General features: G+C 34.3%; 4 protein-coding genes and 1 long non-coding RNA gene across 24 annotated transcripts; 3 read left to right on the top strand and 2 right to left on the bottom strand.

Annotated features, from left to right (window-relative positions):
• Positions 1 to 4,715: 4,715 nt before the first annotated feature.
• On the top strand, positions 4,716 to 7,088 carry LOC145109894 (uncharacterized). Of its 12 annotated transcripts, none has more exons than XR_013709304.1 (7): positions 4,716 to 4,966; positions 5,312 to 5,358; positions 5,487 to 5,643; positions 6,001 to 6,102; positions 6,256 to 6,360; positions 6,447 to 6,507; positions 6,789 to 7,088. XR_013709304.1 is itself a non-coding variant. In XM_079047016.1 (7 exons), exons 4-7 carry the CDS (start codon positions 5,875 to 5,877, stop codon positions 6,940 to 6,942), a joined length of 363 nt encoding a protein of 120 aa, XP_078903142.1. In that variant the 5' UTR covers positions 4,716 to 4,966; positions 5,312 to 5,331; positions 5,487 to 5,643; positions 5,862 to 5,874; the 3' UTR covers positions 6,943 to 7,088. The 12 variants fall into 12 exon arrangements, 11 of the variants coding, with proteins under 11 accessions (XP_078903142.1, XP_078903143.1, XP_078903139.1 ...); XM_079047016.1 differs by lacking the exon at positions 6,256 to 6,360 and adding an exon at positions 5,862 to 5,920 and having other exon boundaries at positions 5,312 to 5,331; XM_079047017.1 differs by lacking the exon at positions 6,256 to 6,360 and adding an exon at positions 5,862 to 5,920 and having other exon boundaries at positions 6,007 to 6,102.
• Positions 7,089 to 17,233: 10,145 nt separating this feature from the next.
• LOC145104759 (uncharacterized) lies at positions 17,234 to 18,491 on the bottom strand. Its single transcript, XM_079041946.1, has 3 exons — positions 18,135 to 18,491; positions 17,929 to 17,956; positions 17,234 to 17,850 (listed from the first exon to the last, which is right to left on the bottom strand). Exons 1-3 carry the CDS (start codon positions 18,489 to 18,491, stop codon positions 17,234 to 17,236), a joined length of 1,002 nt encoding a protein of 333 aa, XP_078898072.1.
• Positions 18,492 to 20,979: 2,488 nt separating this feature from the next.
• On the top strand, positions 20,980 to 21,863 carry LOC145106233 (calcium ion-binding protein). The gene is made up of 4 exons (XM_079043249.1): positions 20,980 to 21,080; positions 21,160 to 21,274; positions 21,358 to 21,418; positions 21,512 to 21,863. Exons 1-4 carry the CDS (start codon positions 21,050 to 21,052, stop codon positions 21,800 to 21,802), a joined length of 498 nt encoding a protein of 165 aa, XP_078899375.1. The 5' UTR covers positions 20,980 to 21,049; the 3' UTR covers positions 21,803 to 21,863.
• An 87-nt stretch (positions 21,864 to 21,950) lies between these two features.
• On the bottom strand, positions 21,951 to 24,992 carry LOC145106232 (uncharacterized). Its single transcript, XM_079043248.1, has 6 exons — positions 24,775 to 24,992; positions 23,584 to 24,000; positions 23,186 to 23,490; positions 23,025 to 23,084; positions 22,485 to 22,939; positions 21,951 to 22,385 (listed from the first exon to the last, which is right to left on the bottom strand). Exons 2-6 carry the CDS (start codon positions 23,922 to 23,924, stop codon positions 22,095 to 22,097), a joined length of 1,452 nt encoding a protein of 483 aa, XP_078899374.1. The 5' UTR covers positions 23,925 to 24,000; positions 24,775 to 24,992; the 3' UTR covers positions 21,951 to 22,094.
• A 4,473-nt stretch (positions 24,993 to 29,465) lies between these two features.
• On the top strand, positions 29,466 to 32,395 carry LOC145106231 (uncharacterized). Of its 9 annotated transcripts, XR_013707513.1 has the most exons (8): positions 29,466 to 30,089; positions 30,198 to 30,649; positions 30,836 to 30,917; positions 31,038 to 31,120; positions 31,215 to 31,550; positions 31,632 to 31,939; positions 32,072 to 32,117; positions 32,305 to 32,395. It is a non-coding gene; the product is annotated as an uncharacterized LOC145106231 (long non-coding RNA). The 9 variants fall into 9 exon arrangements; XR_013707508.1 differs by having other exon boundaries at positions 29,466 to 29,797; positions 29,884 to 30,089; positions 31,632 to 32,395; XR_013707509.1 differs by having other exon boundaries at positions 30,198 to 30,329; positions 30,428 to 30,649; positions 31,632 to 32,395.
• The last annotated feature ends 28,553 nt before the right edge of the window (positions 32,396 to 60,948 follow it).

Genomic DNA, 60,948 nt, shown 5'->3' with positions numbered 1-60,948 from the left:
CAAGTAATTTAGATTCTTAAATATAGGTCGAGACCCAACTATTAATTGGATATTATTTGATGGTGTTAGCGCGTGGATTTTCCGGATCAGCAGACTGAGATTTTATTTGAGAGATTCAACAGCTTGAGGTGAGTTTCCTCACTGTGTTTGGCGGGTCAAAGGCACCAATACCGGCATATGGTTTATTATGGTTAGGATGTTAGTTATCTGCGTGACTCTGCATGTATGTTTTCTGATATGTTTACCGGGCGGGGCCCGATGATTGTATTGTATGCTATTTATCTTTGTGATTCTTGCATGTGTTTATGTGTTTGTATGTATACCGGGCGGGGCCTGATGACTGACAGATCTGTTCCGAGTGGGGCTCGATGTCGGGCGGGGCCCATTATATGTTTGATATGTACGGTATGTGGTATTTTGGGGAAGTCACTAAGCTTTGTGCTTACGGTTTTCAGTTCATGTTTCGGGTACTTCTGGTTCGAAGGGGAAGAGCTCGAGATGACTGCACTTCACACACCACATTGTTCCGCATTTTACATGACTCTGATGTTTTTGGATGCTATTTGATATACTCTGATTTCACTATGGTTTTATAATATTGTTATAGATAATAGTTTTATTATAATAAAAATCGAAATGTTTGATCTTAATTTTTAGGACGTTACACATGCCTTTTGACATCTGTACGATAGACGATTCGTGTAATTACTCTTGGGAAATTAACGATTTGGTCACACGACGTCAAAATGGGTAAAGTGAAGAACTTTGCCGGTTTCTTGGATTTTGTATTAAGAAAATGGGACTTAATAGTTAATATCTCCAAAATAATGAGATTTTTCTGCAGATTTTATTTATTTAAAAATGAAATCACTAAACAATAAACATACAATAGGAGAATGGGAGCAAGTTAATGACTTCAAGAATATTTTGGTAGAATTTATGAAATGTTTCTTACATTTGTTTTCAGATTTAAATCAATATTGGTCGGTTGATTTGGTGGGAAGAAAGTTAACCTTTGGTTAATAATGTTGGAAAATGAGCTTCTCTCATTTTGGAACACTAATTACATGTTTTGTCCAAATTTGAAATGAAAAGATGATCGTAGATTTGTGTTCAAGTTCGTTGTACCTTCAATATATTGAACGTAAAAACGAACAATGATTGAATGAAATGCGCCATGTGGACTCAAATACACATATGGTGAACAAGAAAGCTTAGACACATTTTTCTGTTTGTAAAACTTGATTAATTAATTTTTTGTTTTTACTATGGTTTTAGCGGACACAATTTTTCTAACTTCGAACCCATGTCAAGGTAACACCCGAGCATGGTTGACCCATTTTGATTAAACGAATTGTAAAATCTCAGCCTAACCTGTTATTGTGGGGTGGATTCAGTTAAGTTGAAGGGTTTTCAATTTTTTTTTCTAGCTCTACCAATGTGCTATTAGCCCACTTCACTTGTTGCATGTTCATAAGTAAAAAACAGTTTGAATGATTGAATCTAGCATTGTGAATGAAATATACTAAAGATGGTATTTAGATTAAAAAAAAATCACAAGAAGGTTCAAGATAGTATATATTTATAAAAATCATAAAAATAATAAGATCTTATAAGGATCATCTAAGTCTAAAGTATAAACATTTGTGTGGCTTATTTCCAATAATATATTACTATTATATTAAAAAAGGAAAGGGTTTATAAACATTTGTGTGACTTATTTCCAAAGTTGTGAAAATCGTTTGACGGTAGCTCGACGATCGACTGACGTTAAACGATTAATCAGACTAGGCGGTGATTAATCGAAAATTAATCGGGGACCCTAAATTATTAATAAAATTATTTAAAAAATTAATATATCCTAAAAAATATGTATTTGAAAATTTTAAATTTTAAAATTTTGAAATTTTGAAAATTTTAGTATAATACTTTAAAATTTGAAAATTTAAAAGTTTGAAATTTTAAAATTTTGGTGTAAATTTGAAAATTAAAAATTTGGATTTTTTAAATATTTCCCGCCTATAACCGCCAAGCCCGAATTTGACCGATTTTAACCAATTTCCGACAAACTCCCTAATCGTAATTGGTTCAATGCCTCCAAACAATTAATCGACTGCCAAGGTCGATTTCTACAACACTGATTATTTCCAATAATATATTGGATATCTGAAAAGAAAAATTAAATATCCTCCTATATTTCTTTCTACATATCTTTCTATCCATTTTAAATGGTGATATGTCTCACACAAATGTATTAAAATATTATTATTTTCATTAAATATGACAATGTCATCATTTAATATGGATATGAGTGTATATAGGAAGAAAATGTAGGAGAATATTGAAAAGAAAATTCTTCAAACTTATTTATTTATTTATTTATTTTATATATGATTAATATTATAAAATACAATGTATTTTTGGATTTTTTTTTCTGTTTAAACGTTTTTTTTATATTTTCACAAAATAAAACACGCACATCTTTACAATCTGGCCCTTAAGCATTAACACGTTTACTAGTAATTTATTTTGTAAAAAAAAAAACAAAAAAAAAACTCTATATTTAACAAAAAAAATCATTTGAACCAACTTTTTTTCATTTAGCTTTATAATCCCATGTTCTTAGGATGTCTTGGTTGTTTTCAAACATTAAAATTTAAAAGAAAATATTAGATTGTTTTCAAATCAAAGAGAAATGTTGTGTCTATTTGTAGAATTCTCATTGTTACAAGTGGATAACAATGGTCTAATATGACATGACATATTAAATTGTTTTCAAAATTAAAGACAATTTCTCTAAACCTAAATCTATATTTCAAAATATAATTTAATTTCTTATGTGATTTGATCCATAAAAATCTCATTAAAGTATTTTAAAACATAATTTTTTTCCATCAATAATCATAGTCCACAGATTCTTTAGACATTGTATTGTTATTTATTTCCAAATTAATAGACCTAGAATCTCCATATATGAGTATATGAGTTTAAATGAGACCATCTTGTTCTTGTGAGACATGAAGTTACTTTTTGAAGCCACATATTTTAAGAGCCCAAAATGAAAACAAATTATCGGATATTAATTTTCGTCATTTTTAATATCTAAAAAAATGAAAAAAACAAACAAACACTATTTTATTGATATATTCTAACAAAAATATTATTTATTAAAATATAATATTTATAATACTTTTATAAAAATGTTACTATGTGTAATCAAAATTTTAATGGTGTTGTTATAATTAAAAATAGTACTCATTGTAAATAATAGAACGGTGAGTTTTTATTTATTTGTTTATATTGAAAATGATGAAAAATTAAATTTATTTTTCAATTTTGATGACTAACATTCAATACAAATTTTTTCTTATACTTTGATTTGTTAAAGACTATAATTTCAACCAAGGTTGTTAAAAGCAAGATCGTTTTTGGCTTTACAATATCATGATTGTAAAATCAAATCGGAATTTTAAGATCTTAAAAAAAAATTGAATATTTATATGTTTAAAACATAAAACATGAAAAACTAAACTTTGAATTTTTTTTCCAAGTCAAACCATCATGTTATTGAAGAAAGACTTTATTCTTAGCACTAAAAAGTTACAAATGCAAGACATTTTAGTTACAAATGCAAGACAAAGAAGAGTGAGTAGGTGACACAGCACAACCTAACTTTTTTCTATTCCATAACTTCAATCTCGATGCTTGCTTCATGATATTTCGTTCAACTTTTAGTTGATTCTTGTTTTTTTTTTCTTGAGCTTCTTCTTAACTCTTCGTTCAGTTTTTTAGGGTGTCGTGTTTCTTGAGAGGATGAAGGGAGAAAAAAAATCCCACGATCTCAAATACATATTATGCCAAACTTGATCTTAATACGATTTGGCTCATTTTTCTAAGGTGTGGATCCTACAACAAGTTGACTGAGATCTTAACAACCTTAATTTCAATGATTTGTCTATATGACAACTAGCTAACAAAATAAAAACCTAGTATATGAAAAAAGTTGATATGTATTTGGTCTTCGTTTGATCCCTTGGTATAATTCCATTATATCTGTTTGCAATGATGTTCGAAAAGAAAAAATAGAAATCCTGAATTACAACAAATAATCAAATAACGAATTTGGAGGCTTTGATTATTTGGTTAGCCAATATCTTTACTATTATATAAAACATATTCAACATTTCTTGAAATTTAAGAGGTACAACACGTATTACATTATGGACAACCATGTTATCATTGTCGTCTAATAGATAAAACGTATCCGTTTCAACCTTTTCGGAATTAAATCAGATTTCACACTAATTTTGTTTCTCCTTTTTATGCCTAAATTCACCTTTTCTCTCAATCAAATACACAAAAACCCTAATTGGACTGCCTTCATCCGCCTAAGGGGGTGTTTGGGATAGCTTTTAAAACAACTTTTGTCTTTTAACTTTTTCAAAAAGTTAAAAAATGGCTAAAAGATGTTTGGGTAATGCAAAAGATCTTTTAAAATAACTTTTTGTATAAAAGGAAAAGTTAGTGTTTCAAAAGTCACAAAATCCTATCTTTTTGTGACTTTTTAACATGAAAAGATGATTTTTATCCTAAAAGCAAATACAAACACATTTTAAAGACTTTCTTTTGGAAAAAATCACTAGCCAAAAAGTCCTTTTATTTCATCAAAAGTAATCCCAAACACCCCAAAGTAATCGTTATGCTTCTATTGTCCTTATTCCTCTGTTCTAACACGCCAACACCATCCTGTATCCAACCTTGCACCATCCACCGTATCTGAGCGCTGTGATTTTCTTGCAACGAACCCCCACCACGATCCTTATCTCTCTCTCTCTCTCTCCTGACTCACTCTCTAATCCTGCCACTACTCATCGTCATCGACACCGCCATCATTGCTGCTCCCATCTCCGCCAGCAAACCGGTGGCTCAACATTATGCCCTATGCTATGCTCTTCACTAAAAAAAGGTAATACATTTCTTAAACTGATTTTTTCCCTAAAAGTTAATGATGAGTGTAAATCAAGATGATTGTTTCTTTGAAACTATTTTTCAGTTAGATATGCACTATTGTTTTTCTAATTTTTTTTATTTGAAATAGATATCCAAGACAACGCCTTAACCATTAGGTTTTAATATTTTTGGTGATTCCCTTTGTTTCATTCATTAGACTGTTTAAAACATGTGCAGCGGAAGAAAGCCCCTCATGTTTGATTAGATTTATTTTGTTGTGTTATTCTGAAGAAGGAATTCTACTTTTTATACATTTTGTTGTTCAATAGAACCATAACATGATTTCATTACTGAATTGAAGGTCCAGAAGCATGCTGAACAGTACGTCTCTCTGCATATTAAGTACTGGTATGATTATTTTTGTCTCCATGCTTTTTGCTTTTTACCTTAGTAAAAAAATGAAACATTTTTCAATATTGATCCTTATTATATTTATTTTCGTCACTTGCACTTCCTGATTTTGGTCTTTATTTCAGGGGCTGTATAAATTTTTGTCCTAATTTCAAGATTCCAAGAACCAAAATCAATAAGAAACAATTAATTTCAGACAAGAACTGAAACTGGTTTCAATTTTGGACCAAACATGGTCCAAATCAGAAAGCACATGGACTATTTTTGTAATTTACTTTAAAGGTTGAGATATTGTGTTTCATTTGGAGTAATAACTCCATGTTATTAATATTCTGAATAGGTTGGCGCATGAGAAGTTTGTAATTTATGCCAAAAACATTTTAAAAGCAAACAACTAACACTCAATTGATATACAAATATACAATTCTATTTCTTGTATTTCATATTATAAAAGCAACATAACCAATAGCAAAATGATGCTACTATGTTTGTAAATGTAGGGATCAGACCCATATGTTGCAACAAAACTCTCATTTTCAATGTTTTTGTCATTGTTCAGGTAAGTTTTTACAGCATACCATTTTTTTTGCTTACAGAGTATTTATTTCTTTTAGTGCATAATAAATGTTTTCTTTTTAGATGTAGATGCTAGGATGCAGGACACATGGTCAAGAATGTTGGTTAAATTGTTATCTTTTCGTGATGGGAATAAGTGGTTGAAATATATTCCAATGACAAAAAGTACGTTACTATTCTTATAGTCTCATTTTGTCCAAAAAAAATTAATTAGGATCGATAAACATGTGGTGTTGTGTTTTAACAGGTGGCATGAGTTTAAAAATCTTGAAATGATAATCTAAAACTAATCATTCCACTTTTGTTTACCACTTGTAGAGAGCGAAATAGGCGGATTTTTAAGAATATTATTTAGGATCCAGTTTTTATTACAAAAGTAATTTTGGAAGATGTTCGAAGACCTTGGGTTTTGCAAGAGTGATGGTTACTTCTTTTTATTTATTGGATGAGTTTTTTGTTTTTCATAAACATACAGTTTTTGATTTGGTCATTTTAAATTTCATTTGCAGAGATATTTATTTCTAGCTACAATTTGAATTTTTTACGATCAAGCATGTCGTATTTAAACAAGTAAGTGCAACACTCATTTGAAACGATGATATTGAACAAAAAACAACAAATATGTGACCAATGGAGGCTCATGTTGGAGAAGACTCGGATGTAGATTTCTAGATGAAAGAAATTTGTTGTTTGAGATAGGTTCATTTATAATCTCTCTATAGTATTTGAGTTGGCAAGGTAGTTTCCAAAAAACTCCTGTTTTTTGGATTGCAATGTATATGTTAAACTGTAATTTTTGTAAAAAAGTGATTGATTTGAGCATGTAGATAAAAATCTATGTTTTCTTGCAGGTCAAATCATAAACCAAAGAAAAATCTCTTAGTTTGGTCATCAATCCATGACGAAATTATAAGTGAAAATGAAATGGATAAAATACATTGGTGGTGCTGGTGCAAATTTTTAAAGAAATGTGATTTTGAAATGGAGCTGAAGCAGAAAGATTAACACAAAAGTATATTACAGCAAGGTAAAAAGTAGGTTGAATCACATTTGAATATGTTGTTACTGCAAGCACTTTGTTGGTAATTCTTACATCATTTTGCATGTTACATTTAGTAGTGAAGTAAAGGGAAATTATCTTCATTTATCAATGATATTAGTGTAGGCTTCTTAGGTTTGTTTTGGTTCAAATTGTTGTTCAGAAAGTCTTCATCTTCTGTTTTTGAAAGACATCATGAAGGTTCAAGTTTGGTGTTGGTTTTTGGATCTTAGATTTTTGTGTTGTTGTTGTATGTTATGTTTTGTTTTACCCATTTTAAATCCAACTGCAACATGTCTTTATTTGTTGTAGTTTGAGTAGTTGTATGTTTGTAAAATTTCACCCTCTTTATATATAAGTTGTTAAAATAAACAATGGATGAAGGAGGTTGAATTATTCTTTGATTAAATTCTTTATTGTTAACCTCTATGCCAATCTGTTTACCATTTTTTTAAAAGATGTTACCTTGTTGGTAATAATATTTTGATATTTTTCTTTAAACATAGGAAAGCCACACAATAAATGCTTTTATTAGAATTATGTTAATATAAATCGTGTTAATGTCAATAATATAATGAGGGTTGATGTAAATTAAATGCTATGCTCATATTTTAATTATCTTGACCAAAACTGCCTCATTTTTAGTGCCCTTCTATTTTTCTTTGTGGTAATTGAGTAATAAAATTGAGAAATAGAAATGGGCATAAAAAAGTAAATAAACAAAATGCATAATACTGTATTTTTATTTTTAACAAAAAGTAAAGTATATTTTATTTTTAAACTAAAACAATAAGAAATATTTATTTTTAATTGGAATATTTTAACTCAAAATAACAATATTATTTTATTTTTGACAAAAATTAGTTACATAAATTCATTTTAAACAAAAAATAAAGTATTTTTGGTTTTAACACAAAAAAACAACGTACTTACATATTTTTATTTTAAACAAAAATAAAGTATTTTTGGTTTTAACAAAAAAACATTAATAAACTTTTTTATTTTATAAAAAACACCAATATAATTTTTTTTAACTCAAACTAGATGCATACAATTATTTTTAACTCAAAAAAATATAGATTACATTTTAGATAGATTTTACCGATCAATGATATTTATTAACACATTCATATTTTTTTTCTTCCATATAACATGTTTTAAATCATTGCCACAAGGAAACTATTTGTCCAAATATAAGTAATTACCTCCTACTGAAAGCCACTAATTGCCACATAAAAACTATTTCACAAAGGAAACCGTATATACTCAGCTTTGACGATAATTTTCTTATAACCTTTCATCACTATGACATGTATTCTCATTTTTTAAAAGAACGAATGAAATCACATAGACATGGATTACCAAAGCAGATTTCACAGAAACTAACTATATTGGCTCTTGATTGGCCTTACAACTTCAACGACCTTAAGTATGATAAACAATCAAGTTATTTCTACACTTCAAATTACAAATATCTAATGGAAACAAATTGTGGATGTGTTGCATGATTTTTGGAATATGACACATTTACGAAATGAAACTAAACGTTGCAAGGAAGCTATTCGGCGAAACAAATTAATAGTCACCCATAAACTATTCATCGAAAACAACAACGAACACTATATATACTTTAACAGAGCATGATATTTGTGGACGCATAACATGTTTATAGAAAACTAATCACCATCCAAAAACTATTCGTCGCCGCCGCTTTGCGCGGGTACACAACTAGTTAAGAGTAACTTATTTTACGTATTTTTTATAGTTACTGTACTAATATCAACCAAAGCACTTGACTAACATTGTGTCAAAACCAAAGATACATGCAAAGTTGGTTCATTTTTTTAATCATCCTTTCTTCAAGAATGGAACGTTAGTGTGGATTATGTTTAAATTTTAAAATAGAGATAATTACAAAATTAGCCAAATACATTAATTACCTTACAAATTTAGCCAAAAAAATAAAAATTGCAAAAATAACAACGAAAATCGCAGATGGAAATGACCCATCTGCGATTTTGCCCTTCCATGTGCGAATGTACAAGCGTCTAAAGCACAGCTGTGCTTTAGGCACTTGTACATTCGCAGATGGAATAGTCCATCTGCGATTTTCGTTTTTCACGTGCGGTTTTCCGGAAAAAAAAGTATAAAACCGTTTTTTTCCCTTCATTTTTCACTCTTCAATATAGAAAAACTCTCTCTCTCGGCGATTCCCTGTGACGATTTCTAGAAGAAAATTGACGATTTTTTCAACAATCCCGAAAATATGGTTAGATTTTAACTTTTTTTATATTTTAATTAACATTTATTTAGTATATGTTTTTATTATTTTATTATTTATTGTATTAGTTAGTGTAAAAAAATGAAATTATATTGTTTGTGATTGGGTAATTTGTTGTATGTGATAGTTTTAATATTATTTATTAGTAAACTTGAAGTTTTAATGCTATTTTGTTAGTGGTTGTATGAATGTACAAGTATAGACTGCGTAGAATGTGCATTGGCTAGTTGTACATTTAGTAAAATGGTTAGAATATGTTATTTTTTTTAAGTTCAAAGTTAAATAAATTGTTACAATAATGTTTACAATATGTTTGGTTAGTGGTTTAAGTTGATAAATTGATATAGCATGGTTAGAATATGTTATTTGTCGTTTGTATAGTTGTTGTATAACTTGAAAAATTGTATATACTTATCGTATAAGTGGTTGTATAACTTGAAAAATGGTTATAATAATGTTTACAATATGTTTATAATAGTCGTTTGTATATTTTTCGTATAACTTGAAAATTTGTATATATTTGTCGTTTAAGTTGAAAAATTGTTATAGTATGGTTAGAATATGTTATTTTATTTAATTTGAAAGTTAAAAATCATTTGTATACTTGTCGTATAACTTGGAAAATTGTATATAGTTGTTGTTTAAGTTGAAAAATTGTTATAGTATGTTATTGTTTTTCAGCGTAAATATATAAATTATTGATTAAATGTTGGTTTTTGTATTGTTATTATTGTTTATGTTTGTAATTTGAATGTTGGATTATTATTGCATTTAATAATCTGATATTTTAAAATGAAATAGTTGTTTAGTTTTTTAATATGTTATTGTTTTTTGTGCAACATCATTCTAATAATTTAAATGTTAAAGCTATTGTGAACTTAAAATGATCGGAGTGTAACATATGAGAATTATTTGATGTGTTAGATGGTGTCAGACGTGATATTTTTAGAGAAACAATATTTGGTTACTTGTTGGACGTCCCTCGTTTACAAAGGGACGGATTGCTGTTTCACAAGATGTTTCTTCATCAGATACGGCCGGACGTTGTTTTATCTCCAGATGTAACAAAACGGTTATATTTTAGAGTGGATGATACGAAAATGGTATATGGCCCGGAAGAGTTTTGTTTGATAACCGAGTTGAATTTTGGCGAGTATCCTAAAAATATCGGGAAAAAATGTCAGAAAAATAGTTAGTAGTAAAAAAAGATGTTTATTGCGTGACCGTCTATTTCCGAAGCATACAAATAGTTCGGTGAAAATCGGTGACCTGAAAAGTTTTATTTTAAATCATCCATTCTTAGAAGTTGGCGACGCTGATGCAGTTAGAGTATGTTTGATATACATTTTGTGTGAAGGTTTTTTGGGAAAAGAAATAAATGATCGGGTGCCACAAGATTGGTTTTTTTTGGCTGAGAATTTGGATGTCTGGAACATGTATTTTTTGTTTACTTTGAAAGTTTCATATTATTATTGTTAATTTATATTATAACTAATATTTTTTTGTTTTGTTAGTTTTGCTTGGGGTAGCTATTTATGAGATTTTACCTATGGAGACCTTGAGGATACGTGGAATAAGATAAATAAATATTTATTACTGCCTGAGCATCGTCAAACTTTAAAATACTCCGTCTCAGGATTTACGGCTCCATTTAGGGTATAAAAAATTATTTATATTTAAATGGTTTTATTGTTATGTTAGTTATTTTAATTTTAACTTTTATTACTATAATTGTAAAAATTATAGATATGGATATACGAGATGCTTCCGGCTGTTCGTGCCTGTGGATTTGTATTGAGAAAAAATAGAGACATTCCTCGGATGAAACGATGGAATGACACAAAAAAATTGAAATGGGTTGATAAGAACAAGATTTTTTCAAAGACACAGGTTTATAATGTTTTTTATTTTTAATAAAATTCATTATTATACTTTTATATGCATTTTTAATATGTTCAATTTTTTAGGAGGGACAACGACCAAGAAATAAAATGTCACCGAGTGATGATGAGATGACATCTTGTTATTATATGTCATTTCAAGAGTATGTATATGGTGAACGGAAATCAGTTCCATCCCCAGTACGGGACCATTTTAGGAGACAAGACGAATCTTCGTCTAGTATGTCGTCTAGTGGTCGCTCTCACGGTAGAGGTGGGCGTAGTGGGAAACCCAGCTTAGAGGAGGTTTTGAAACGACTACATGCATTGGAGCAACAGGTGATTATGAACCAAGAACCTACTGAGGTGTTTGTTGAAGAAGTGAATAATGAAGATCTATGGAATAACATCAGTTTTGAGGAGCATGCAGTATTCCAAACAAATTTTGATCAACTGGTTAGTTACACGCTACATTTTTTATAATTTATTAACATATTTGAAAATTTTTGTTCATATTTCATAGTTGAAAATGTAGGTTGTAGAAGATGAAGGGATGAATAAAAATAATACAAATGAAAACGTTTTTTGGTGATATTGAAGACGACAAGGTTATTATATATATTACAGTTACGATTTTAATAATTAAATTTTAAGGTGTCTTTCGTTAATAACTATAATTTGTTAATTTTAATGTAGGAGTTGGAGGAGAGGAATGAGAATGCGAGTTGTAGTAGGAACAAATTTGATGATGATGTTTTTGATGTAAATGATTATAATGAAGCTAAAGAGGTTGTTATACTTACATTTATTTTATTTTTTTTAGTAGATTGATACATTTTTTAATTAGAGATTATTGCTTATTAATTTAGGTGTCGGAGGAAGATGAAATAATAATTACGGGAAATGTAAATTATTATGATGCTTATGGTTTTGATGGCAAAGAAGTTACACCCGATAGACCGAGGGCTCGAAATCCATCAAAGTATTTGTGCCCTCCTTACACCGAGGTATTCGTTTAATTTAAAAGCTTATATCCTAATAATAGAATATTATTTTTATGTGACATATTTGAAAGATAGAGATTTAAACATTTGAAAATTGTTTTAGTTGCACACGACACCGAAGCAAAAAAGAAGACCAAAAAAGAAGGTTGATATCAAATCAACAAGCCCCGTACTCCTCCAGCATTTGCTGTTGTTCACGACTTCTCCTTGTTGCGCCTGCAACCTTATGTAGAAGGTGAGGTTGTGATCCAGAATTATTTATTTCATTCATATGAGGTGCAACATCGTTTGTTTAATTTGGTGTTAGATAGAGATTTTTGGAGCGCCTTGTTTGGGCATACACACGACGGATGGTTGGAGGCAGCGGTAAAATAATTTTTAAATTATTAATTTAAAAGTATTTTGTTTTTTAGTTAATAACAAAAGTATCATTATTTTGTGCAGCATATCACCATTTGGTATAGACTACTGATGGAGAGACGTTTTGATAGCGATCGGCATACAATAATGTCTCCAAATTTTTTTGTTTGCCATGTTCTGGAGGAAGGGTACGATTGGAGGGCGTTTATGGTTGGTATTGCTACATACCCCAACTTCATGGTTGCTTGGTGGGATGTTGATACGGTAAACTGAATTTTATTTTTTGAAAATTTTTTCGTTATTGTCGTTATGTTTTTGTATTCTGATATGTAAACATAATTTTTTTTTATCCTTATACATGTCCTATTGCCGATTCATTCATCCCCTAATCACTGGTTATTTGGGGAACTACGATTGGCGTCAATGGAAGTCCATATTTATGACAGTCTCGGTAGAGGGTCTTATAAAAAATTCAACTCTGATGGAACCTTTACCAAATTTGAAGCTCGGGTGGCAGATTATTTAGACAAGATTGACTATTGGGCCCGGAGGAACATCCCAAGGATTCCATTAAATATGCAATTCATTTTCGAAACAAATGTTCCCCAACAAAGTAGTCATTTGGGAGATTGCGGTGTTTTTGTTTGTATGTTTATGGAACAATTAGTTTCAGGCCAACCAATACGTGAACTTATTGACCCAAGGAACGCAGCTTTAGAGTTTCGCCAACGGATGACAAAATTTTATTGGGGGTCGAGTCTTGGTCCTATGTAGTTGGATTATATATTTGTATATGTAATTGAATGTTGGATTTAATGACCTAGTAGTAACTTCAATACTTACAACATAAGAACGACACCACCATTTGTTTTAACGTTACAAGTACACTGCTCTAAATATAACAACAAATACAACAATTTATTGACGTAACAACTTCAAAACTATCAAAACAATATTAAAAAGCTTAGAACTTGTAAACAATAATTGTCAAAAACAACACCCAACTACAAACCAAGGCTATCTTTAACTTCTTATTTTCTGATTGAAAGTGCTTATTACAGTTAGCTACTTTAGCTATTACCATAGATGATTGGTCCTTCTCTTCATCAACCCAACTGATAAACCTGCATTTTGGTCCCTGTAAATTTAAACATTGACAATAAGAATTGTTGCCATATAATGATGAGGGTGTAAATATGAATGAAGTTAAGAACATGATACCATATATGGGCAAGCGTAAAATAATCTTCCTGGGTTTTTAGCTGTACCCGAAATCCTAATGATACGTTCACCTCGGCAATTACAGTATGTCATTCGCCTTATTTATTCTATCAAATATGAATTACTTTCACAGATAAATTTCATGGAGTGACTTTACACCCATTTATAGAAGAAATTTTATTACAGACAAGTATGTTTGACTATGAAATGAACTGGTTTGACTATGAATTCAAAAAGTTGAACTATGAACTGCATACAAGTACATTGTCTTGTCTTGTCGGTCAGTGATGTTTGACTATGAAATGAACTAGTTTGACTATGAATTTAAAAAGTTGAACTATGAAGTATGAACTATGACTTTACACCCATTATTATGTATTAGTTATGTATGTACGGCATTGCATTTTATGTCATGTTATGTACTAGTTATGGGTTAAGGTTTTAATGAATTGATTATGGACCTGTTATCTTAATTCATTTTTAATTGCGATTGAGGAAACAACATACATTAAAAGTAAGGGAGATTTATTAACTACTCACAAAACACACGTACAACAACAAGCAACTTAACTAACGAAAAACAATTAACTTAACCAACATGCATATTAAAAGTGAGGGACATTCTTTAAAAGATTCCATGCATCTCCGTGGGTAAACTCTCTACCATCATATTTGAAACAGTATAGTTCCAAAGCCACCTGTATGAGAATGTCTTCATCCATATTCGCATGTTCATTATCCAGCTCGTTATAAATACGTTGAAAATGTTTGACCTTTATTTTCAAATCCAGAAACTTCGCTTTGACATCTCTTCTTCTTCGATATTGAGTACGCCCCATTTGTTGGTGAAACAAATGAAAGACACGAGACCAAAATGATCCAGCGCGAACTTCTGGCGGACCCGGTGGAAAATCCTCCTCTACAGTTACAATCCAAGCTTGAACCAAAGCGATCTCCTCTTCGTTGCTCCATCTATGTGGTACAGGTGAGTCCATAGTTGCAAGGGGAAAAGTAATGCGATACAATTAAAATGGATATGAACAACTATTTATAGCGACTCCTTATTTTCCCGGTGTAATGGCTTGTCAACTCAAGTAGCAGTGTATTGTGTTGTCATTCGATGCAATGACTTGTCAACTCGAATAGTGATCTATTGTGTTCTCAGTTAGTACACTACGGTCTTCAGTTAAGTTGGACTATGAATTGCAGACAAATTAGAAGATTGGACTGCGATATTGTGTATAAACTACTATAAATTGACATTAAGTTAAAAAAACAGTTTACTAAACGATGTTACAGTTATTCATATATTATTTTTGAAATTTTACTCTCTTTGTTTCACTAAAAATGAGTTCTATACCATGGAGCAATGACGAGTTCTTGGTTCTTACACGTGCATATATTCATGTGTACGAGACCAACAAGTTGAACGATTCTATGTTTTGGACTCGTTTAACCAATATCTTCAACGCTGAAAACCGAATGACTACAACAAACGATCGTGACGAACTAGACATCTTAGCAAGATGGTATGAAATGAAAACTGAAGTTCTATTATTCAACGATCTTTATACCAAAATTGATGACACCCGTTTAAATGCTACTGAGGAGGTCATCTTGGAAGCTGCTAAGGAGGAATACAAGTCATTAAGTGACGGGTTGGAATTCCAGTTTGAAGCCCCTTGGAATATTTTGAAATATATCCCGTTTATTTAATATCTATTTCAATTTATTAGGTGAGTACTAGGTTATTTTCATGTATTACGTATGTATTGGATGCACCTCCTATGTTTAATTTTAATTAATAAATGCTCATTGCATTAGTTTTCACGATACATTACAATACATTACTAACAACAATTCCATGAACCATTACAAACATTACAAACATTACTAAAAACAACGAATTAAACTTAAACTATTAAACTAACAACCATTACATGAAACATTAAACTTATAACATTACTACAAACAAAGCATTAAAATAAAAAAACAAGTCCATGGGTTATTTTTAACGGAAAATAGAGCGGTCTACATGAAATACTGATTATTTTTAACATCCTTCCAAACTTCCTCATATTCGAAGTCTCTGCCTTCACGCTCACAGATGTAAAAATCTGTAACAACTTCCAATAACTCTTCTTCGTCCCGACAACAAAGTTTGGTGTTTTTCGCATAATTACACGCTCGATTGAACCATTTGACTTCTTCCTTTACATCCATCCATTTACTAACAACATCTGATTGTTGTCGTTGTTGTCCTTCTCCCATCTCATGGTTGAACAAAGTTGTTATGCGGGTCCATTCATCACCTACTAGGCAATGCGGGGGAGCAAGTAATGGTACACCCTCCTTAACACTTAGCCAGCATCGTGTTAGAACCAACACCTCGTTTGTCGTCCATGGTCGTTCAGAATTGGAACCAGGTACTTCATTCGAAGAAGTTGCTGCATTCGACGACATTTCTAAATATGGGAGTTGGTTTCGTTTATGTGATATGGGTGTTTGGTTTGTAGATCTTAAACATCTATTTATATTAATAAATACAGGACTATGAATTACAACTTTGACTACAAAATGGTTGCATTTGGACTATGATTTGCAGGTTACTGCAGTGACTTATCATGTCAAACAGTCATTTATGTCTTGTCACTTCAGAGTTTGACTACGATTTGCAGGTTACTACAGTGACTTGTCATTAATGTGTAGTCATTTCAAAGTTGGACTATGAATTACAACTCTGACTACGAAATGGTTGCATTTGGACTAGTATGTATAAATACCACTTATAGCACCAGTTTATTATAATCTCGACTTTATTATGAGTTCCTCACAAAAATTCAAAGTTTGCTCATGCAACGAAGTAGATTGTTACTACTGTGATTCAGTCAACCCTTTTTTTACACCCTCTTCCGCCGGGTCATATATGTCAGATGAAAATTTTGAAGAATTGAAGAAGGCTGAAGAACAACAAGAACAGGACAAAGAGCCATCCCGACTTCTCACTCAACGTGGTAATGATATTGCATCGGAATGCAAACAAGCTCAAGAATGGATAGACCTCAATAAAAACAAAATCAAAGAGCATGAAGAATGGATAAAAAAGACTAAGAAGGCAATCAAAACGACTGAAAAATGGCTTGCTGAGAATGAAGAGCAGTTGATACACATTAGGGTGCAAAAGGATTGTTTGGAAGATAAAATGAGAATTGGGGATGACTATATAACAATCGAGAAAGAGAAGTACCCATTGCAGTTCCCTGAGTTTAAAAATTAGTTACAAAAATGTTGTAATATTATCATGATACACCTTAGGGTGCAAAAGGATCATTTGTTGTTTTTTTTTAAATAACATCTTGTAATTGTTATAATCTGCAAACTAAATATTATAATATAAAAGCTTCATTAATTGTTATAATCTGCAAACTAAACTAAAATATGAAAGCATAGCAATGTCTTATAAGATTTAATACAAAAATTAAAATACATAATAAGTTAACAACTCTTCATTTCAAGGTTGTTTTATATCAAAATCAGCGTCATAGGTTTGTGAGCAACTCGCTGAACCACCAATATTAAATGCCATTTCTGCAGTAGAAATTGTCGTGCGACGTGCTCCACTACCGGACTCCCTTCCAGTACAATTGTTTCTCGTGTGTCCTAGTTGACCACATGTAGAACACTCTTTTCTAATTGGACTCTCGCCTTGGGATGGAATGCGGTCTGTGTTTCTTGGCCTGCCTGGCTGACGTTTATCCATTATAGGTGGCTTAACAATCATCAAATCATCGGGGATATCCCATTCGGATGGCTTTAGCAAAGGGTTTATTGATTCCTCATACGTTTTCCTCAGTGTTTCGGTAAAGTAAGCATTTAATGCATACCTCGAGCAGTCTTGGTAATTGTTCACTGTTAAACATCTTATGACATGACCACAAGGTATCCCATCAAGTTGCCAATGCCTACATGTACATGTCATATGTTGGAAATCAACAATCACGTTTTGTGCCCCCTTTTTGACCTCGCATTTCGTATTTGAGATCATGCGAACATCCCACTTACTAAAAGTTTTTTTGTTTTCTTTTACAATATCATCGATCCAAGGGGTGAGTGTTGTTGTTGCTTCCGCTAAAAAAACAGGCAAAATGAAGAAGTTAAGATCAATAACATTTAATAAAACATTAATATTAAAAATTAACTTAATACCTGCAAAGTTACGTCTTTGAAACCACCACTATTGCATTGTTGCACAAAAAAAAACCGATCAACATAAGTATCGGCACCTTACGTGTGTGTCTATATAATGCATTTATAGACTCCGCACTGTTGGACGACATAAGATTGTATCGGTTCCCTCTAAAATGTGCCCTAGACCAAGTTTCTGGATTTATACTTTTTAAGTACTCCTATACTGGTTCTTTTGTCTTTTTCATAACATCCATGTCAGCGTCAAAAGCATCAACTGTGTACGCCCTACAAGCCTCCCAAAAAATTCCTTTAACTGTGCTACTCTTCCCGAATCTAGATACTATATTGAAATACAAATGGACACCACATATTCCGTGATGAGCGTGAGGAAAAATGTTGGCAACGGATGTTGCTATAGATGGAGACCTATCAGATATAATTGTAAGCTCCTGCATATTGCCTATGCAATCACGTAGTTTTTGAAAAAACCATGTCCAAGAATCTGTACACTCATTTTTGCATATACCATATGCAACCGGTAATATTTGGTTTTGTCCGTCCTTAGTAACTGCAAGTAACATGGTACCTTTGAACTCGCCCTTTAGGTGTGCTCCATCTACTACAAGGGTCGGTTTACAAAAATTGACAAAAACGCGTACCTACAATACATTGTATATCTATTCAAATACACCAAAATAAAAATGAAAAAAATAATAAAATATTAAAATACTAACCGATCAACCAAGTGCGACATACAAAAACTCAAAGCGATCATCACCATCTGTTTTAATATGTGTCACCGTACCCGGATTATGTTTGACCAAATTGTGGAAATAAGCCGGAAGTTTGGTAAAAGAATCCTCTTTCGTACCCCTTAACAACAACAATGCATATTGTTTCGCACACCATGCCTGATGGTATGAGATATTGATATTCAATTGAGCATTCATATCATTAATAATATATTTTCCCCGATAAACTCTACTATAATCTTCAGCCAAAACATCAGCAAGATATTCACCCAAAACATATTTGTTTGCTTGTCGATGATTAGGTTGCAAAATTGTTGAAGAACATGTGTGTACATCAACAAATTTATTCACTTGGAAAAGTCCATCAGAATTTTTAATTGCTTTTGCTCTTAGTAACCAAGAACAATTTTTCGAAACATACACAACCTCATACCTTGATTTGGTGGATCTACTTGTCCTCGTCTGAAAACCTTCTCGAAGGCATTTTTTACCATACACCACTTTAAAAGTTCTTTGTTCTTAAATATACTCTCACATTCAATCTTTTGAAGATTGATGTCTACCATTTGTGTTGGGATATCTTCATTAATATCAACTGGGCATGCTGGTACAGGGGGCATACCGTAAAAAAGGTTATCGGGAAACTTAGCTTTAACTTCATCACCCAACTCATCTCCATCTGAATTGTTTTGTAAGTCGGTTATATCTAAACGTACATCAGCAACATCAACATAATCCCCGTAAACATGTTTTTTTTCATCTTTTTGACGCAAAAAAAATTTCTTTTTACTTTTATCTACTACACGACTATTCATAACTTTAACTTCTTGTTCGGGAACATCAACACAACGACCACCCACGTCATTAAGATATGTACCAACATCATCATCACCAACATACTTGTAATTCTCAGGATCCACATAGTGAATAGGTGAATAACTAACATTAACATTTTCAGCAACACTGTGAAATTGAGGTACACTAGGAGTATTGAAAGTACCTATCGGATTGTTGCTCCCTTTATAGTTGCATAAATTACCAACCGACTGATTTCCACTCTGACCAGCCTCATTAACCTCATCTCCTTCATCAACCACCACAAACACTTTCATAGCCCTTCCTCCGCTACATTTGATTACATTTATCAACATTCTAACATCCATGTCTTCAACTATAACTATATAATAATTCAATTCAGGATGATGGAAACGAAGACTAATTTTATATTTGTCTAACAAACCAATTTTGTTTCTCATCAAAGATACAAAATCACTATAACTAATATACTCAGAAAATATCAAAGCGAATTCAGAAATACCTCCATGTGGACATACGTATTCCAGATTTGTTTCAATAACTTGCCATCTCCCACCGGTTACAAGACAAACCAAATATTCAATCATTTTTTAGAGAGATTTTAAAGAAATTTCCTAAAGAAATAACAACTAAACTGATAATTTTTTACAAAAGTTTATATATAATAAGGTTATTTCGTAGTCAAACCCATTGATTTCATAGTCAAAATTAAAAAAAATTAAAAAAAAAACATAAATTCGCAGATGAAAGAGAGAGGAAATCGCAGATGGACACAATCCATCTGCGATTTTAGCATGGTAAACCCCTATATATATACAAAAAATTTTTTATAAAAAATACCCCACCTGCGAATGTACAAGTGGCTAAAACACAACTGTACTTTAGCCACTTGTACATTCGCAGATGGGATGTGAAAATCGCAGATGGATCATTCCCATCTGCGATTTATGTGGCCAAATTTGCAATTTCAATTTTTTTTTGCTATTTTCTACAAAGTAATTAATATATTTTGCTATTTTTGTCATTTTCTCTTTAAAATATTCTGTGGTGCTAACCTAATTTTATGAAAGCGGGTCTAAAAGATAAATTCCAAAGTAAAACAAAGTTAACATTTTATATAAATTTTTGGTTTGTTTAGACAATTTGAGCTCGAGCTGAGTTTAAGCTCGATTAGTTTTGACTACTAAACGAGTTGAGCCCAAGCCATCTCGAGTTTGATAGATTTTTTATAGGCTAAGCTTATGTGTGGTTGGGCTCAGGCTTGACTGAGTTGACTCGTTTGCAATATAAACAACAAATTAACAATGGAAGGTTGAAATATGTTTTTAACCGTATTTGAGATTTTTATAGATCATATGCATGCATCCATGTGTATGTATGTATGTATGATGCATTATAACATTTAGAATCTAGAAGTAGGGGTTCCTAGGGTAAACCAAAAGCAACCACATGTTGATTTCATACCTTGCTTGCATCCGAGCATCTAAACCTAGCTAACCAAGCTATCCCATACCCTTTTCCCCATCTCATTATCTCTCCCCTCTCATCCAATTCTTCTTCATTTTCACACCATGGGTTTGGTAATGAGCTTCATGGGAAAAGGTAAACATTTTTATCATTACTATTTTTTTATGAAATTTGGTTAAAAAAAAGGGTAATAATATTATGGACGTTTTGGTAGGTTTGCCAACTACCCAAATGTTGAGTCTTGTGATGGGCACACTCTACAGCAAATTCATCGAAAAAGAAATCAAGACCTTTGATGACTTCCATTTTGCCATCCTTGATATGTTCAAGTAATAATAAAAAAAATCCGTGTATTTATTTTGTTTTTATTTATTTATTAACAAAAATTCATTCCAAATTCGTTTAAATGCAGCACAATCAATGCAGCATTGCCGGGTAAACACTACGATGTTCCACCACCCAACCAAGTTCAGGTAACACAATTTCTCTCCATGCCACAAATATAAAATTGGGCTAAACGGAAAAAAAGCAACATATCTATTTTCATTTTTTTTTTAAATGAGCAGGACATTTTCAAAAAATGGGAAGGAGCAAAAGAGGCATCAGAAAAAAAGAAACTGTTCATTGATTTCATGAAGACGAGTGTAAGCCTAAGCAAGTTTGATGACTCAACTCTCATCACCGGACTAGTTACGCCGCCAGCAGCCATGGCGGCAAAACGAGCGGGCGAAAGCTTGCCACAGCTGAGCATGATCAAAGTGGTCCCGGATGTCATATTTGTGCCTGCTGCAACCGTTTTGGCTCTCATCTCAGCTAAGCTCTCCAAAAAGATGTTCTTGGGAAATGTCGCATCATAATTATTAAATTACTGTATTTCCAAACCCAATCCCTCTTATTAAAACATTTTACTTTGAAAAATCTTAACCAACTATGCCATATGCAAAAGTCATTTGATCTGATCTACTAAAAAACATATACATATATAATTATATATATCTTCAAAAATTGTACTAAAAAGACAATAGTATTGAAGTTGGTATTTTCCACCACAAAATATTCAAGTTATGAAGCTTTTTTATTCACAAGAAAAATAAGAAAACAGGTTAGGGGATGTACAAAAGATGATGTCATCAGAGTCATTCTTAGAGCCTAACCTGAGTTTCTTCGGGTCCATAGGCTCGACCCGCTCTTTCGTCTTGCTCTACTCGCTCTCTTTTTCTTGTTTTTTGGCGCGCTTAATTTCGAAACTGACCGGATTTTTAGAGCCGGTTCTTCTTCATTCTGGCTTGAAGAGTTTTCAGAAACCAAGGGCGAATCCGTCTTTTTGCTTATTTCTTCCTTGGCTGCCTCCAGCTTCTCCATTGGATGAATCTTTACTCCCCCAGAATCCGTTTGTGGCTTCTTTGCTCTGCGGTTGTATATCAGAATCCCATCCGTACTCTGCATAAACAAAAAAAAAAAACCATATCCAAATGAATATTATATGTTTACATTAGTTAAAAAAGACATAAACGCCCTCCTCATCCTAAACACACTCACCCGTTTTCTTGCATCAACAAGAGGCTCTTCCATGGGTCTATTTACATCTTGAAGACGACTCCCCTCTCCATCATTCGCACCTTCATTTTCATGTTTCACCATATCATCATCAACATCATCATCATCATCATTATCATTATCACCCGTGTTGAATTTCATCAGCTGAGATGCAAATGAAGCAACTGCAGATTGTCCGCCTTTACTTTTTGGAAACTTTGATTGCAACACATTATTAGCTTCATGCAAGTTGATCTCCTCCATGGATGGAAACCTTCCAGCATTTTCAGTCATAATAGATTCAAGTTTAGTAGCCATGTCACCAACTCGTGTCTCTGCAACTTCAATCTTCCAAAGAATCTGTTCCAATGAATAATCATCTCTGAAATCAAGAGATAATAGTTCATCTGGAACCCTAAACTCGTTAACAACATTATTGTCAGTGGAAGTAGCTGCCACTAAAAAACAATAAAAGAATGAAACTTTTAGTCCAAATGTGTAATGAAATCATAATAAAGATCAACCGAGAGTAATTTCAGTTACCTGAATTAGTTTGATCTTCATCCATTGTCACAACACCCTTATCAGTAGACTTTTTAGTAGCTGCACATAAAACATATCAACCACTATCAGAAAATTGCCTCTTAAAATAAAAACAGCACAAGTAATTAAAAAAAAAGTGAAAAGCTAAAAAAGGTATGTACCAAAATATGAAAATACGGTATGCTGTGACATGTATAATTTGGTGTCCACCTCTTCATGTTTCCTTTTCTTCCTCTTTAATGGTTTCTCTCTATGAGAATCATGAATACATGGCATTGACTTTGCACAATGACCTTCTGATTCAAAGTTTTTGTACTTTAACTGTTTTCTTTGATAATCTTTTTCAAGCTCTTTGTCATACTTCATGGCCTGTGACTGGAATTTCTGGATCTGTAATTCAAGCCATTTACAACGCCACATAATAGGTCGTATAAACTTCCTCCAATCAGATGTCACCCTTTTCTTCCTGAAAATTTATCATCTTTTTACATCAAAATCAAGGATTTGACAATCAATCCAAGTTAACTCAATACCCCCAAACTATCATAGTATCTGTTACCTTGGCATTAGTGCAGCATCCCCATGTAATTCTGACAAAACTTCATTGTCATCTTCATGTTCATGAATCTCAAGATCTGAAAACGTGTCATCAAAAGAACTTGAAGTGGCAGTATCATCATCCTCACATTGAGAATGATCAAAAGCATACTCGTGATCATTTGTACAATCTATTATGTCAACCTCCACATTCTCATTAATACAAGTTCCCATGCCTTCATGCTTATTTTCAGGTATTATGTTTTTATATTTCTGTGTTTGCATAGCAGACATATGGTCTTTACTAGTTGAAGCTTCCATTGTGGTATCTTTTCTTCCTTTAAGGTTCAGAACAGGACCCATGTTATGATATTAAACAGAAGAGATCATTCTTGTTTTAGAAAGGTATAACTAACAGTAAGTAAAGATGATTATCCCCCTGCAGCAAGAAAACACAATGTCATGTGGTGGAAAAACTAAAAGGAAAGTGGATAGAAAGTTGCACACAATACATATCAGTACAATTCTTTATTAGATTCCAAATTAGTACAACATAGTTTAAATTCCATCAGAAAGAAAGAAAGATAATCTTCTGAATTTAAAATCTGCTTGGAGCAACATGAACATGACATTTCATTGTTCTCAATATACCATTGTGTCAGTGATCAAAAAGGGATCTAACAGCAAGCTTTCTGTGGGAATCAAACATGTTAATTGCAACTTCAAAATTGATAAGAGATTAGAATATTTGAACTACAGAAATTCTGATTACGACACTAAACTTAATCACAAGCACTACAAATGCAAAAATGTTTGTGGCAAAAAACCAACAGATCCAGGAAAATTTTGCCACTTAATTACAAGGTTTCCCTTCAAACATCAAAGTGAGGGTTTTTAATGGAACAGGAGAATTACAACACATCATATCATGCCTATGGAAATAGCGAAAAAAACAGCATAAAATTGGTTACAATGCCACATATCACAAAACCCATTTCTAAATTAGGGTTTCGTGTGAATTAAATTAGGGTTTTCAAAGTTTCAGCAATCAAGATTTGGATGGCTTACCCTGAAAATAAACGAAATAATCAAATTGATACGATCAACCAAGCTTACTGACTATTTGAACAGATGGATTCCAAATCTAATCTTTTCTGTTTCTCTTTGAATTATGGTGAAAACAAAAGAAAGAAGTTTTTCCAACTCTACTTACTTGGTCCCTGGCAGCGTGGAGGGCGGCGAACGGTAGTAAATGGTGGCAGTGAACTCGGAGGAGAAGTTTGAAGTTTTCGGATTGATGAAAAGAAATCACAATTTCCGTCAAGAAAATCGTTGACTGGGAAATTGCAGGAGAGAGAGAGAGAGAGAGAGAGATGTGGAAATATTCTAAGCGGCAAATTGAATGCTCTTCTTTTTTTATTTTTCGTGGTAATTGTTACTCCGTCGTTTCAGAATGAAAACTTAAAGGGATTTATTACGTTTCCTTTTTTAAAGGATTTTTCGTTATTTTTATAAAATTTAATCTCTTTTAAATTTTCTTTTGAACGGCCCTCAATATCTTTTAATGATTGCAATAAATAAAAATAGGTTTTAATTACTTTTTGTGAAAAAACTATTTAAATTATTTTCTGAGTTGTCAATAAATTTAAAAAATTATAAGATTGTAATAATTCATATTTTCTAATAATTTATCTATTATTTCAAATTTATATGTTACCGGTTTTTGTTTTTCTATTGATGAGAAATTAGATATCTTTCTATATTTTCTTCATATTTATCTTTCTACCTATGTGAAATATTAACAAGTGTCATATTTTGATAAAATATTCATATTTTTAAAAGAATCATTTATGTCATACATGGCAATTTCTCAACACATTTCACACAAACTGAAATACCAAAAATGCCCCTTTTATCGTTTAAAATCACAGTGTAGTAATTTGAAGGTTTATTCCCCAAAAATCACGTTGCCTACATTTTATAAACTAGATATTAATTTAAATTCTAAAATTCTCAAATCCCTCATCAAATGGAAATCTTTTATTCAACCTCTAATAACTATTAATCAGCAAGATTTCTTCAATCAGTTGATAAGGAGAAATCACAACTTTTATATGATTACAATTTCACCTCTTCGACGAATAACGATTGCAGTTGTTACTAGAAATGATTTAGCCCTAAACTCGCCCCACGACGATTATTGTTGCTGATTAGTTCTTCGATTTTTTTTTTCGATTTTGTTTTGATTTGGTTCTGTAATTTGTAGTTTATAAATGTTCAATTTGTTATCATAGTTAACCAATTTGATTCATTTGTTTATAAAAAATGGTATTCTGTCTTGGGTTTCATTTGTTGGCATTGATGTTATGTTAGGTTGTTAGGCGCATCAAACCCAACACATCATAAGGGTACAAAACGACTCCAAATATACTGCTATTATGCACTAAATAGTAATACAAGGTAAGCAATGTCGATTCTCAAAGACACGGAACAGAAGTCTATACCTATTTGCGTAAGGTACAAAAAATGGTCATAGAAAAAGGGGGAGGGTTATGTGCAATGATTTAAACAAGAGAATAAAGGAATAAGTAAATGATCGATTAAATGAAACAAATTCAAGATTTGTGAGGACTCCAACTCTATGCATGACAATTTAGCAATGTGATTCCAAGGATGATATGATATCTACTCAATTATACCTAAGTTGGTACTTGAAAGTGTTAACAAGCTCTAACACTTCCCATTCACCAAGATGTCAAATTCAAAACAAGCTCTTTGAAAATAACATAACCTTCTAGTTTAAGTCTAAACAAGCTCTTAGATAGAAATCAAAAGGTTGCAATAACGTTTATGTGAATGTTCCCAACAACACCCAATACTCCTCACAAGCTCGGGAGCGTAAGAGTGTGTGAATAAGATTTACACTAAATTCATTCAATGGAACTCAATTTAGTGCTTGTTATTTAGTCCAATTTACAAAATAATTACGGATTTTGCAATTTAGATAACTTGATTGATCTAAACCTAATTTAAATGGCCAAAAATAAATAAAATTAGAATCAAACATTCGATTGAAACAAAATAAATTCACTAGATAGAAATTGAAAGCAAACATCAAGTCATATGATTGAAATCACAACCAAAGAGTCAAAACATAAAGTTGGAGAATCTAGGGTTCTAGCCATACATGACTAGAACAAGATCACAAGTCTAGAAAATGAAATTAAAGTGCTTACAAAATGAAATCAAATGTTCCCAAGTGTTAATCAACTCCAAAAGTCTCCACAAAATCGCCCAAAGTACTCCCAAAATCGACCCCCCCAAAAAATGAAGTCGGCTGCCACTTTTTAGAAAAGATGAGATACTACTACTAAACCCACGTCCACGTTTCCATGGTCCGCGTAAATTTTCACTGTCGTTTACATGGCCTGTGGAAAAACAAAAAGTTGGATGCAGCAGGTATATTTCCATGGCCCGTGGAAATTCAAGGCTAAAATTTCCGCGGCCGTGGAAATCTTTGACTGTGAGATTTCCTTAATTTTCTGCAACTTCTTCCTTTGTGACCCGAAAGCCGTCGAATCTTGTCTGCACCTTCTAGCTAGTTACCTCCCTAAGTGAGATCCCACCTCCAAAAGTCCCTGAAACATCATAGATTGTGCGAGTGAAATAATATAATGAAATATCCCGAAAACATGTAAAATGTATGGATTTAAGTCTAAATGCAATGCAATGGTGTGGAATAAAGGTGAAAAATAGGTGCATAAAATGCACCTAACATAGGTCAACTTGGTTTTAGTTATCAGATTTTCGATAAGGTTTAAACATAGTTGTTTATTTTATTGTTTGTCTGTTTAATCTTATATTCTATCTATTCGTGGCTTTATTCAATATCTTTTGTTTGATCTAGCAATTCGATAATAATATTATTCCCTATTCTGGTTGCTTACATCTGATTATTTTGACCTAAATAATCATAATAATTATTTTAACGAAACACTCTAAATTGGTTATCGTAACTTCAAATCGTAACAATCACATCCATTATATTTGCTCGGTTTGTAAAATTGGATCACATAGGCAACCATATTTAAGTTTTATAATCATATATGCTTTCAGATTTGTGTTACTTAGAGAGTATCAGTTCCAACAATCACTATTTCATTTGTGAATTGTACAATTTTTCATCGATTTCTTATAAGGTTCACATTTTTTGGTGTTTTTTCTATTTACCAGCTCTTGATTCATTAGTGTTTTTAATATATCGATATTCAAGGGTTATGTATAGGCGAACCCATTTCGGAAATGGTATAAATATTAGGAGATTAGGAAATGGTTCGAGGATATTCATTAGTTATAAGTTGATCACCAATTTTATGATGAAACTACTACAAGCGAATTTATAGTAAGGGATACTAGAGATTATGTTATTTGACCAGATGCCTTGCATTGTCGATTTGTTGACCACATACAACATGTCATTGGCTTTATTAGTCCAACACTTGGGCTTACCTTAACCATCTGAGTAGCCTATTCAGGTAATGTGTAAAAGCTAAATATGATTTTTGTATGATTATCTTTCTCATATGCTAAAAGTGATATTTTTATATTAGATAGTGGCATTTGATGAAAGTGGTTATGTTCGATGTTTCCACTACAAAGCTACATCAATCCCTTTAGATGATGATGAAACTGATATGCCTTTTGAGGTTACAAAGTTGCCAAATGAAAACTGCACCTAAATGTGTGTGGGAGGCTTAAGACAAAAACAACCAAGGACAATTTTGTCCAAATGAGAAATCTTCACCAGATTCTGCAAAAAGAGCTTCTAAACAGGACCAATACTAATTTTGTCCAAAGAATCCAAAACTACTTTATCACTTCCATATCGAACATAAGTTTCATTTTAAAATGACTATCTCCCAAAGTTGTCAAAATAATATGTGCTAAATATATGTTTGATTTGCATATGATATATTGATCGTAAAGGTTTGGAAAGTTGATGTGGCAAATCTACACTAATATTTAGTAAGATCGAATTCAAAAATATCATATTAGAAATTTTTATGTTACTCATTTTTTATTTAATTTTTCTTTTTAGTTTTGCAGACCCATGTAGTACACGAGTTATTATAACAACATGTAATAAAATTTTATAATTCTTTTACATGTGGTTCCCACAGGTTGTAACCTAGTTAATAACATTTTAAGACACTTGTCATTATTTCATATGGGTAAGAGAATAAGTAGAAGTAAAAGTATGAGGATATTTAATTTCTCTTTCTATTAACGTCATATCTCAATAAATTACGTAAACCCATTAGACCATCAAACCCCAAAATTAAAAAAAATAATAATAAAACAAATCGAAACTGTCATGAACCCTAAGTCTAAATCAGTGCAACGAAGCTTTGAAATCTTTCATTCAATTAAGGTTTGTAATCATGTTTTTTGTAAAACTCTTGACTTTAAGCTATCTTTTTCCGTATTACTTACATTGTATGTGTATTACATGAAGGATGGATTGATCAATATTGATGTTCACTATAAAAGTTGTTTTACTGTTGGATCCAAAAAGTATAAGTAATGTTTTAAGAATTGGTCCGGACAACAAACATGTTGTCTTACTGGTTCGATGGTTCAATTGTATAACCGGTCGGATCGGTCCATAAAACTCCATGATATATATATATATATATATATATATATCTATTTTACCTTATAAAGCATCTTTGGTCAAACGCTGAATTTTAAGTCGTCCAAACAATTATGCAGCATGTACAAACCTTTTATGCATCATAAGAAATGTTAAACTTATCAGGTCAAATGAAAAAGTCAAAGATAAGAATTAGAGTATTCAGTTATACTTCACCGATTCAAACTTGAACTTGAGGAGTTTTAGTTAGATTCAAACTTGAATCCCAATTATCTCGGCCATGTCTTCTTAAATTCCTTCGATCTGCAGATTGTTCTAACTACCCAATTTTGGCACCTCATCTCTTTAAAATAAGGAACAAACATCACCGTCCCTACTAAACACCTCCGCTTTTCTCTTCTCTCGCATCTCTCCTTTAGAAACCCTAATATTAAACATCACAACCCACCAAGAGTAACCTTTGTCGTCACCTAACCTTCACTATCATCAAACAAGCCACCTTCATCACCATCAAACTTCATCTCACCACCGGTCACCACCGCCATCTTTCCTCAATAGCCAATGACATCTAGCATATGCTCCTGTTCTCTCATCATTTGACCTTGATTTCTATTTTTGAAGTTTTAATCTCATGTACCATTTTTGACCTAGATTTCTATGGTGTTTTAGGTATAATTGGTCGAAACCTCACCACCATCAAATCATTCAGCCTTTGTTCCTGCTAAAGAAAAAAAGAAGGGACTCTTCATTTGTTTTTTGATTTAACAACGATACATATTTCATCGCCGCAGATTTGCTGCTAGAGGCCGGACTCCGTCTGGGCTTTATTTAGGGTTGGAATGACATCTCTTTGATTTGATTTGGGCAAGGAACAGGTAACCCACATTTACTGTTGCCTCCTTTCTAAAAAAAATGTCACACTCTCCTTTCTATCACAAGAAAACCCTAACGGATCACCACTATGTATTTATTTGTATATATAGGCCCTAAGTCTCGGCCCTCTCCCTATATTCGTCTATATCTAGGCAAAAAGGGAATTGAATCATGGACACTACTCCTAAATCGATCTCAGTTGCAGCTGGAATATTCATCAGGAAGCATTTTCACATGATTCTGTTGTTAATCATGTTCCTCTTGATTCCCATTTTCTGTTTATTTCTTATTTGCATTTGTATTGAGATTGTTCTTGAGCTCATTCGTGGTTAAATTACAGATTTTAAGCTCTCCAAGAGAGATCCACCACCATGTGTCTGCCCTGTTGATTTAGGTCCATGGTTCACCCTGCTGATTCTTATGTGTTGATTCACATATGCGAAAAGAATGTTACATATGTGTATAAGAATGACTAGCTGTTTCCCACTACACATCACCAAAAACCTTCATAATGAAGAAAATGCTAAGGGAACAAAGAAACGTGATTCTATGGACAGATAAGGTGAAATACAAAATTATAACTTTTTTTTTCAGGTTCCAGGTACCTTTGTTTTCCGTCTATTTATTCATTGCCTGCTTATATAATTAATCATACAGGTGCATATTTCATTAGGTCTTAAAATTTTATTGTTTTTTATGATACATGGGCATACATGTTTATAAAAATCATTATTTTTACTTTCAAAAGGTTAAAATAAGTGAATATGGGAAGTCAAGATGAAGCTCAGCAAGATATGGATAAGAAATAGCACAATTTGGAACATATAAAGGTATACATATTTCTTTCTGCTATCATGTTGTTCAGAATTTGGATTTTATTCAAACTATTATTAATGTTTGGTTGACCTTTTTATTAAAGTATAGCTTAAGCTTTTTTTTTTTTTTTATAGATGATTAGTTTCTATTTATCATTAGTGTTATCACACAATCCTTCTTATGTAGGATTTATTGGGATCAATTACTCACGCTTAAGGTAACAGTCTTGATCTAATTCTCTTTGAATTCAATTTAAGTGTAATTTGATCAGTTTCTACAATTTGTTCAATGTGTTGGCTTCCAATTTTCAGGTGCATCTATTTAGTTCTTTCCAGTTAAATCTATGGGTTGGTTCAGCTCCAGGGTATGTGTTGTTTTATTTGAACCTGTAAAAACAACACATTCTTGCAATGGGAAGCCTCGGTGAAAGGACCTGTGAAATTTGACTGATTTTGGGACTTAGTGTCTAGGGTGGTTGATGACGAGCTAGAAATGGTTGTGATCGAAAATACTGAAGAAGCTAGAGTGCTCCCTATGGATACCCTAGACCATAAAATGTAGCCATCATCTTTCACTCTCACCCTCCCCATCTTACTACACCACTCACCATGGCTTTCACCACCACCACCACAACATAAAACATCCTGGTAATTTTCATTTTTTTTTTCAAAATGTTGTTTCATTTTTTCTTTTATACTGATATTCTAAGTATTTCATGATGCTTGCAGAATTGGCAAATGAAAACCAGAATTGCATACATCTAAACTAAAGTCTTTGATTTCGGACATCAGAAGGAAATTCCATATGGTACATCATTAACCATAGCTGTTGCTCTCTTTGGTCTTTATTCTGGTAATCTCTTCCATCGTTTCTCTTTCTTGAGAATACACATATTTTTCAGCAGCACCAACGATTGCTCCAAATGGGGGTCTGATATGATATTGATGTTATTTGAATTTGATATGTTTTGTTATTAGAAGTTGCTTTATTCAAATAGTAGGTGGAGTTATGGCCTTCCTAATGGTCTTCATGCAAGGTAATCTCAACCTCCCAATAACATTGTTTATATTACTGACATGGAACAAGAAGATAATCCATTTAAGATACCTAAGGTTGATTTGATAGACACTATACTTACTAAATATTCTCCAAGTAACCGACATTGCAGGTTACAATAAGGACATCAAAGCATGTTGGGATTTGATAACAATGTGGTGTGCTCTTAGTATTTTCTTTGTGTTTAATATTCTTTTTGTTCATTTAATACATATTTATTATTTTAATTGAACCATTGCACTTTAAGTTTTTGATTTCTAAAACCACATAGCTTATGAATATGCAAAATTCTCAATAGTTTTGTGCTCATTATGTAATACCTCCTAATACATTTCCAATTGTCAGGTGCTTCCCATATAAATTGTGTTGAGACTCTTTGTTTAAGGGCAACAAGTATCATTGTATGTTGAAAAGATCAAGGAAAGTATTTTGTTTAGTCTGGTTTGCATATTGGAGTTCAAGTTGTAATTTTATAGTATATTGTTATATTTACTGTTTTGTATTTGATTTTACCACTAATTTTAGAACAAGAGTTTGTTCCATATCAATTGAATGCTTATTCCATAGTTTTTCTGCATATTTGATTGCCAAATTCTTTAATGATATTCTTAAATGTTAGTCAAGCAAATTAGCCTTTACGTTTCATTTTTATAATTTGTCAAAGATAGTTTTAGTAATGTTATGTCAATAAACTATACAGATTTAGTCAATGTTAATCGTGTAAAAGAAAGACTCACTTTTCACTAACGGTTCACATTTTATGGTGTTTTAATAAGGTCAAAGGAGTATTTGCTAAACCAATGTGTCTTTTGTGTTTAAGATGACGAATTAACAAATAGCCAAACTTTTTTACTATGATGATTTAGCAAAAAAATTATTTTGTAATTAAATGGAGTAAGACTTATCTTTTTCTATGTTTAGTGAAGAGTGATTCGACTAATATGTAGGTTTGTATTCAATTGTATATGTTTTTTAATTATTAAAATATAAATTAGTATGTGGTATATCTTAACCAATCCATATAAGCATTAATATAATTAAAAATAAATTAAATATACTTTAAAAAAATATATATATTATTAAAGACATCACTTAAAACTAACGAAATGAAATGTTAAAAAAACCAGTTCAAACCGGTGGGATCGGGAACTATTGACGAGAGGGCTTCAACAATAACCACTTTTATGCCAAAGTCCAAATAAGATTGAAACGGACGGTTTCCTTAAAAACATAATTGGACCGATATGATGGAATCGTTAAAAAACCCTTTGAGTCGATTTATTGGACTTTAATAGTTGGATTTCATTTAGCCTTTTAAAAAATACAGACCATTTTCAAAGCAAATTTAACAACTTGGTTGACCAAATTAAGAGGTGTAAACAACTTGTAGATCAACACACACCATTACCAAACATAAGAAAATTCTTGGTTTAATGTATTTATATCTATTATCTATTTACTTTATTAAACATTTACCACTTTTAGGACAAAAAAACATCGAAATAAATCTTTTATCTGAATTTGTGAAAAAAAAAACTAACCGCAATTATTCACACCCGTCGCTTAGCGCGGGTAAACGGCTAGTATATATATATATATATATATATATATATATATATATATATATATATATATATATATATATATATATATATATGGGAAAACTGAATATACCCTAGAAGGTATATAAGGTTAGGTACTCAAACTTACCATACTACATCGTTATATATAATATATACATTGTAATCGTCCAAAGGTCTTAAAGTTCAACTCCTAACTTGATTTACTTCCAAAATTTTTAGAAATTTCACCATTATCTTCCTCTTACATAATTTTATTTGCAACTGTAATATATATATATATATATATATATATATATATATATATATATGTTGGTAGATGTTCGGCAGAAAGATGTGATGTAAGAGGAAGATAATAGTAAAATTTCGAAAATCTAGGAAGTAAACCAAGTTAGGGGTTGAAATTTAAGAAAACTGTAATTATTATATGGGGAAATCTCCAGAAAAGTCTTAGTATTTTAGTCCAATTTATGAAAAATTCTCAAACTAAATTTTGTTTACAGAAAAGCACAAAATACCGGCTAAAACTTCAAAAAAAACATTTTTGGCCGGTTTCGCAGATTTATCTGGTATTCTATCCTTTTTTGTTAGTTTGGTCAAAATATTGGGATTTTTCTGAAAATTACCCAATAACCAAAATATTTGGACTTTTCTGAAAATTACTGGAACATCCCAAAAATTACAACAAATTTAAACTTTTCAAAACAACCCATTTACTAAGAGAAGTGTTTACAAAATCATTGTTTCCAAAACATTATTTAAAATCAGAGTCTCCCAAGATCCAATCAGTCGTAAAACCAAGGATATGTACGGTCACGCCTTTGCCTCTCCACGGTCCTCTGAAGTACCTGAAACAAAATTAAAACTGTAAGCCAACGCTTAGTGAGTTCCCCCAAAGTACCACCATGAAAACATAACAAATAATGGCATGCACTGAGTCCACAGCTCAAAGACTGGATTACCTCTGAGCCCACAATATGAGTCTGGCTTGCCTATCGGGCCCACAACTCATATCTGGCTCGCTCCTGAGTCCACAAAATAAGTCTGTCTTTCCCTCGGGGTCCACAACTTATGTATGGCTTACCCCTGGCCCAATCAGTCTTCGAACTGGAATGCCAATATACATTGGTTCCACTCAGTCATCAGACTGGAATACCTCAAGCCCTCAGTACGAGTCTGACATACCAACCGGCCCTCAGCTCGTATCTGGAATGTTGTCGAGCCCTCAGTATGAGTCTGGCATGCCAATCGGCCCTCGGCTCATATCTAGAATGCTCCCGGGTTGGTTGGCTACAACACAAAGCAATACAACCTCAACCCAACACAATATGTCGACATAACTGATAACAAACATAAGCAATAGACAAATAATCATGCAGACAGAAATCACAGGTAGTCCTAAAGATCTACCAGTCTATGCATATCAACAACTATCATATAATTATGCAGATCTATCCCATACTTAGCATATCAATGTATATCAGGATATCAATCCAATGGGCTCACCTTGATGCCTTCGACCCGTAAGTATAGTGAGGAAAACTCACTTCACAGTCTGAACGATAGCTGAAGAGGTCTTGACTCCGAATCTCAGCTCTAACTGACACTTATTCATCCAAATGACCAATTCTCAAACACCATTCAAAATACCCAAAATACCCATTGGTCAAACTTGGTCAGAGTCAACCCAGCCGAGTCAACACAGAATGCATACGCGGGGCGTACTCGAGCATTGACCACCACCGGGGAGGTTGACCACGTACGCGTTGCGTACTCAGATTATGCAGGGCGTACGCCTAATCTTCCCAAAAACACATTAAGAGCTTAATGCCTTAAGCTCTTACATCTATCTTTCAAATCCAAGGCCAAATCCTCCTCAAGAGTTATAAAGTTTCCAACTTTATGACTTTTTATGTCCATTAAGTGCTTAATTCAACATCTTAATACATTAAGACCTTCTAAAGAATGCATGGAGAAAAACCAACCATTAAGACCCCATTTTTATGACTCAAGACCCTTCCTAAGGTCTAAAAGGACGGCTTAATGGGTCAAGAACATTTTGTTGGATAAGGTGTCTAAGTCCATGACTATATTTGAGATGTACTTGACCCGACCCGGCATGGTCCATTTGGGTTGCACTTCACCCGAACAATTTATATGGATAATCTTTTGAGAATAGTATAAGTTATGATTTATTAATATATTATAAGTTCTAATATATTAATATGAAATCATATTATTTAATTAGTATTGATCTAGAATTAATTTAGAATTAATTTGGTGATAAAAAAGGTGACTAATTAAATATGGACTCTTGTATTTATATAGTGTGGGCTAATGCTTATTTAGAATGGGATAGGCTTGCATGGTAAGTCCATGGAGCTTTAACCCATGGATCTCATGGAAATGAAAGGTCATGGGTATTAGGGTTTACATGGATGTAACCCTAATCCACCACACTATATAAAGAAGTCCTTGGAACTTGAAATTGCACTAGTTTTATGTGTGTGAACTAAGGGTGGCCGATTTCTAGAAGTGTTCTACTATTCTCTCAAGTTTCCAAGGTTTGTGGTGATTTGTGACTTCCATTTGAGGCATCCACATTATTGGTGCTAGGCTCTCAAACTCCAAGCAATCAACCACTACTAAAAGGTATGTAACTCTACTAGCTTATTATGTTTCAAAGTTCCCCATGCCATGCTAGTTAGGTTAAGAACCTTGGAAAAGCAAATTTGCATGTATCTTAGTAAAACATAGATCCAAGGTTTCTAGGGTTGCATGTACACCATAGGAGTGTTAGAATGCTCAAAACCCATCACATTTCATGCTCAAGAATCACCATTTTAGGAAAAAAAAAGTGACTTAAAAGAGTAAAATGTCTTGATCTACAAGATGGAGTGGTAAAGTTGCAAGCTTTATACCTCCTGGAGGTTGCAAAAAAGGAGAAAAATTCAGATCCAAAGTGCTTCCCAAACTCCAAGCTCTCCACACCACTCTCCTCTTCTTTAAGTACACCTCTAATCACTCCAAAATGCTCTCTTTCTCTTAGGGTTTGCTCTCTTTCTCTTAGGGTTTGCTTGGGGATCGATTTCACAGAAAGAGGCTGAATAAGAATAAAATGTTAGGCTATAATGATGCTTAAATATGAGCCAAACCCTAAAAATTAGGGTTTGCATGAACCTCACATACGCCCTCCGTGTGAGGTGTACGCCCAGCATACTAAGGCGCGCCCTAGTACACTTAGCGTACACACGTACGCTCAGTGTACTCCCAAATTCCTAATTTACCAAAATATCAATATAAGGGTCAACAATGAAAGTGCCTCAAAACAAGATGTTACAATTCTCACCCACTTAACTTAGACTTCGTCCTCGAAGGATGTTGCAGTAACTAACCCAGGGTAGTGTTTCCATATCTCCACCTCGGGTCACTCAGACGGTCCTCCCAATAACCCGATCCGAACTAAAAGTCGGCTCATTCGGGCGACTGTCTACCCATACCGTCCTTGACTTGCTAACTTTCATCACTGGAGAAACCATCACAAGCCTCCCAAAATTTGGAAATCCAATACACTAACTGACTCTTAAGCAAGCAAAACTATCTCGGGACGCAGTTATTATGATATCTCTTTACAATCCATACAATACAGAACCCTTTCGACCCTGACTTACCTTGCTGATTCCACTGGGGGATCAGGACTCCTGACCATTCTCTGCTGTTAAACCCTTCATCCGAAAACAAGGCGACTCCAAACACGAGCCTCAGCTAGATAACTACTTCAAAGAGGCACAAACAACGCTAACATATTCCACAACTTCCTGGCTAAGACCAAATGTCTAGAGAGATCCACAAAGTCGGGGACTCTCAAGGCTACAAACACCGAATCAACTTTATCAATATGCTTTCCGAGACCGAGAACCCATCAGATCTAAATTTCAAAACCCATATTCCAGGACTGACATTTATCCATTCGTTGAATCCACTCATTTCCTTTTAGTATGATCACTACTAAACACGCGGAAAAGAACTCAAACACATCAATCACAAATTTCCACCAATTCTAAATCCATAAGATGTACCAAAAGCCTTAAATAAACCCTTGACTCCCTGGCACACCATTTCCAACCACTACTCCTACGAGCAAAGATGAAAAATCCAAGAATTTTCATATTTGCATCCCTCCCTTATCAGCTCATGTATATCCCCACCTGTCAAATCACTCTAGACATTCATAATGAACTTCATGACTGGAGACTCCATGACCGAAACCCAAACTTGGAAACCAAACCCCTAATAACAGCTTACGAACAAAAGGGATTTATAATGTAAACATTCCGCAGAGACTTTTTGATGTACGACTAATACTTCCAACAACCCTTACCTGCTCACTTTATCCAAACCAGCTGATTCGTGAGGCTCCCGACTTCCATCAATGCGCCAACAACGAAAGTACCACAAGCAGAAGAAATGAACAATCATGATCACTGGGCCCACGACCTATGTCTGGAATACCCCTACAAGTTCCTCAACATAGGTCTGGATTGCCTCCGAGCCCACAACATGAGTCTGGAATGCCCTACCCGACCCTCAACCCATGTCTAGAATGCTCTCGATATTACACCGATCTTGTCGACATCACATCATTCGCCCAGCACCCCAGGGGCCTAAAGATACTCAACTCATTACATCGCCTTGTATGGACTAAATCAATGTCCCTCTCAATGCTAAACGAGCACAACAATGCCATATTCTTACCACGCACAATTCCTTTCACAGAACAAGCTGCTACCAATGCAAAACCCTACGAAATCATGGTCGCACATTACCCGAAAATAGGATAAACGGTCGTACTCTTGATCCAATTCAAAGGCTATAACCCAAAAAGAACCATGCATATAATTCGAACCAAGCCCTCCATTAATATCTTGACCAACCCATATACATCCCTCTTGGCAATATATAGTGAATTTACCACAAAGCACACCCTTAGGGAACCCATCACCTCATCAAAAAAGGGGAGAAATACCAAAGTTCTATCGAAATGACAAACCTCAATCTTTAACAGAAGACATCCTCATGATTGATCGAAACAAGATCCTATACTTGATTGAGACTGAACAGACCCCATCAATACGTAACTATCTTCCTAAAACTTTGAAGGTCACCCAAAAATGATGGTAAGGCTCTAGTCAGGTCCATCCAATTACTAACCTTAAATTCTGGACTCCCATAATCAAAAACATCGTCCAAACTCGAGCCAAACTTGATGATATGTCAACGAATCCGTTGAACTTCAACTGATACAGTCCAACACTTCCGAAGAATCTCTGCTTTGATGATGCATGAAGTGACCAACGGTCGAGAACACATTGACACTTAGTCCAGAGAACCTAAACCCCCGCAGAGCTGAACATACCCATCTCTGGACTTGATTTACCCATCGGCATCTGCCACTCTAGACTGGAAATAACAATCCAAAAAACGAGTTGACAAATCCCTCAACAACCGATACTCAACCTGTGTGATCCCAACGACTCCTCATCTATTCATTGGCATTCTGAAAGGAAACAATGAATACAACGAGCTCCTTGACCAACTAGTTCCTACTGAGAGACAAATCATGTACCTCCTGAACACCTACATCCGATAGTCACTTGCTCTATGCCCCTGACTTGACCAAATCTTGAACCAAGATCCCACATACTCGCACCACAGATCCCTATAAACCATTCTTTCAATACCAAGAACTCGAACAGATCGATGATCCCTCCAAGCAGAATACATAGTTCTCCCCCACTTAGGGTTCGAACTACCATTCACTAGTGTTGTAACCAATACATATATTAAACCGGATCAATCAGGTACAAACCATCCCTGACTCTTGGAATGTATAACACACTCAGGATGATCTTCCAAATAAGGACCAAGCAAACCCTAAGATAATTTTGAATTTCAGATGAAGACCTCTGAAATTTTCCAATCATAACTACTTAACATTAAGGAATTCATGCAATTGCATAAGCAAAACACCAACTTACTATCCAAAACATACATTCTTCTCCTGCGATCCCGACCTTCAATCCAATACCTGGCCTGCCTATATCCAAAGAACACGGACCCTTGATCGCATCACTAAGCATCCATACCACATCAATCCTCTTGCGCACTCCCACGCGGACATGCTGCCACAAAACCCCGTAGCCAACTGGCCCCATATTGGGTTTATATCCTAACTCTGTAAATCACATGTCGACTCACTCCTTCTCCAAACTCAGAAAACTTGAAAGGACATAGTCCTCGCTATAAATAGCGACATCCCAATCCATCAGTCGACCCCTCAGCTTCCAGCTGAAATCCTCAAGCCGATCATAAGAATCGTTTCCTTCTTGATTCTCGCGACTCAATGCACGGCCTCGAGCAAAACCCTCGAGACCTCAACACCAACATACTCATCTAGTTCCACACCATTCCCCCCAAACGGACATCGCCACTGAGGCCCCAAACAATCACCAGACCCATCCTCATGCCTGAACAACCATAACCAAAAGATCGGTAGATACGGAACCACTGCCACGAATCATGGTATCAAACCATGCTATCTTCCCCTACCAGCCCTTAAAATCCCCAAAATTTTCCTTGATTCGAGTATGGATCTCGTGCTTTCAGTAGTACGGGCCCAATACTACATTCCACACTTATCTATACTTTCCTCAAGAATCATCTCGGGTCATATAAGACACCTACTCGCAATAATACTCCCAATAGCTGCTTAATAGCGAAACAACCATACTAAATACATCCTAGTCTCTCCTAGGATTCCCCACCTCCCCTGCCATCAGCTGCTGAAGGACCCCAATCAATGTCAGCAAACCACTTCATGAATACAAATTCCATGTAACAAAACTTAAATAATCTTTCGACTAAAGGACCCAACCCTATAACGGTTAGACTCAAACGAGAGCTGCGCAATAGGGCCAAATCATTCACTCTAAGATTATTTAACCTCCATAGGAACTTAATGTATTCATCTGATAGTTAACTTACATCAATGTGAGTCCCACAAAGCACAAAGCAAGCAACATTGGAGCAGTGGAGTCGACTGGCACTAAGACACAATAAAATCTGGCGGATCCTCATACGAAATTCTCGATCTCTAAATCCCACCATCTCGGATACACCTTTGTCCTACCCTCACTCTCTCAAGAGTGCCTAATCATTCCTCATGTTGACCCGCTATGAACTGCACCCACTCATTAAACTTCCACCAACCCTGCAGCCACTCGTGCATGCTAATCATACATAACGCTAGATCCCATAGACAGTCGAGTACATGACTCTAATCTAAGACCTTAATCAGATAAGAACAGGAAGTAAAGCTAAATAAAACATTCTCAGGCTATAAAATATTTGTTATATACAACTATGATGCACACACTAAGTGACCACAGTAATGATGTCAATTTCATATAAGAAAGAACCCTAGGCTATTAGGCATCATATAATCAGGCAATTATATCATGCAATTCCTAAAGATCTTTAGCCTATGACTAGCATGCAGTTCTAAGATATCATAATATCAAATAACGTTGTGGTAATTTGGGGTCTACTTATTGGTTGCGGCTGATTGTACACATCACATCGTTTCTTGATTATTTTTGGATAACAATTTTGAAAATAATTTTATAAACCTTCGCAGTTCCTTAGTTTGAGACTGGATTCACACGGGTGTTCCTCAAATTCGCTCAAACCAAGGATCTGATACCAACTTGTAAAATCCCAAAAATTACAATAAATTTAAACTTTTCAAAACAACCCATTTACTAAAAGGAGTGTTTACAAAACCATTGTTTCCAAAACATTATTTAAAATCAGAGTCTCCCAAGATCCATTCAGTCGTAAAACCAAGGATGTGTATGGTCACACTTTCGCCTCGCCACGATCCTCTGAAGTACCTGAAACAAAACTAAAACTTTAAGCCACCGCTTAGTAAGTTCCCCCAAAGTACCACCATGAAAACATAACAAATAACAATATGCACTAGGTCCACATCTAAAAGACTGGATTGCCTCTGAGCCCATGATATGAGTCTGGCTTGCCTATCGGGCCCACAACTCATATATGGCTTCCTCTTGAGTCCATAGCATAAGTCTGGTTGCCTTCGGGGGCCCACAACTTATGTATGGCTTACCCCTGGCCCAAATCAGTCATCGGAGTGGAATAGCCTCAAGCCCTTAGTACGAGGTTGGCATACCAACCGACCCTCATCTCGTATCTGGAATGCTATCGAGCACTCAGTATGAGTCTGGCATGACAATCGGCCCTCAACTCATATCTGGAATGCTCCCCAGGTTTGTTGGCTACAACACAAAGCAGTACGACCTCAACACAACACAATATGTCGACATATAACAGATAACAAACATAAGCAACAGACAAATAATCATGTAGATAGAAATCACAGGTAGTCCTACAAATCTACCAGTTTATGCATATCAGCAACTAGAATATAATCATGCAGATCTATCCCATACTCAGTATACCAATGTGTATCATGATATCAATCCAATGGGCCGACCTTAGTGCCTTCGACCCATAAGTACGGTGAGGAAAACTCACATCGCAGTCTGAACAAATAGCTGACAAGGTCCCAACTCCGAATCTCAGCTCTAACCGACACCTATTCATCCAAATGACCAATTCTCAAACACCATTCAAAATAACCAAAATACCCCTTGGTCAAACTTGGTCAAAGTCAACCGAGTCAACCGAGCCGAGTACATACAGAATGTGTACGTGGGGAGTACTCCAAAGGTACGTGGGGCGTACTCGAGAATTGATCACCATTGGGGAGGTTGACCACGTACACGTTGTGTACTCAGATTACGCAGAGTGTATGCCCAGTCTTCCCAAAAACACATTAAGAGCTTAATGCCTTAAGCTCTTACGTTCAACTTCCAGATCCAAGGCTAAATCATCCTCAAGAGTCATAAAGGTTCCAACTTTATGACTTTGCATGTCTATTAAGTGCTTAACTCAACATCTTAATACATTAAGACCTTATAAAGAATGCATGGAGCAAAACCAACCATTAAGACCCCATTTTTACGACTCAAGACCATTTGTAAGGCCTGAAAGGATGGCTTAATGGGTCAAGAACATGTCATGCTCAAAAATCACCATTTTGGGACAAAAAAGTGATTTTAAAGAGTGAAATGTCTTGATCTATAAGATGGAGTGGTAAAGTTGCAAGCTTTATACCTCCTGGAGGTTGCAAAAAAGGAGAAAACTTCAAATCCAAAGTGCTTCCCAAACTCGAAGCTATCCACACCACTCTCCTCTTCTTCAAGTACACCTCTAATCACTCCAAAGGCTCCAAAATTCTCTCTTTTTCTTAAGGTTTGCTTGGGGATCGATTTCACAAAAAAGAATGAATAAGAATGAGATGTGAGGCTATAATGATGCTTAAATATGAGCCAAACCCTAAAAATTAGGGTTTCCATGAACCTCACGTACACCCTACGTACGAGGTGTACGCCCAACGTACTAAGGCACACCCTAGTACGCTTAGCGTACACACATACGCTTAGCGTACTCCCAAAGTCCTAACTTACCAAAATGCCACTATGGGCCCTTTTGCACCCTTTTGTATACTTAGGGACCAATATGCAATAAATCTCAATATAAGGGTCAACAATGAAAGTGCCTCAAAACAAGATGTTACAATTGCCATGGAATTAATGAATATTATTATTAACAAATCATTTATAAACATAACAAATATTTTTATTATAAACAAAGGAAATACATTTGTTTCTAATTTCTAGGAATTGAATGGTGGATTAAGTAGTCCTTTATTTCTTGATGACCACTTCAAACTCTCTACCTTTCTTGTATGCATCGTTGTGGGTTGCATGGTGAGATGTACTTAGTGAGTGTTCATCTAATATTGGTGTTCCAGGTAATGTATGGATGTTAGATAGTAGTCAGGTTAAAGAATATAATGAAAGATCTATATGTTTAATAATCATTGTGTAATGATATTTTCTAATAACATGTGATCCTATAGCGTTACACCTTATAGCAAGTAGACACTTATTGATTGTTTATTAAGTAATTTGATTATTAATAAATATTATGAACTCTTGTATATAATTAGAGAAACATATAGAATACATCTCACCATGACACCCACAACGATGCATAGGAGTAACATAGGGAGTTTGGAGTGGTCAACAAACAATAAAAGAATACTTAGTCTACCATTCTATTCATAATAATTAGCAGCAAATGTATTTCCTTTGTTTATAATAAAAAAATTGTTATGTTTATAAATGATTTGTTAATAATAATGTCCATTAATTCCATGGTAATTTTCAGAAAAGTCACAATATTTTGGTTATCGGGTAATTTTCAAAAAAGTCCCAATATTTTGACCAGACTAACAAAAAAGGACAGGATACCGGCTAAATATGCGAAACCGACTGAAAAGGTTTTTTTTTTTTTTTTTTTGAAGTTTTAGCCGGTATTTTGTGATTTTCAATAAACAAAATTTAGTTTAATACTTTTTTTTTATAAATTGGACTAAAATATTAGGACTATTCTGGAGATTTCCCTTGACATATGATACAAAACGACGTAGTTTTATGGGTTTAGGTACCTAAGTTTATATACATTGTAGGGTAAGTTCACTTTTCCATATATATATATATATATATATATATATATATATATATATATATATATATATATTAGTTGTGTGCCCGCGCAAAATGGCGGGGGCAAATAGTTTTCGGGCGGGTATTAATTCATCTCAGTGAATAGTTTCCTTGCGGCTATCGATCAAACCATAAAACCATTAAGTAGTAACCAATTTATAAAACATAAATGGCCAAATTTAAAAAAAAAGGAAAAAAAAATCACATAGCAACAACTCATTTGCAAACTGGTGTCAACGAATAGTTTATCTCAAGGAGCACTTTATATATATATTGTAACGCCCCGTTCCTGGTATGCATTTAAAACATTATTTTTCTTTTTATTTTAGAAGCTACTCGACGAGTCAGTGGCCCTAACTCGTCGAGTAGCAGCGAGTTAGCACGTGGAGTAGGCGTGGCGACTCGACGAGTCCATATTCCGGACTCGGCGAGTCCGCTAGTCTGGATGAAGCCCTAATTTTAGGGAGTGTACCCTATTTAAACACCATTATAGCCCCAAACCAGCCTCCTTCACCTCTCAGAGACTTATTCCCGAAACCCTAGCCTCCTTGAAGTGTGTGTGAGTGATTTTTGCCCTTGTGAAGGAATCTTGGTGCATTTTTGAGCAAGAAGAAGAAGGAGAAGGTAGAAGAACTCAAGGAAGAAGAAGTAGATCCATGTTATACTCCTCTTTGGCCATCCTTTCTGGTAATAAAGCTTTCATCTTGGTTATTGTATTGCTAGATCTAGTTTGTCCCCAAATTGATGGTTTTGAGCTCAAAAACCCCAAATCCCTAGTGATGAAGCTTTGTAATCAAGCCATATCTCGGATCTAGCCTCTCTTGAGTTCCAGGAGCTCAAGAAGGCCACCTTTGGCAGCCATGGCCTTGTTCTAGACAAGTAACCCCCATTATAGCCAAGTTTGAGTGTTATTGCTTCATTGCATCATAGATACACGTAAAGTTAGCAACTTTACGTGTTCAGATTGTCCCAGAAACCCAGATCTATGAATTGGATGCACTGAAACTGATTAGAACCGACTGAATAGAAACTGCATGCAAAGGACTCGGCGAGTCGTTCTTCGGACTCGGCGAGTCCGGTCGCGAGTCTTAGATTCCCTGTACAGTAGTAGCGAGTCCGTTAGTGAGTGGAGTAACGACTCAGTGAGTTAAGACATGGATCTGAGTGTAGAGGGACTCGGCGAGTCTACGCCCTGACTCGGCGAGTCCAAGGCGATCTCCTTACCCGTAAGAACAGACTCGACGAGTTGTTCATACAACTCGGCGAGTTGGATGAAGGTTGGCAGGATATCAGTAAAGAAGGAGAACTCGTCGAGTTTTGGTTAAACTCGACGAGTAGAGTCGGGAAGGGGAGTAGAAGGAAAGATAGGTACTCGACGAGTTGGCTGCCCAACTCGGCGAGTCAGGTCAACGGATTGTTGACTTTGACCAGGGGGTAAAATAGTCATCTTACCCTAAGATTAGCTATCAGTGTCTGATTCAGTGTCTTTTGGGAATTGTAGCCGGGGAGTTACTGGAGCAGCAGTCAGACAGTTCCCGAGCAGCATTTCAGCAGCCAGCCTTACGAGGTGAGTTTTTCCTTCCAGTAGGAACGGGTCTACGACCACAATGTCGGCCCGTTTAGTTAGCAGTAGTTCCAGACTTCAGTCCGATGCAGTAGTTCAGTATGCTTGGTGTCTTTGTGATACATGCATGGTATGTGTTATGTGTTCTGGACTATGGTCTGATACAATATGCAGTATATGTGTTCATATTATATGCTATGATTATGTTATGCTATGTTCAGTCAGTTCCGGACTTCGGTCCGATGCAGTGGGCAAGGCCCTAGTCAGTTCCGGACTTCGGTCCGATGCAGTTCCAGACTTCGGTCTGATGCAGTGGGCAAGGCCCAGTATGTGCTTTATATGTTATTGTATGGTATGTGGTAGTTTGGGGGAGCTCACTAAGCTTCGTGCTTACAGTTTCAGTTTTGGTTTCAGGTACTTCAGCTAGCAAAGGGAAGGGCTCGGGATGATGGCATGACACACACCACAGTTTTAGCCTGGGAGTTAGACTCTGATATTTTGATATGATCTTGACACTAGTTTCGATTTGATAAATTTATTATGACATTTTGAGACACATGATTCATGGTTTTATCTTTTAATATTTGATATTATGGTTTAGTAAAGTTTTCAAACCAAAATTTTTGGGTTGTATTTTTGGGATGTTACAAGTTGGTATCAGAGCCTTGGTTTGAGGGATTCGGGCACACTTTCGGGTGTGTCTGAACTCAAACTAAGGAAGTGGTATAGAGTTTTCAAAAGAAAAGAGTTTTAGAAAAGAAAAAAGAATTTTAGAAAGAAAAGAACTTTGAAAAGAAAAAAAAGGGGTGTGGTGCATGCAATCAGCCGAGCTCAAGTAAGTACTCCCAAATTATCCATACGAGTTTATGCTATGTTATGATTACCAGCTTTATTAGAACAACATGCTAGATTAGGACTAAGGATCTAGGAAGGATGCCTTATGTGCCTGTTATATGTGTTTCAGCTCTATGAAAACTGCATGCTAGTACAGAATTGTCAGTATGATAGCCAGAGTAGTATATGCTTGATTATGTGTACTTGATGCTTGAATGCTGCTTGCTTTGTGCTTTTAGGAGTCTTAGTTATCTTTCACTAACTAGTAAATGAATATGTTACATTACATATTGTGAGGATTATATAATTTCAGAAGGTTAGGTCTAGCTCTATTGCGCAGCTCTTGTCTGAGTCCAACCGTTGTAGGGTAGGATTTCTCATTCGAAGAATTATCTAGTCTTAGTGATATGTAATAGTATTCACGAGCTAGTTAGGGGGAGGTAGCCGGGACTTCTTGTGCAACTGATAGTGGAGAGTGGGTTGGTGATTACCCTAGGGCAAGCCTAGGATGAGTGTAGCAGAGAGCAGTGGTAGTAAAAGGTGTTGGATTAATGTCTAAGTCCATAACTATATTTGGTATGTACTTGACCCGACCCGACATGGTCCATTTGGGTTGCACTTCACCGGCACAATTTATATGGATAGTCTTTTGAGAATAATATATTTATGATTTATATTAATATACTATAAGTTCTAATATATTAATATGGAATCATATTATTTAATTAGTATTGATCAAGAATTAATTTAGAATTAATTAAGTGATCAAAAAGAACTAATTAAATATGGACTCTTATATATATGGAATGGGCCAAGTTCATTTAGGTTGGGCTAAGCTTTTATGGATGGTCCATGGAGCTTTTAACCCATGGATCCTATGTAAATGAAAGGTCATGGGTATTAGGGTTTACATGGATGTAACCCTAATCCTCCATAATATATAAAGGGGTCCTTGGCTCACAAAATTGGAACAAGTGTGTGAAAATAAGAGTGGGCCGATTTTAGTGTGCATACATATTCTCTCAAGTTCTTCCAAGGTGTTTTGGTGATTTGTGATTCCATTTGAGGCTTCCACACTATTGGGGCTAAGCTCTTAAAGCTTGAAGAGATCAAGCTACATCAAAAGGTATGTCATCTAACTAGAACTTTGTAGTATAGGTGCTTCATAATATGCTAGTTAGGATGAAACATTGGAATAGTTAATATTTGCATGTATAATAGAGAAAACAGAGATCCAAGGTTTATAGGGTTGCATGTACACCATAAGAGTGTTAGAATGCTCAAAACCCAACAGTGGTATCAGAGCCATGGGTTGTTTTCTGTTATATTGATGCAAATGTTTTATTTTCAAGTTGGAAAAAAAAGGAAAAAAAAAACATGACGTTTGTCAAATTTTAAGATAATTACTTGTTTTGTGAAAAACGAATTATTTGTAAAATTTGAATCATTTGTTATATGAGTTGAATTAGGTCAAATTTAGTAAAAGATAAAATGATATGATTATTTTATTAGTTTTAAAAGTTTGATCTAAATGTTTTAAGGAGTTACATATTTTGTCATAAAATTTTGAAGCTCAAAAGTTTTTTTTTTAAAGTTGTGATCTTAAGGGTTTTTGAAACTTCCATAAGTTATGGATATGAAAGTTTTTATTTAAAAAAAAACATTGATTCAAAGTTTTTATGAAGTTACAAAATTTGGTGTTAATGTTTTAAAGAATTCCATAACTTGTTCTTAAGTTATGGAACGTGGAAAGTTTCATCATAAAACACCATTAATTCCATAAGTTATGGAATCCAAAGGTTTTCAAGAATTACAAAACTTGCCCTCAAGTTTTGGAATTTGAGAAAAGTTTTTGTTGAAAAAAAGAATTGAATTCTAAAACTCTTGGGTTCATAACTTAAACAATTAATTAAATGGTTTTAATTTTGAGTTTAATAATTGGAATTATGATGTTTTGTTGAATAATTCAAATTAACTCTTATGGACTTTATTAATAGTTAATTAAAGCGTTTAATTAAAAGAGTATTATTAATCCATAAATATATAGTTTGAGTTTAGTTAAATTAAAAGTCTAGTTTAATTAATAGATTAAACCACCAAGTATTTTAAATGTCTAAAATACACCCTTATACTATTATAATATTAAAAGTTTAATATATTATATGTATAAGAGCAAGTCGTCTTACCATTAGTAGGCCTCATTCACGAAGCCGGTCTATAAGGGGGGTATAAGGTTACTGCCTATAAAATGATAGTTTAATGGGTGTCCACTCTCACTCACCGCTTCCTTGACCGGTGGAGGGTCGTTAGCCGAACAGGTAGGACAAGGACTATAATTCTCCCTTCATTAAAAGTATTAATGATAAATACTAAGTAACTAAACCTTTTATTAATTCCCAATCTTAGTTACTTAGGAAAATGTGAATAAGGTGCTAATCCATGAAATTACACTTTGCACTTTGTTTAAACCGTTAGTGGAGCGTGTGTGGTTAACCGGCACACTAACCTGGATTTAACAAAGTAGGCAAAGGGTAACTTAATATTTATCATAGTATCGGTGGAGCTCGTGTGGTTAACAGGCACATCGATTGAGGGGTAAATATTAAGGGTACCAAGTATATTTGCATGGTTACTTCACACCTTGTTTTTTGATCCTCGGCATCCCAGTCACAAAACCTGAAGGGCACACTCAAGATTGAAACATGCCATTGAAAAGTTCAATGAATCTCAAAAGATCTAGGAGTTTCAAATCCAAGTAAAAAACCTAATTAAATTATTTCGTTTTTCATGGTGGAAATTGATAAATCGTCATTTACCTACCTTCAACTATTTTATAACTCGGATTACGGCATCCCTCTTGCAGTTATAAATAGGTTGTTGGATCCTAGCCTTAATATTTCATATTGGGTGTTATATTAAGGACTTTAAATCAACTATCTTGAATACCTCCTAAAAGATGTCGAGTTCAGACATCTATGATCTTCCCAAATCTCTTGGAACTTTACTTCCTCCACCTCCTCCAATTATTCACCCTAACACACAAGTTCAAGGTCACTCAAGCCCTAATGGCAAGCAAGGTCTATGTATGATCACATCTTAGAGATGAAGTCACATATTGACAAGCCGGGAGAGTTGGGTTTCAAAGTCTTGAGAAAGTTAGATGTTCAATCACTTTCTAAGTCACATAGCTTACAGTTTCAGTTTTGGTTTCAGGTACTTCAGCTAGCAAAGGGAAGGGCTCAGGATGATGGCATGACACACACCATAGTTTTAGCCTGGGAGTTGGACTCTGATATTTTGATATGATCTTGACACTAGTTTCGATTTGATAAATTTATTATGACATTTTGAGACACATGATTCATGGTTTTATCTTTTAATATTTGATATTATGGTTTAGTAAAGTTTTCAAACAAAAATTTTTGGGTTGTATTTTTGGGATGTTATATATATATATATATATATATATATATATATATATATATATATATATATATATATATATATATATATATATTAGTTGTGTGTCCGCGCAAAGCGGCGGGGACAAATAGTTTTCGGGCGGGTATTAATTCATTTCAGTAAATAGTTTCCTTGCGGCTATCGATCAAACCATAAAAACCATTAAGTATTAACCAATTTATAAAACATAAATGGCCAAATTTAAAAAAAAAGGAAAAAAAGAAATCACATAGCAACAACTCATTTGCAAATCGGTGTCAACGAATAGTTTATCTCAAGGAGCACTTTATATTCCAAAGAATAAGTAGCACACGTACATGTTAGTTTTTCCATTTTTGTGCTTTTAATCTATTAATCAAATGTGAAAAAAAATTAAAAGAGGATCTTATGTTTGTTGGTAGGATTACACGTCATCATGTCCTTTGGCAATAATTGATTTTTCAAATATTTTCATTGGAGCCCTTTTTTGTCTAATTGGAGGTTAGCACCTTAAAGAATTAAACAATTTAATTAACACGGTAAAAATTAAACATAAATGAAATTACAACTCTCTCTAATTATTATGCATCAATAGTCATATCCTATAATAAGTTGGTTAAAAATGTAAATGTCTTCTTACAAATAAACATTTGACCCATGTAAATCAAATTCATATTATATAGTCGCATATTTTGATATTAAAATTTCATAATTTATATATAAGTCACTTTATGTCATATATGAGAAAGATACATACAACCAAAATATTGAATTTTCTAAACCAAGATATATAACATTTCTTCTGTTAATTTTGGTGTGACAAATTTTTAAACACCCAAATTATGGGTTCCTGAGGAAACTTGTGATGAAATTTATTTCTTGTCATTAATAATAATTTCTAGCCATAATGTGTTATAGTCATGTCATTTTATATGAAGAGTTACTTATTTTTCTAAATTAAGCTTGACTTACAATGATAAACAAAACAAAAAAGTATCAGTTTTATGTTCAAATAAACCGTGTGAGCTCCAGGTACGAATGCCAAGTAGCGATGGCGGTTCATGTACTATTGTCAAGTAGCGATGGTAGTTCAACGACAGGTTCAACGTGTATGTTTATATATCTTCGATGTCTGATCATAGTTTTGGTTCGTTTTTAGTTTTCAATGGTTATAACAAATATCAACAATTTACGGTTAAAAAGTATTTTGATGTTATTTTATTTCAACTTTTTCCTATATCATTTCAAAAATATTTTAAACAATATTAAATGACAAAAATATTGCAATTTAATACGGATCCAGACAACTGAAATCAAACTAATGAACTCTAGTTAAAACCAATCTATAATGAATTTTTTTTAGCTCAATAACATATATGTTCATTTATTGTTTTTTGTATTTTTATACATTTTTTATGTATATTTATACGATATAAGTTGTTTATTAAAAAAAATAGTTTTAATAAAAATACACCTCAAAAAGATTAAAATACACTTCACGACTTGTGGATTCTTGTTTTGGTTGTATACAAGAAGCCCAACCAACATGATTCAAGGAGCTGTTGGTTCTTCGCCACCAAAAAAAAACTTGGGTATTTTCTTAAGAATCCTTATCTTTTGTGACAAAATCACCGAGTCTTTGAGTCTCTACATACCTGATACAACCCACAAAAAAGGTGATAACGAAGTAATAACTTTCTTAAAAAGGAAATATTTTATTTTCAAATATCTCTTGAAAATTGGAATCTTTAGGTCAAAATAACAAAAACAAACTACACTACCATACATATACTTCAACTCTTATCTTTAACAACTATGAATTAGTTGAAAGTTTAAAGGGGGAATTGAGAAAATATAACCATAGGGTAGAAGTTAAAACCTTGAGAAGGAAGTAATGTCAAAAAATTGATGATTATGTATCATAGTCCCGACCGACGTCTGTAAAAAATAATGAAATATAATTTTGTAAGTATAGACTAATGAAATAGGATTACAACATGTTGGCGAAAGAGATGAAAACCTTGGTTTTATTATAATGGTCTTTATGAAGGTCTTCATCAGTTCATCTTAACTTCATGCAAAACTGAATTCTCATACAAATTAAAATCTAAATGATTAGTCTAATTTGAACCAAACAAAACTCTTGTAAAATAGAGACTAAAAATTCTGCAATCAAGATAGGGCAATGCTGAAACAAGACATAGAATCAATAAATGATTATAGTCGCCAACAGACTACGCACATCCCGACAAACCCCATGAGTTGCATTAAAACTCACATCCTGATCAAAATGAAAAAACAAGTAAAATCTGAAATCTGACCTTGTATTCTTTATAGAAAGAAACCTATGATAATTATTTACCCGTAATTGAAATATACAAATACACACAGATTCAAGCACAAATACATACATAAACCACATAGATAGGCATAAATACATACACATATACACACAAATACATATAAATATCCACAACTACAATTACCCTCTTTGTTTTTATCTTGGTTTTTTGCTTTATATTCACGGATAATGATAGCTATTATGTAGGGCTTAGGTTGTATGGGACCGGTTTACACCAACAATATGTTTCACACTTGGTGGGGCCATCATCATCATGCTTAAAACTATAAAAATATTTTCAGTGTGAGGGATGGCAAGTCCACCATCAAAGCCTTCATATATTATTTAAAATATAAGTAGATTCAAGTTACATGACATTATTAATATAAAAAACAATTGAAATGTAAATCGCAAGAGCACCAAAAACATGGGTTTTTGTAGTTGTTCAAATACTCGTCAATCTCGTTTACAAAATGTTAGAATAAATCAATTAGTGAAAACAAAAAATACAAAAAGATAAAGTCTCTAAAAAAATTATACACATATCCCCTAAATCTGCTCCAATAACATAAATAAAAAATTCATTGCATTTTCCATTAAATTAAAGACACTAAACACAGAGTTGTATCAACAAAAACCACCTTGATGCCGCATCTAGTAATCAAACTACAAAAAAGAAATTTCATAGGAACAAAAAAACAATAAAAAAAGGGGGAAAGTTCTTACAGTAGCCATATCTCAATCATTTCCATAAGTTGCACCTGCACATGTGCTAAGCTGAAAAAACCAAAGATATTGGTAAGCAATTTGTACAACTAAACGAATTGTATAAAGGGTATGCATACTCTGCTACTAACCCTCCTCCATGTAAATATGAAAAAAAATGTAGATCCATCATATTAAAGTGCATATCTGAATAAATTTAAGAGTGAAGAATTTAATATGCATCTTTCTACATATAACAAAAATAAAAATGGGAAAACAAATATGATTAGCTCTTGAAACCAAACTATTAACAACTAATAATGAGCTTTCCATTAGATAATATCGTAAATAAGAATAAGCTTGCTGAAATTTATCCTCTTCCATTCCATTCATTGAATACATGTCCACTCTTTTGATCTAAGAGGAAGAAGGAAGCTTTAGAAGAGTAAGCTGAATCTGATCATGATAGATGAATTTCGGTCGCAAAGTTCGATGATCAGATTTTTGAGCTGTTGCTTAGGAAATATCTAGAAACATAGTTTTCATATATTGGTATTGTAAGGACAAAATTTTACCGCTCATTATCAATAAAGTGAATTTTTGTTTTTATCTGGTTTACTTTATGTTTCCTTACAATGACATTTATGAAAATTGGTGGTTACATTTCTACAATGTTAAATGTGGATTGATTCTTAATTGTATCGTTTGTGTTAATGTCATGATTAACCAAGTGAAAAGGAATTCTCATCACCCAAGTTTTAGTTGGATAGAAACTTGGAGTCATACAATTCGAATTGTGTGATGTATGAAAATCTTGATCTTTGTAATATTAAGACAAATTCGTTGATCACATGTTTTATGTGAGTCAAAGTGAAGGACAAATGGATCTAGTACATACTGATATGCACTGGTCAGATCCACCACGAAGGACGATAAGTCTATTCGTCATGATTTACTGTTGGTTCAATAAATATGGTTATGCTTATAAGATTAAGTGTAATTCTGATTCTTTGAAAAGTTTCAAAGAGTGGCAGAACGAATATGTATAATCTATTTGGCAGAAAGATAAAGGTTTCTCCAATCTGAAAGGAAAGGAGAGTACTTTGGTATCGTGTTTTATGATCATCTTAATGATTGTGGAACCATGTCACAATTGATCCTCGAAGAACATCTTAGTGAAATTGTTTCGAGTAAGAAGAGGAATCAAATATTGTTTAAATGGTTTAATCGAGAGATGAGTCATACTTCGTTTCCAATCAAGTTTTTGAGTCATACTCTAGTAACTACAAATCGTATCTTGAAGCTTATTTCAAACTAAGTAGGTTTATAACACCTCATGAAATGTGGAGTAGAAATGTTTTCTTACTCTAGCACATTTGGAATTGGTAGTTGTGATGTTTTGGTTAAAACAAAGGATAAACTAAGACCAATTCAGTGAAGTGTTTTTCTTGTCGAGATCCACACTAACTTTTGAATATTTGTTTTTGCTTATCGATGAATGTTCCTTAACAGAAAACTTATATGTCAAGAAGTCAGTGGGCGTCTTTTTGATTTTGAAGAGTGTCAAGAGTCAATCAAGAATAAACCTCTTAGTTATCACTAGCACACGACCTGAGGTTGATAACCTATCGTGTTAAGTTGACATATTCTTGTTTATGTGCACCTTCCTGTTGAGTTGGCAATGATTATGAGTTCTATGGTTCTCGTGTGACTGCAAAAGGTAGAGCACGTTAGTCAGTGATAGTACATTGGTCAATGGAAGTGAGCTGCTTGACAACTTGGAAGCATTGGTAGGCCCTTGTGCGAGCAGAAGGCGAGAAATTAAAATAAGAAAAGTTTAGTCCATGAAACCTAAATTTGATTTTGGTTTTGTCCTCAACCTTATCTTATTATTGTAGGTTGGAAATGACAAATTCGCATGGATAGGAACACATACACCATAAAATCTAAGTGGAAAAAGGTTTCACTCTAATTCATGAAAATGATTATGAGGAAACACTTTAGCTAGTAGATTTTAGAGATTTGATAAATATCATTATGATTAGTGGTTGTGATAATTTCATTCTCAAATTCGCAATATGGTTACGACATCCCTTTTCATAGTTCGAATTGTGAGAAATTGCAAGAAATTGTTTGAACGTTCAGGACTTAATGCTATAAGTTCTGAAATGCTTTAAACACACGCATATGCTATCTAATGAAGGTCTATGAGCTTAAGAAGTCTAGTTGAAGGCTTATCGAAGCATTACGTATCAGAAATCTGCACTTTAGTAAAAAAGTTAAAAAGTATTGATTTATGGAAGTCCAGTTGATTTCTGGGTACATGTCAAAGCTAGTGGGAGCATAATTGTTATGCAGATAGAAGCATAATCGTTATGCTAGTATAAGCATAATTGTTATGCTAAGTGTTGCAAGTTGGAAATACTATTTATAGGAAACAAAGTTTTCAAATTTGAAAATTTTCAAGGTTTGGGAATTGTTTCGCTACAAAAGGATTTAGGGGAGAGGACACTTATACTTTATTTCAAATCTAAAAGTTTTAGATTGAAGAATTTAATAGAACTTGGTCATGGGCATATATGAATATCATAGGAAATTCAATATATATGGAAATATTATAGCAAGAGACTGATCAAGTATCATGTCTTTATGTGAGACATTATGTGTCGAATCTCATGTCTTGGATATTGGATTGATTACATATGCTATAATATTCACTTGTTCTGATTTTCCAAATGCGTAGGGCATTGAGAGGGAAAAAGGACTAGAACAATGTGTGACTGAAGTTGTTAAACAACTGTCAAGAACATTATGAGGTTTACTGAAGATTGGTTGCTTGTGGACAGTTGGAAGTATAGTATTAATTTGGACGGGTCACATTGACATAATTCTGAATATAGGTGACTCTTGTTCAGAATCGATGGTCATATGGTAATATGGAAATATTTCCATAATGGGAGTTGGTTATTGAAATCTACATGTGAGTTAGAGACCTTAACGCAAGGAAGGTGTTCAAGGAGTTACCTTGAATTTGATACTTCATCACCATGAAATTGTTTTAGTAACAAAGTTTTAATGGAGCATTTTGTGACATCGCTAGCTAAGTCTCGGTGACTTTGACGCCACATCATCACAAAAGGATATTGCATGCAAGGTTAGACTCTAACACATTTAGTGGTGACAAGAATTTGGAATTTTTACACTTGTAATAAGGATTGTAATTGTGTAATAAAGCATCGTTGGAATTATGTCCAATTAATTTGTTCACAAAGGAAGGACCATAGAGAGACATAGTATGCATGTTTATAACATGACATAACTGATGTTTAATTCAAGCGTTTAGTTGATTAATTGAAATATTATACAATTAATAAAGTCTAATTAATATGGCGATTGAATAATAAATGTTTTATTTATATTCAATAGTTTTGAAACCATAGTTAATTAGGTTATTATTGTGTTTCATTTCGCATGTTTTACTTCTCGAATAATTGGATAATTCAAACATCCACAGTCGATCATACTTTTGGAAGTAAGTAGTGAATTAAGACAGTCATGAATCAGACTGTAGATTGTCTAAGGGGTTAGACATAGTAATGGTTTGCTGCAGTATTCATGAGTACTTTTGAAATGGGGATTTTAAGTATTGGATAAACCCATGCTCAGAGAATTACTTCATGGGTTTTATCACGAGTAATTTTGAGATGATAATATCTTATATTCTTGAAACGAAAATATATGAGTTGTTGTTTACGAATCGATTGTGCATTGATAATACGTAAATGCATCAGTAACTTGATGTTATAAAATGTCTTGTTGTGCATGATTTGATGAGTAAATAGTACAAGCATATAAGTCAAAGTTTATCCGTTCCTTTTTCCATGACAGGAAAAGTGATATTTGTGGGCCCCTCGATGATTTGATGATGACATCTAAAGCGCTTGGTCAATCCTGGACTGAATTGATGTGTTCAATTAGTAGTCTGATATGGGTTGTCATAAATCAGAAATGGGGAAACAAATCTTGGACAAAGAGATTGATTATAATCCATGTCTCATGTCCATGCGATAGCTTGTAGAACAGGGGAATATTTGATCACTTATCTATGGACATGTTACTGACTAGGTCAGAGTTCGACAGTGGTATTTGGTAGCTAAAATTTGCTAGTCGATTTAGTAGTTATACTGGCAGTTATAGTTATTAGACTTATCCAAGTGGGAGAATGTTGGATTAGGTGTCTAAGCCCATAACTATAATTGGTATATACTTGAATTGATAGTAGGACAGTCCTTTTAGGTTGCCTTCAAACCTGGCAATTGAATAGGATGACTATTAGAGAGAGAAAAATGATTTATTAACTTATTACTTGGTTAATAAATTAATTAGAAATCAAAATAAATGATTTATTAAGGTATTATTGAAATAATATATTAACTATAAATCATATTTTTTAATTAATATTTAATCATAAATTAATTTGGAATTAATTTTGGAGTTAAAAGAATTAATTAAAACTGCAGGGACTAAAGGTGACAATGTTCAATAGTTGAGCATTGGGAAATTCTAGAACATCCCTAAAGAGAGGGGAACGAAATCTATAGTATCTATAGAGTTTCCTTGGGCTCTAAGGGTGCATTGGATGCCTTAGGGAGGAAGTTAAGGGATTAGGGTTATCTTGTAAAAACCTGCCTTATCCAATACCTTCCTAACACATATATAAACCCTCCTTAGGGTTAAAATTCAGTTATGACTCTTTAAGAGCCTAAGGGCCAAAATTTCTCTTCTATTACTCTCTCGCTATAGTTTTTCCTTGGTTGATTTAGTTTGTTTGTGAACCATTAGAGGCGCGACACTTGTGACGCTTGCTACCAAAGGTCTTTCAAGCAAGGATTCAATATTGTTTATAATAACAATCTAAAAGGTGTGTATCATAACCCTTCGTATGTGATTTTCGATTATTATCCATAGATCTAGGATTTATACTTTGTTGTTCATTATTGTATGTTCAATTAGAGAAAACATAGATCTTCAATTAGGGTTGCATACACACATTAGATTGTATGTTTTGCTCACAACCCGTCGCCTCTAACTCTGACCATCAGTCTGCAGATGATAGGTAGTTCTGAAATGTAGTCTTGTGCCCAGTTCCTCGTGGAACTTCTGCCAGAATCGAGAAGTGAACCGAACATCTCGGTCTGAAGCAATGGAGACCGGAACCTCATGACGAGCAACAATCTCCCAGACATACACATCGGCCAACTTTTCAGCCGAAGAGCTCTCCCGGATGGCCAAAAAGTGGGCACTCTTGGTCAATCGATCCACGATGACCCATATAGCATCAAAACCCTTGGAACTCTTCGGAAACTTGGTGATAAAAACCATAGTGATCTATTCCCACTTCCACATGGGAACCTCCAAAGGCTGCAGCTTTCCGTGTGGCCTCTGATGCTTGACCTTGACCATCCTATAGGTCAAGCACCTCTCGACATACCAGGCTATATCCCTCTTCATATCCGGCCACCAGTAGCTCAATCTTAAATCCCGATACATCTTGGTGCCTCCCGGGTGTATAAAGAAACGAGACTTATGAGCCTCCTCAAACACTATCTACCTGATCCCACCGGGAACTGGAACCCAAACCCGACGACATCGGGTCAACAACCCCCGACTATCGGTGAAAAACCTATCCTTCTCGCCCCTGATCCTCTCATCTTTCCAGTTCTCCTTCCGAACTCCCTCTACTTGAGCCTCCCTGATCAAACCCATACACACTTCCCCGACTGAAGACCCAGTCGACTTGCGACTTAATGCATCCTCTACTACATTCTCTTTACGCGGATGGTAAAGGATCTCGCAGTCATAATCCTTGACCACGTCTAGCCACCTGCGCTGCCTCATGTTCAGGTTCAGCTGATCCATAAGATGTCTCAAACTCTTGTGATCCGTGTAAACAGTACAACGGATCCCATAAAGATAATGCCTCCAAATCTTGAGCGCAAACACCACTACCCCCAACTCTAGGTCATGAGTAGGATATCGCGTCTCATGCGGCTTCAACTACCATGAAGCATAAGCAATCACCCATCCTCTCTGCATAAGTACCGCCCCCAAACCGGTGATAGATGCATCACATAATACCACAAAATACTCGACTCTCTCTGGAAGGGTCAATACCGGGGTCTCACATAACCTCCGTCGAAGAGTCTCAAATGTCAACTGCTACTCAGGGCCCCATCGGAAATCCACTGCCTTCCTCGTCAGACGAGTGAGGGGTACCACAATCTTGGAGAAATACAGAATAAATCTCCGATAGTATCCCGCCAAACCCAAGAAGCTACTGATCTCTGAGGGAGATGTCCCAGAAACTGGACCTATCGTAACCAAAACTCACACTTAGAGAACTTGGAATACAACCGTTCCCGCCTCAATACTCCCAAAAGCTCTCAAAGGTGTTCCTCGTGCTGCTCTCTAGTCTTGGAATACACCAAGATATCATCAATGAACACTATAACAGATTGGTCGAGCATCGACCTACACACCCGATTCATCAAATCCATAAACATTGTAGGTGTATTGGTGAGCCCAAATGGCATCACCATGAACTCGTAATGCCCATAACGAGTCCGAAATACGGTCTTCTCCGCGTGCATGATACCCGGACCTCAGATCGATCATGGAGAACCAAGATGCACCCTGAAACTGATCAAAGAGGTCATCAATCCACGGAAAGGGATAACGGTTCTTCACCGTTAACTTGTTCAACTCGCGGTAATCAATGTACATCCGATGTGAACCGTCCTTCTTCTTGACGAACAGTATCGACGCTCCTTATGACAAACTGCTCGGTGTAATGAACTACTTGCCTAACAGCTCCTGAAGCTAAGAGGACAACTCCTGCATCTCAGGCGGTGCTAAGCGGTACAATGCCTTGGCAATCGAAGCCGCACCTGGCAGTAGATCAATCCTGAACTAAATATGCCTCTCGGGAGGCACACCGGGTAACTCCTCCGGGAAAACATCGGCAAACTCCCTGACAACTGGTACCTCTGAAACTAAAGTCCAATCTCCAACCCGAGTATCAACCACATAAGCCAGATAACCCGCACACCCATGCTGAATATACTGTCGAACCCTGGCTGTCGAACAAAATATTGAACCAACCTTGTTACCCTCACCATTGATCACTAGTTCTCCCCCACCTGGGGTTTAAGCTACTACCCGCTGGCCCTTGCAATCGATCATGAAACCAAACCTGCTCAGCCAATCTATCCCCACTATCACGCATACTTCCATCATGGCAATAGGAATCAAATCAATCAGATAAGGCACCTCAAAGATTTCCAAGACATAACTCCGACCCATTACGACCTATACATGCTGGCATAATAATTCTAACAAGCTACTACACGAATAGCTATTCATTCGAAAATTAAACCGAGGATCAAAATTGCATACCTGTGATTTCTTGTGTTTCAACCTTGACCTCTCATTGGACAGCAGACCTCTGGGCTTGCACTCCCTCCGCTACCCATGAAGGACAACCATGTTTGAGATGACCCCGCTGGTGACAGTGGAAACACATCCGCTCCTTCTTATAGTCACGAAAGACATTCCCTCTTTCTCCACACTTATAGCATTTGAACTTGTGACAACCTCACTTGTGGGTTCCCCCACACTTCCCGCAGATAACAAAGCTCCCTTGGCTTCCAGCACCCAAGTTAGCAACCTCGGTCTCCTCGTCCTTTGCTGAAAGGGTCCTCCTCATCTTTCCTAGTCGTGTCCTCTCAACAAGATCCCCCTAGTAGTCAT

The sequence above is a fragment of the Lactuca virosa genome, chromosome 4 (assembly GCF_052849685.1).
Source record: "Lactuca virosa cultivar CGN04683 chromosome 4, Lactuca_virosa_CGN04683_v6, whole genome shotgun sequence".
NCBI lineage: Eukaryota > Viridiplantae > Streptophyta > Magnoliopsida > Asterales > Asteraceae > Lactuca > Lactuca virosa.
The sequence above is the reverse complement of the archived record's forward strand: the minus strand, read 5'-3'. Positions and strand labels throughout refer to the sequence as shown.

Bases quoted from the DNA above. Each gene is read 5' to 3' on its own strand.
- LOC145109894 (XM_079047010.1), top strand. From the start codon at position 4,935: ATGCCCTATGCTATGCTCTTCACTAAAAAAAG. The intron at 5,921-6,000 runs GTAAGTTTTTAC...TTTTCTTTTTAG, and splicing joins ATGTTTTTGTCATTGTTCAG to ATGTAGATGCTAGGATGCAG. The intron at 6,508-6,788 runs GTAAGTGCAACA...GTTTTCTTGCAG, and splicing joins AGCATGTCGTATTTAAACAA to GTCAAATCATAAACCAAAGA.
- LOC145104759 (XM_079041946.1), bottom strand. From the start codon at position 18,491: ATGTTACTTGCAGTTACTAAGGACGGACAAAACCAAATATTACCGGTT. The intron at 17,957-18,134 runs GTATAGGAGTAC...ACAATGCAATAG, and splicing joins TGAAAAAGACAAAAGAACCA to TGGTGGTTTCAAAGACGTAA. The intron at 17,851-17,928 runs GTATTAAGTTAA...CTGTTTTTTTAG, and splicing joins TCAAAGACGTAACTTTGCAG to CGGAAGCAACAACAACACTC.
- LOC145106233 (XM_079043249.1), top strand. From the start codon at position 21,050: ATGGGTTTGGTAATGAGCTTCATGGGAAAAG. The intron at 21,081-21,159 runs GTAAACATTTTT...ACGTTTTGGTAG, and splicing joins AATGAGCTTCATGGGAAAAG to GTTTGCCAACTACCCAAATG. The intron at 21,275-21,357 runs GTAATAATAAAA...GTTTAAATGCAG, and splicing joins GCCATCCTTGATATGTTCAA to CACAATCAATGCAGCATTGC.
- LOC145106232 (XM_079043248.1), bottom strand. From the start codon at position 23,924: ATGGGTCCTGTTCTGAACCTTAAAGGAAGAAAAGATACCACAATGGAA. The intron at 23,491-23,583 runs GTAACAGATACT...ATAAATTTTCAG, and splicing joins GATGCTGCACTAATGCCAAG to GAAGAAAAGGGTGACATCTG. The intron at 22,940-23,024 runs GTAACTGAAATT...ATTGTTTTTTAG, and splicing joins TGAAGATCAAACTAATTCAG to TGGCAGCTACTTCCACTGAC.